This window comes from Aethalodelphis obliquidens, unplaced genomic scaffold (genome assembly GCF_003676395.1).
Source record: "Aethalodelphis obliquidens isolate GAN/ISIS:26980383/991018 unplaced genomic scaffold, ASM367639v1 scaffold23, whole genome shotgun sequence".
Classification (NCBI taxonomy): Eukaryota; Metazoa; Chordata; class Mammalia; order Artiodactyla; family Delphinidae; genus Aethalodelphis; species Aethalodelphis obliquidens.
The window spans coordinates 1,253,253-1,325,341 of NW_020837967.1; the positions used below are offsets into that span (position 1 = coordinate 1,253,253).

Consider the following 72,089-nt stretch of genomic DNA (forward strand, 5'->3'; position numbering starts at 1 on the left):
TGCCAAGTGGGAAGGGGTGGGGGAGGGAAGGATTGGGAGTTTGGGATTAGCAGATGCAAACTATTATATATAGGATGGATAAACAACAAGGTCCTATTGTATAGCACAGGGAACTATGTTCAATATCTTATGATAAACCATAATGGAAAAGAAAATGAAGAAGAATGTATACATATGTATAACTGAATCACTTTTCTATACAGCAGAAATGAACATAACATTGTAAATCAACAATACTTGAATAAAAAAAAAAAGAAACTGCCCTACATATTTTTTGTACATTTATTATTTAATCCTCACAACAACCTATAAACTGTACTGTTTATCATTGTTCCCACTTTGCATGAAGGAAACTGAGGCACGAAAATGTCTAAGTGATTTTCCCAGGGTTACCAACACTTTTAAGTGAAAGACCCAAGATTGGATCTCAGGCAGTTTGGAATCTGGACTTAATCTTTATAATATGATTGGTGGGGATAAGCAGCATATTCAAGAAAAATTAGAGAACAAAATAGTTCATTATCAAGTGTTAAATTACTAGGTAAAAATAATTGGTACATTAGCTACCGTATAAAGAAGTGTTAATTGTATGGCATGGAAAAAGGAGCTTGAAAATGAGGTCTTCTTAGATAAGAGTGATTAAGGAATTCTCCACGGAGAGGCGGTAGGTATGTGAAGACAGACAAAGGCTTCCTCAGATTGGGGGTGGAGGAGAAGGACAAATCCATTCCTCCTGTCACCAAGGTCAGTCTTATAGTTTTGCATTGCTAATGAGTAACCAATTTGGGTGTTGATATTGTGTATTTGGCAGGGGAAGAATGTGAAAAAAACAAAGTGTGGTATTTTGTATGTGATCATTTTAAATCAGTTTGTAAGAATGAGTTCTCATTGAAATTTGCTTTGCTTAAGACTTGCCAGTCATGGTGAAAATTTACATAAGAGTAAGTATTTCCAGGATGCTTGTTTTTCACTTGCACAATGTGCTATTTGGAAAACTTGAACAGGCCGAAGATTCCACTTTAGAAAAATCATTCTAGCTCATTATTTAGTACATTAGTAATTTATCACTAATTGTAGCAATTTAACAAGAAAAATGAACAACAAAATCTTATGTGCTGTGTATCCAACCCTATGACCTTGAGTTATTTATGGCCATATCTACTAGTATAATTAATTTTTGGAAAGTGTTATAACTATAATTCATGTTTGCTAGAAAAAATGGAAAATCTTATATAGAGATGAATCTTTAGTAGTTTTGAATAGCTGTGATAAAACTATTTTTTTAAAGGCCTTGCTAAAGGCATCAGCATCCCTTTCAAAGCAAGGTCAGATGTGCACTTTCTAATAGAGAGTGAGGAAAGTTCATGTCTTCTGACCTTCCCAAATAAAACAACACATTCAAATCTGGCCTTAGCAAAGGTAAGTTCTGACTGTGTTCAATACATGCTCCCATCCCCCCTCCATTCTAAATAGAAACTCCTTAATGAATCCAGACCACATTTCAATTGGTTTATAGTAATATCTTCACTCAGTTAATGTAAGGGCTTGCTTTTTGAATTTTTGGAAACATCTACAATTGAATTCATTTTTATTTTGGTAAAACAGGTAAGGAGTAAATAGGACATATTTATCACTGTTAATTTATTAATTTCCCCTGTGCTTTGATGATCAGCTATCTAATTTCATTAACGCTTTCATATTGGTCATATATACCACTGTTTTTGCCATGGGTTTGTTCTAAATGCTAATGTTTGTTTCGAGATCAGCTTGGGTAAGCTGGACACCTTCCATCCTTTCCTATAGAATGGAAGATGTCTCTCTTCCAGAGATGGATGGTACTTCTACAGACCTGTCAGATCCCACCTGTCTTTTCAGCTTTTCGTGCATGCATATAATGACTAGCTCTTAATTTAAGAACTTCCTTATAATAATTAAGTATGAATCATTGCTCTTCCCATTATTCTGGATGCAATTCTTGTTATGCTTCTCTCTCAACAAGATAAAGCTGCTGATTTAAGTGTTGGCATACGAGTAAAACTCCTGCAATGATTCCAGCTGGAAGAGAAGAAGGAAGAAAAACATAATGTCTGTTTGGCTTTAATATTTGCACTTACAAAATTACAGAGCCAGGTGGACAGCAATACTGTAGCTTGAAATTGTAGGAAATCCATAAGGTCTGTAAATAGTCTAGTGATTATGTTTTAAGTGTTTAGTGCCACATATAACAGTTAATCAATGGAATTCTACGGTCCTGCCAATTTGTCAGTATGTCACTGCCCCTCTGCTAGCAGTGAGTGGATTTCCTGAAATGTGCAAAGGAATAAGTCCCAATCCACAAGGATGCTTCCTGCCAGGGAAGAAAGCCGTTCTTCCAGTAGGATCACAGAATGACTGGGAAGGCACCCGAAGTCCTGATTCCAATTGTCCTGAAGAGGAATAGAATTATTTTTTGCTCCCCTTTCTTCTCTGCCTCTTACTTTATCCCTGACTATAATTCCATTCCATCCTTGCTTCTGGTGATTCCCCATTTCGTGGGAAGAAATTTATTTTTTCTCAGTCATTAAATATATATTCAGGGAATATCTCACGCAGTTATATTTACATTATAAAGGTCTCATCTGAAATGTCAGAGGCAATTGAAATATTTCATTTGAAAGAAATATGAAAAATCATGGATTTTTATTCTGATAATAATTTCAGTGTAATTAAGGAGAACAGATTAGTACCACAAATGTACAAGCTTGAATATTAAGAAGGGCAGTAAGATTCCTGAAGCAACCTCATGTTTTGCCTACAGCTAAGGTATGTTTTTCTAAGCAGGTCAGTTATGAGGACCCTGGAAGCCAGCTTGTCTGTTTCCATGAGCATCACATGAATGCTTGGATACCTGAGGGTTACACTATGCAGGCTCTTGAGGATTTATCCACTGGACTGAGAGCTTCCCACTCCTGGAAAGCATATCCCAGTCATTCACGGCAGTTATCAGAGGGCGGCGGAGGAAAGCAGAAATCCTTCTGTCTCCTTTTCCTTCAGTGAGACCAACAGCAAGGAGATGTGAGTCTAAAGCTTGAGATGTGGGCATCACCTGTCCCGATGAGGACATGTGGTTTGTGAGCAGAGAAGGACATTTGTAATCCCCACCTTTCTTTTTTTAGTTTACTATACTTCTTTCCAAGCTTATGCCAGCCCAAATTATCTCCTGCTTTTGTTTTTCTGGTGATGTTTTCTCTTCCATTGCTAATAATTCTTTTTTCACCATGGATGGGTGATCACCACAAAAGACTTGATTAGATTGACTATCTCTAGAAAACAACATAAGAAAGCATCACCGAATTTATAGTCAAATAAACTTAGTTTAGGGTCATCTAGTTTAGTGGAAATTTTTGCCTACTTAACACCCAGAAGAATTTTGAAAAACTATGTATCCTTTCACACAATGTTAGGTGGCCACTAAAAACTTTTGTCATAAGTTGATATAGTTGTAAAGAGTATAATTTCCAGATCAACAAATATTGGAGTTTTAAAAATAAGTCAACTAGAATTTAGATACATGTTTGTAAATTTACCTAATGAAATCTAAAAATTGTAATGATTTTATATCTTGGATCAGCCATGGAAAGGTACACATGAACAAGCTCAAGTAACAGTTGGCTATTTTACATGACTTTTCTTTCTTGAATGTAAATTTCACTCCATTTCTCCCTTTGAGTTTTGTTAGTGTAAATGTTTTTATTCCTGAAAAATGCTTTGTTGATCATCATATTTTTTCACTCTGATAAAAATGTGGGCAAAAATTTCTGTGCCCATAAGACTCTAGAGGTTAAAAGTTTCTTCCAGATTGATTTTCATTATGATTATTCATTGATACAGAAAGAATCAAGCAACATAAATTCATAAATACAGAATTTTTTATCAAACAATAGAAATACAAGTGCAGCATAAATACCAGAATTAATCAAACAGCAGAAATACTAATGTATAGGACCTCTGAACCTGGGGTCATCTCCATGACCCTTCAGAGATGTCCCCCGTGGACACAGGGCTGCTTTATTTGGCCATAGGCAATTCCTGGAGACAGACTCGGCAGTGTTCCGTCAAAATCCATACTCCTGACAATCGTGTAAATGAGTGTCACAGTCCTAGAGGGAGAATTTGACAGTGGGGCACAGATTACTACATATAACAGTTCTTCAGTTAATGCATAAAAGCATTTAGGACAGTGCTCAACGTACCACATTTGATAAATTATTAAGAAATTATTATACCATTAATAAGCTCTGTGTTTTGATAAAATATTATTCACATTTCTAAACTAAATAGAATATTTTATTAAATTACAAGTAAGACCTCTAACATTAGTAAAGTCTAAAGATTAAAATATTGGACACATAGGGAAAAAAGAACCTAAATATTTGCCGAATGCATTTGAATAGCCAAAATAATATTCTTCTGCTCTCGAAAAAATAAAAATCAATTTCCTAGGTTTCATTATTTGTTAATTATTTGAGTAATTGCACGTTTTCTGTAAGAGAACTTTTTTTTCTATTTGGGAGTAAAGTTAAGATCACTTCTCTTCCCGAGAGAGCACTTTTGTGTCTCTTACTAAGTGGTCCCTTCCCTCAAAGTTCTACATTCCCTCACTTTTATTCTGCTCCTCTCCAGAATCACAGATCCTGTGAGTTTCAGTTTCATTTAAGCCAAAGCATATGAGAAAAGTCTTTCCAGATTCTACTTAACCATTCCTAATATTTATGTAAAAAGACATGAAAATGGCAAACATACTCTTTAGATGAGTACATATGAGTTGTTAAGGAAAGTATTTCATATTAAAATTTTTGTCTTTGAATTACATGGAATCTCTCTTGAAAATGAGTCAAAGATGTTGAAATCCACTATTGTTTGCTAAATGTGTTTGCATAAATCTGCCTTTTACTCTGAGAAGATAAATATAGGATTTGAATTATTGAACTGTTGCTTATATAAAGTAAACAGCATACCTTATTTTAAACACATTTTTAAACATATTTCAGAACTACTGGCTTATACTATAAAAACTACCAGTAAAAAGAAAAAAATGTTATCTGAACTAAGAGGCATTTTTCAGCTAGCCTAAGAATAAGTCTTAGTCTAAGAAGATTATGTGGAAACAACAGTAAATCTATCTCAGAATAATAATTACATAAAATTTCTTTTCTTAGAAGGGGAAGGTATAAATACAAATGGAGATAGCTAATTTTTTAGAAATATTTAAGCATTAGTAAAATAGTCATACAATTTACTTCTAAACTCTACAGAATGGTTTAGAACTTTTATTTTCAGCAGTTGTAAAACTCAACTGGACTTGATATTTCTAACTTAAAATAAGCAGGATATAAAGAAATGGAGAGCATAAATTACTATTTTCTAAACACTTGAAAATCTAAGGTATGATTTCTGTATTTTAAGGAACAAAGCTAAATTTACTTCCCACATTTTATTATGTGCACATTTATTATATCAAGTTCATTTTGGTGTTCTAATTTTGAAATAAATTTTAAAATAAACACCTTAAATAAAAATAAAATAGGGCTTCCCTGGTGGCGCAGTGGTTGAGAGTCCGCCTGACGATGCAGGGGACGCAGGTTCGTGCCCCAGTCCGGGAGGATCCCATGTGCCGCGGAGCAGCTGGGCCCGTGAGCCATGGCCGCTGAGCCTGCGGGTCCGGAGCCTGTGCTCCGCAACGGGAGAGGCCACAGCAGTGAGAGGCCCGCATACCGCAAAAAAAAATAAAAATTTAAAAAAATTTAAAAAAATTAAATAAAATAAAGGCCTTAGTGTTTAAACTACAACTATCTTCCTTTTCAAAAATTTTTAAAATAAGAACCACTCCATACCCTCCTCTACCAAAATTATTCTAAGTCCTGAAAAAGGATTAAAAGAGTAAAACCAATCTTACTGATCTGTTCACAGATGTTCACATTTTAGTGTACTGGATCAGATTTCTCTGAATAATTAATGGAATTGGCATTAATTGATATTTCCCAAAGTCTTACATGGTCGGTTTTCAAGATGCCATTCCTTCCAGGTTTCAAGCTGTTCATCAAACAGCTGCATTGAAGAGAGACAACCCTGAGTTCTCTACCTTTCCAACAAAGAAACTAAGTGAAGAGGATTAATCACCTTGTAAGGGAGGAAGTATTATTTTCCTTTTGCAGATAAGGAAAGTGACGTTATGCTAGGAATCCTGCCCAAGATCACCATCTATGGAAGCATGAGCATCATGTCTTCCCAGCATCGCTCATCTGCAGGTGGGAGCCCCCCTACTCCCTCCTCTGATCACGAGATCAAAGCAACAGGAAGGAAGTACCCTTTGGGACCCTGTATGTATTTGAGGCCTGGGATAGAAGCCAAGGTGTAGGAATAACATTTTTGCTAGTGATTTCCTTGGAGCTGGAGGTGGTGAAGTTCACGCCCAAGGGTGAAGCAATGTTGGCCATTCCCCAGGGCATATTATTTATAAGATAGGTCTTTTTAAGTTGGGGGTAAACACTTGCTTCAGCTCGCTGGCTCTCTTTTTTGGAGGGTCTCATAGACATTCCAACATAAGAGGCAATTTTGTGGTAAGAGTGATCTCCCTGGGCAGGTGTATATGATTTGCTGCTTATTGAAATCAGGAGCAGTAAAAAGAGCTGAATATAGCTGAGAGGGGAGTAACCCTGGTGGATATGAGAAGCTGTGTATATTTTGCAGAGTGGATAAACTGTTAGTGGTTCAATGCTTTTTGAAAACGACTTGCAAAGCTGCTGCAGGGGACAGATAAGTAAATGTTGATTGATTCATTGCAGGGTGCAGGCCCCTAGCTGCAGTCAATGACTGGAAATGTGCACTCTGGAGCGCCCTTTCTTGTTGCACACCTAATTTGCTGCTCCTGAGGCGAGCTCTTTCAATTCAACGTGGCTCCGATTCCTCCCTATATGGATTTCACCTCATTTTTCTTTAAATGCAGATTTGCAGACCCTGCTCAGACCTATTGAATCAAATCTCTGGAAGGAGGGGCCTGGGCTTTGTTTCTTAATAAGTCTATCGGTGATTCCCCCTCCTTCATATTGTTAAATGTTATTTGATACCTATAAATATTATATTATATATATATATATATGTATGTATGTAGTGATACGTCTTTTTAAAAATAAAGCACAATAAAGTGTACCTTCATGAACCTATCACCCAGCCCAAAAGCTGGATCATTAACAATAATTTATTTATTTTTATATTTATCTATGTGCTTCTCTGTATGCCTTCCCTCTGCCTCCCTACGAGAGGTAACATTTTACGTTTTGGATCTCACCTCATTTGTTAGTGAGGGTGAAGCTGGCTTGAAGCACAGCCTACACCAGAACAAGGTGATACTGGAAAGTGGGCGGACAATTTTGATAAAAATTTCAAGTGAACAACAGCGATAAAGGCTGGAGGTGTGTCGCCTGAACTGCGCTGATTTGTAGATTCATAGCCATCGTTGCTCTCTGAAAGCCACATTCACGTTCACAGTCATGAAAGTCTGAGTGTCTGTGGGAAGACCTTCCTCTGGGATCAAGGTCCTTCTCACCCTGATGATCCATGAATAAACATTTTCACAGGGCAGCCCTCTACTTTTATTTTATTAGGAGAAGATCGCAAAGGTCAAGTTTTAGTATCCTGATCAGCAGAATCAAATTTCTTCTCACTAAAGCACCATATGCTTATCTGGGGTCTGAGTCAGATTTTAGATAGTTTATTCCTCTCTTACTCACTTTCTCAGGGTTTCTAAGTTGTCAGGGGAAGATATAACTTCAAAGGAAGTGAATAACCTGGACAATAGGATATGATAAACAACTTGAAGTGAAAATAGCAATGAAAAATTTATACTTAAGAATATATTTCATGAAATATATTCTACTTAGTCCTTTGAAATATAGACAAATTCTCTTTGCTAATATTTTATTTAGAGTTACTGCTTTTATCATAATAAGCCAAACTGGCTTGCAGTTTTGTATTTTGCTTCTATTTTTATCAAATCTGAGCATGAAAATTATGTTGACATCATTGAGGAGCTTTATATATATTTCAATGGCTTATCTTAAATAATATGGGAATTTTCTGTTCTTTAGGGTCCAGGTAAAACTCAGCTGTGAAGCCATATGGTCCTGGTGTCTTTTTAAATGATAGATTCTTGACCGTCTTATGGATTATTGGGTAGCTGATGGATTAAAATTGTCTACTTCTTGTTTTTTTTAAACATGAATCCAAGAATAATAGAGTGCTTAATATCAGGAAATGTATCCATTTAATCCAGTATAGCAAAAATAGTGAAAGATAAAAGCCCAAGTTGATTAAAAGGCATTTGAAAAAAATTCAATAGTCAGTCCTAATTAAAAATAGCACTAGAAAGAAACTATTTAAATCAATAAAAATAATTTTCCAAAAACTAGCAGCAAATTCTAAAATCAGAACCAAAGATAATCCATTTCACGTTAATTTTAACACTGTTACAGGTATTATAGTAAATACTAAAAGAAAATGGAATAACTGGCAAAAAACATGGGAAAAAAGAAAAACTATTACTTTTGCTGATTACACGACTGTACACTAGTATACAAAGAAAACTCAAGACATTCTAATTTTTTTTTTTTGCGGTACGCGGGCCTCTCACTGTTGTGGCCTCTCCCGTTGCGGAGCACAGGCTCCGGACGCGCAGGCTCAGCGGCCATGGCTCACGGGCCCAGCCGCTCCGCTGCATGTGGGATCCTCCTGGACCGGGGCATGAACCCGTGTCCCCTGTATCTGCAGGCGGACCCTCAACCACTGCGCCACCAGGGAAGCCCCTCAAGACATTCTAGTACAAAAAATTCTAAAACTAATAAAATAATTTATTCTAATTTCTGGATAACTTATTCTAATTTCTAATTTCTGGAAGGAAATTCTGGCATAGGATAAAACATGAGTAAACCTGGAAGATCTTATGCTACGTGAAATAAGCCAGACACAAAAGGACAAATACTGTATGATTCCAAGTATGTGCGGTACTTTGAATGGTCAATTCATAGACTGAAAGTAGAATAGTGGTAACCAGGGGCTGGGGGACGAGGGAATGAGGAATTGTTGTTTAATGGGAAGATGAAAAAAGCTATGGAGATGGATGGTGGTGATGGTGTCACAACAATATGAATGTACTTAATGCCACTGAACTGGACACCCAAGAATGGTTAAAATGTTACATTTTGTGTTGTCTATTTTACCACAACAATAAAAAAAGAAAAGAAAATTTTATTTATTTCTTTATTTCAGACAATGTAAACTTCCTAAGACTACATATAAAGCAAAGATTCAACAACTGTATGGAGAAAACACAAGTTAGGAAAGAAGTTTATAAAATTTTTTTAGGTATACTTATCCAAATTCTCGGTCCTGCCGCAAGGAAAATGTGAAACAAATTTTTACGTGAAAGTGACTTAACCAGAGCTTTATGTAAGCTTCAAGACATTTCTGCCCCTTCCTGACTTGGGGTGAAGAAGAAAGGAGACAAAATGGCAGAGTGGTAGGACTTTCTACTGCCTCTCAGAGGTCATCCCCACACGTGGGTTTTTCTGTGTGTTTTATCTAAAGTCACAAGAATTCATCCAGTATAAACAAAGTCATTTTCTTTCTTTTTTTTTTAATTAATTTATTTATTTTTGGCTGCGTTGGGTCTTCGTTGCTGCACGTGAGCTTTCTCTAGTTGCGGCAAGTGGGGGCTACTCCTCTTTGCTGTGCGCAGGCTTCTCATTTCAGTGGCTTCTCTTGTTGAGGAGCATGGGCTCTAGGTGTGCGGGCTTCAGTAGTTGTGGCGTGCGGGCTCAGTAGTTGTGGCTCACGGGCTCTAGAGCACAGGCTCAGTAGTTGTGGCTCACGGGCTCTAGGGCACAGGCTCAGTAGCTGTGGTGCACGGGCTTAGTTGCTCTGAGGCATGTGGGATCTTCCCGGACCAGGGCTCGAACCCATGTCCCCTGCATTGTCAGGTGGATTCTTAACCACTGCACCACCAGGGAAGTCCTAAACAAAGTCATTTTCAGTGTTCAGTATATTTGACTGCAGCAAGCAGTGAACGGTCACATTTGTTGAGAATCCTTTGGGGGGTATGTATTGTATGCCCAATTTATCAGATTGTCCCTGATGGTTCCTACAGACACTGAAAGTCAGAGATAACTCATTCCTGCTCTCAGGAACCAGGGAGTTCTAGAAGGTGAACGTGCATGAATTTCCAAGGGCACGAACTCCTGAATGCCACTAGCTTTACAAAGTACATTAAAATAATACATTTTCTTAATGAAAATTAGGAGTCATCAACAAAGAGAAAAGAAAAAAAGGATGGTTTGGTATATTCAGACTGGAGGAGAAGTGAACAAAATAAGAGAGGTTGAGAAAAAGGAGAAAAAGAAAAGTAGTTCAAAGATGGGGATGTAGACATAGGGGCAGGGGCCAGAAAAGGCTCAGACATAGCGATCTCGGAGGGCGCTGTGGTTTGCAAGCTCTCCTGCAGCACGCATGCTAGCACTGCTTGGGATTTATGATGGTGGAAAACTTAGAACACATTGTTGAAGAAGGTGGTGGACCACAGAAGGCATAGACCAGGACAAGACTTTGCCACGTTGGATTAATGAACTATTTATTACCAGCAACCAGCGTAAGAAGAAAGTGATGATCCAAACAAAATTCCCTTTAAAAGTCCTTAGAGACATAAAAGTGTAAAACGTCCGTCCTCGGATGTGCATATTTAGACTAAAAGATTGGTAAATATTTAGTGATTCTCTACTTATCATTTAAAGAATCCTTTGAATGCAGAGGGTTGTCTGAGTTCAAAGCACCTTAAGATTTTATGAAGGTATCTTAAGATGAGATTAGGGGTGGAGCTGAAGTCTCCCGGTCCCCAAGGAAAGCTGAAGACCACACCCACCCACCCAACTAGCTGAAGAAGAAGAAGGAGAGAGTCTCAGACTTCCGTGTCTCTGCTGGATACTGTCACCCAAGCCTCCACCCTATCTGATCCTATAAAAGGCCAAATTCAACGGATGGGGTTGAGCAGAATTCTCAGTAAGGAAGAATGTGGAGCCACTGGAGCATTTCAGTGCCTTGTTGATGTCTCATCTACCTCTGAATGTATAGTAGGAATTAAAGTGTCACATGCCTGTGCTCCCAACCCCATAAGGGCCAAGGGGCTTTTCCCCATCAGGAAGAGCTCCAGGTGGAGAAGCACCACTGGGCTAAACTCCCCAGTCATTCGCTACCGGACAGTATGTATATCCTCTGAGCTGCTGTGGCCGTTCCAGCTCAGCTCCACACAAACAGAAGTTACGATGTTTGTGGTCACTGCTCAGTGGGCTGAACGCAAAGCCATTCTCATAGCTGTGTCTGAAACTCCTGTTGATGTGCCTTGTTAATCTCTTCTGCCTCTTGGGCTGCTGCCAGCGGTCCCACTGTTTGTCTCAGGTGAGGGAGGCCACTGTGCAGGGGGTATGGCCCCTGCTGCTCCCGGCAGATTGACTACACCCGATGCCAAAGCTCCTCTCAGGCTATCACTTGTGTCTCATCACACTTGACATTTCATCAGATGCAGTCCAATCAGCTGACTCCGGCCACACCACTGGGGCCTTGAGCGTAATCTGGGCCATGTTTTCCATTTGCGATCTGACAGTGGTGTGCCTTCTACAGCAAAAACCACCCAACCACGGGCTGATAGTCAAGATGGCCCTTCCGTGCTGCCTACCAACCACAGTCATTCGGTATCATTGAATGTTCGAACAGTCTCCTGAAAAAAATGACTCAAAAATTTTCTAACTCTACCTCCCTCACCTCTTTCTGGTCTTCAGCCTTAGCAAGGTACTTTGGTCACTGAACACCACTGTTCCAAAAAGGGACCATCCCTTCTTGGCCATCTCCTGAGTAATGATCAGGATGAAAGGGGTGGCAAAGACCTAACCTGAATATCTAAGATTCTACTCTGAGAATTCCCGGCATGATGTGTCTTTCTCTCCCACACTGGACCAGTCTGGTTGGTACACCTTTGGGTGGTAGCCTGGACAAAAGGGGCCTGGGGAATTCAAACTTGCTTCCGGCTAGCCATCTGGATTCTCTGGATGGATTGGCATGTCCTATGGCCCGCGGTCCTGTTGGTAGAAGCCTAAATTAAACATCGTGGGAGACAAGTTGAACAGAGTTCGCTGCTGCTTCTGTTGGTCAGATTAATCATAGTGCCCAACAGAGTATGTACTCCTGGGAAATCTCACCATATTATTGAAAGATCATTCTCCATGTGTCTCTGGGATTCGGGTACATCTTTCCAGCTGAGGGAAATCTGAACAGCAAACAGGGTATTTGAATGGCAATCAGCATGGAAGATAGTGTCTCCTTCTAGAACAAAGGGAAGACATTCTTACTGTTCTTAGATCAGGCTCTCCAAATTCAAGGCTCCTGGCCACTGCACACACACACCTCCCCGTGGGATTTGGGGGTGCAAACTCAGCAAACGTTTGCTCAAGCTGCCTGCTGCACCATGAGTCATAAAGTCCTTGTCTCTGACCCGGGAGTCTCATGTCTTCTGATTACCATCCATGAAATTGGCAACCTAACTTGTTGGTTCCAGGCTGGGTGAAATCTTAAGTGCTTCACAACCCTTGACAGTTCTGATAGGAAGCTACACTGTAGCTGTGTCTTCAGAGCAGTCACATAGCTGGATCTAAATCAAACTGAAATTAACCATGGGCTTTGGGAACCGCAGAGGAACATCTTTATAAAAATGTAAAATGATATTATGCATTTAGGTGCTGTGTATATTAGAAATGCTTCATTTTAAAAATCAGTTATCTACATGTTCTAAATGAAAAATCACCCTAATGACCCAAAAGCCACTTCAGGGCGTATTCAAAATATGGGAATAATATTCACATCATAATTGTGTTTTATTGTGATGTGTGATATGGATATTAATAATCCATGGATGGGAGAGAGAGGATATATATATTCCGAATAGAGAAAGTTGACAGCAGGGCAAGTGCAGGCCATTAACTTTAGCCACTGCAGAGATTTTCTTTCCTTTCAATAACCTCAAATGCAGTTATTCTTCCATTTAATATCATTATTCTGATTCTGAGAGGACTGTTCATCTTATAAATCAATTAGTTTGACTAATGGTTAATTTTCATAGTTAGTATTTGATTTTGTTCAAGTGACTCAGAAGTTCACGGGCCTCTCTCTCTGTTCAATCTTTCTATTCTTTCACCTTTCTTCCTATTCATCATTTTCTCAGTAACTTCCCTGAGACCTGCTAAGCAAATTATTTGCTTTACGTACTTCATTAGAGCAGAACTTTGCATGGAAAGGGAATGTTTTCTTTAAGATTTGAACTTTGTGCTTGTTCCTAGAGCCCAATTTGCTGTTTGACTGCAGCAAGAAAGTGAACGTTAGCTGCTTGACGAAATGAAAGGAACCTAACGCAGGAAGGCACCCCCAGCTGCAGAGCTAGAGAAAGCAGTGGGGACTTGAGAAGCCCCACCCTACGCAGCATGTCCTGATTCCAAAGCCGCTCCAATGAAGGAATAATCTGAGGAAAGCCCAGGAGTTTCCTATGCAAACGCAGCTTCGTTACAAGTCTCCTGGACTCTCCATCCATAAAGTTATCCCTTTAAATCTCTCCCTTCTAGAAATTCTGGAACTACCACTGGAACTCCCTCCTACTGAGGGACTGAATGGAGAAAAGGACAGCAGCTAGACTGTCTATGACAGCAGAACTCCGACCTACAACCACAGCAGCAGCCAGACCAGGAAGCCAAACCACAGCCCCTTGCAGCCATTGGCCCCCAATGACCAGGACTAGGTCTGTAACCGCCACCTTCTCTCATGTTGGCCCCTGCCCTCCTTTCTAACACAGAACTGACCAGAGGAAGTCTCCTAGGAGCCCCATGGTAATGTTAGCCTGTCTACAGCTTTCCCCGAGCTGACAGCCTCCACCTGGGCACCCCTGAAGCCTTCCCTTTTGTCCATGATGAAGCTTTCCAACTCCCCTGACTGCCTTGGAGTCTCCTGCCAAAAGCAAGTGAGGATGGCTGACTGCCTTCGCTCCAGCAAGCTCAGAATAAATAGCCTTTGCCTGTTCTCATTTGGATGGTCTTCGTTTATCTCCAGGTAATGTAGTAGGAAGAGTCTGTGAAATGCCAGTGGTTCCATGGTAAAATCCTCCAATTCCTGAATTGCAAAATTAATAAAAGTTAGGGTTTGTTTGTTTCTTTTTCAGTTAGTTTTTATGTTTGTGTTGCCACCAAAAAAAAAGCACAAAAGTAAAGATAGTGAAATTTATATGGAACCAAGGAAACAAATACTGATAGAAATGTCCCACCCTCACCCCAAGCACACGCCCTCCCAAGGGTGGAGACACGTGTCTCTCACATCTTATCTCTTCCCCTGCTGCTGCGGGAAGAGTTAGCACAAGCTTTGTGCTCTCTGTGTTTGTATTTAATTAGTAGGCTTCCCATGTGTCCAGGTTCACAATATCTTAACTGCAATTCAAAATCCAAAATGCAGTAAAAAACAAACAAACTTCATAATTCCTCTAATCTCAACAAGTGGGCTGAGTGGAGAAGTTATTTACAGTCCCTACAGTGTTTACCTCCAGAATCCTTAATATGCTTGCTGTGTGGCGCTGCCCCAGAGCTTGATGGGGAGACTGTATAATGCACTGTATCCTCCATGTATTTCCTTTCTAAAATCCAAAAGGAAAAACCAAATCTGAATTTTGAAACACATCAGACCCAGGGTGTTTGGAGTAAGGCCCTGGGGACCTGCCCCACTGGCTGCTTGAACACTGGACTTGTCCACCATCCCTATGAGCCCCAGCAGGACCACTCTACCTAGATGCCCCATCTAGACCTGGGAAAAGAGCCCACCTCTTGTTCATCCCAACTCCTTCTGTGCTGAATGCGGAAACTAAGGCCCAAGGTGGGCCTTGCAACTAGCTTTCACATACATTTATGTATCATTGAGATACATAATGATACATTGAGATACATTTATGTATCTCAATAATGATAATGATACATTTATGTATCTCAATAATGATACATTGAGATACATTTATGTATCTCAATCCATAAATTTGAAAATTTTGGCAACATTTAGCAAGGGCCAGTACTAAAAGAAAAAAGATAATAATTAGAAAGCAATATTTTTTCATAGTTACTACTAGGTTCAAATTACTTTCTTGGTTCATATAATGAAAATCATCAGTAGATTTTCTACTTGTTAAGCTTCTATCCACTTAAAAAGAAAAAAGGCTGCTAAGTTAAACATTAACCTAAGGAAAACAGGTGATATGAAAAATAGTATAAATTTGTATATGAAGATATCCAGATTGTCAGACCTTTTAAATAATGCAGACCTTGCTCCCAAGAGAATATTTTGCCAGCATTAGTCCAGGATATTTTCTAATGAATAAGCATCAGGGAAGTCATGTCCTCAGAGGTCATCTCCAATTCAAATAGGTATTACAAATAGAATGTCTTTTACCAAATTTTCCCATAACATTGTCAAGTTATTATACACAGCTGTTCATACAGAGCTCTCACAGTAAAATCAGGGCGGTCTCCTGGCTCCTTTATTTGGAATAAGATGGTAAAATCACCAAATGTTAAACCTTGGAAGTCTCCAGAACAACATCTGATTAGGCCATTTACTTTTATAAGTAAAAGGACATTCAGTTCGTTGCTAAAAAGCCTTCTGCTCAAAAGTAGCGTACGCTGAAAATTGGATGGTCATTTTGCTGTATTGTAATGGAAATTTTTTAAATAATTGTAACAAGTTATTTGAGCCAGGCAAAGGGCAAAGTGCTTTATCTGCATTTACTCATTTAATCTTGCTTCTAAAATATATATTCCAATGGAGAACCTTTGTCAGATTGAAACTTAGTAAAATGTGTAATGATCTGGGCAATTTGATTTTCAGATACTTTCAAAAGGAAACCATATTTTTAAATAATATTTTGGAGAGTTCTGTAAAGCCTTCCAATCAGATATTTGATTGAAGTTTTAGTTACCTTGTATTGTCTATAACACATTGAAAATCATTTTATTGTTAAAGTGCTATCACATTTTCAATGGTTGAGAGAAAGTATTACCTGTTGATAAAAAAAAAATATATATATATATATATATGGACAGACCTTGTAGTATATCTTGGTTTTCCAAAAATTGTCTTTCCTCACCTTTTCAACAAAAGTTTCTAATATATAATTTTCAGCATCAATCATTTATGGTCCTTCAGACAGTTTTCAAGCCACTTGGCAATATGACAAGAAGAAATAATGTAAATTAAAAAATAAAATTTCAAAATATTAAAGTCCACAACTGTCATATCAATTTTCTGTCCTTTTCATTTTCAGGTCAGGTGATTATTTGGGGAGCATTGTGTTCTTTTTGAACTCAAGCTTTCATTACTCTCCTTCTTCTGTGAGTTAACAATGCAGCTTTCCGTCAACTTCCACTTTTTGAATAGCAGCATCATTTCCATGAGAATCCTGGCCACAGAAACGAAGCCAGGTCTCCTTATTCATTCCTGTTACATGATATTTGTTGATGCTGTAGGAAGTATCTTCTCAGAATAAACCAAATGTGTGAAAAATCCCTTCCCTTCGATTGCAGAAAGAGCCAGAGGCTGGAAAGGCAGCATTTGGTAAAATGGCATTGCTGGGTCACAGCTGGAAACAGAGGTGCTTTAGAAAATGCTATAAAGGTGACAGAAGGATGGCAGGTTCTCCCTGAAAATGCCATTTCTCTGAATATATGAATGTTCTTACAAAAGAATTGAGAAGACTTTACAGGTAAACATCAGCTGAAAAATATTCTTAACTTCAGTGATCCCATATCCCTCCCCACTCCCCCATCTGTGGTTATTGGGCTAAAAATGCTGTTTGTCTGAGAAGCAGTGCTGCTGAATCAGAGTCCTGGACCCAGTGATGTGACCAGAATTCTCATCAAAACTCTCCCCTTGAATTTTAACTTCAAAATTAAGAACCTCAGTCTCCCTGGCCTTAAACAGACAAATTGAACCCAAAAGGTCTAGGGTCCCTTTTAGTTCCAAAAGTCAGATATTATGTATAATAATCCTATCATTATTCTTATACAATTATTACAGCTTCTGTGGTTTTAGTTCCAAATGTTATTGTCAATAAAGTCATTATAGGACTTCCCTAGTGGCGCAGTGGTTAAGAATCCTCCTGCCAATGCAGGGGACACGGGTTCCAGCCCTGGTCCGGAAAGATCCCACATGCCGCGGAGCAACTAAGCCCGTGCGCCACAACTACTGAGCCTGCGCTCTAGAGCCCACGAGCCACAACTACTGAGCCCGCGCGCCTAGAGCCCGTGCTCCACAAGAGAAGCCACCGCAATGAGAAGCCCGCGCACCGCAACAAAGAGTAGCACCCGCTCACGGCAGCTGGAGAAAGCCCACGCACAGCAACAAAGACCCAACGCAGCCCAAAATATAAATAAATTTATGTAAATAAATAAACAAATAAAGTCATTATATTTTTAGTACACTAAGAATTAATAAGCAAAGAGAGAAAATACCATTTTAGGTTGTTTTCTGATCACGAAATTCTTCCTGCTGATTATAAAATAGGCTGTTGCGCCCTCTGCTGGTAGTTCTGAGGTTGCCTCTCAGGTGACTGCAATGCCTTTGCTGTTTTAAGGGTACCTGCCCTTTCTGCCCCTGTTGCCCCCAAAAGCCTTCAAAATTGTTTTCTGATTTTCACATAAGGTAAATAGAAATGCCAAGATAGTTATTATGGTCTGAAAGTAAAGTTGTGAGCAGTTAGCCATACATTTTTACATGTTTCTCCAAAGAGGCACTGATGTGTACATTTTTAAATGAGATGCCTAGATTGAATTTGCTGATATAAATAAGTGGAACATTTGAACGCTAACAACCTAGTGTTTTAAGTCAAATTCCCTCCTCATTTCTGGACTCCCCCCAGGAAGCTAAAGGTTGCAAAATAAAGTGGGCTCTGTGGCTACACAACCTAACTCTGTTTCTTCCCACACGTAGAGTAAGAGGACTTTCCTAAAATGACACTTTGTGAGATGTCACACATATGCATGACCCCACTGTGCCCAGGAAAGTGAAATAGCACGGGCAGCTCTGGAAAGGGGTAATTGGATTCCAAGTTATGATGAATAACGATTTGTTAATGAACAAAGAACAAAGAAAATGTCTTCTTGGGGAAAAAATGCAATTTAGGTAGAATTATCAAAGGAATAAATAAAGGAATCCTTTATTATTCATCACTTGAAAGTTCCCGAAATTATATCTCTTTCAGCAACCTAGAGGGCCTTTGAAGATGTTCTAATTAAGTTTCTAGAGAGGGCGGAGTATTTGATCCTTTTAGCATAAACAAAAAGTAATATTGTTTCAGTGACTTTTTTATGGTTCTTGTATTCAGAAAATAAACTGTGTTCTTCCATCACCCTTCACATAAGGCAGGCTGGCAGAACCTCTTCTAGAAAAGTCTCCCGTTTAGGTGGATTATAGAAACTACACAAGTGCTACCCCAGGACCTGTCAGTCCTGTCAGCACACACTGAAGGTGATAAGCGAGAAGGATTTGTTAAATCCTGAAATAACTCTTTGAATGGAGGACAGGATGGATTCCAAATTTTATAAATGTTGTATAATCATATTGTAGTGTTTGAAAGTGAGCAAGCAGCTAATTACTGGAATCACTGATAATTATGATTGTAGTAAGAGCACATGACGTGCAAAACAAGAGTGTTTTTAAATGGAATCCATGTTTAGTTTAGCTCATGAAGGGCTGGTAATATTGACGTCCGTGGCTGAGTTCTGCTGAAAGATTCAGGGGCCTCCACTAGAACACCAGCCTCACTGCCCTGAACTTTTCAAATCCGTGACAGTCTGTGATTTAATCACGACACAGGTGAGGTAGAATGTACTCGGGAAATGCAAGCTAATTTTTTCATGTGCCTGTAAAACATTATCAGTCCGGTTATGCAATTCGGATTGGCTACATCAAGGTTTTCTGTGATTTGCTTTATCTTTTCCTTCATTCCTTCCACCTCACCTCTGCCTGGGGACAGTGGGCAAACTCCAGCAAGGCTATGTCAACTGAAAAAAATAGGTACAATTAAAAGTTGAGAGAGATGTTTTTATTCGGTGAACAAAACTGAGGACTTGAGCCCGGGAGGCAGCCTCTCAGATAGCTCTGAGGGACTGCTCCAAAGAGGTAGGGAAGGAGCCAGGGTATATAGGAGTTTTTGCAACAAAGACCAGGTAGTTGGAACATCAAAAGATTACTGTTAATTAAAGAAAATCAGACATCTCAAGTTAAGGAATTTAGTGCTTTTCTATGTAGGGGAAGATTCAAAAATCAGGGCCTCCTGAAATCATTCCTTTGATATGCACCTCAGCTATCTGAGGCCAGTATACTGTGTTTTCTCACCCTGAGTCTCCTCAGGGTGCATCGTTGGGGGTGGCTGCAGTGTGATGTCTTGATGGCTACAACATCCTTTGTTTACTGTTATGGCAGGCAATATTTTTTCACTGACAGCTATGGAACTAAGAGATAGATCAAGAAAAGAGAGAAATTCATCAAGGGGTCCCTTAGGCTCAAAGTGGTTTCCTTCCTAGAACTGCCTTCCATGCTTCCTGAATGAATAAAAGACACTTCTAGGACTTCCCTGGTGGTACAGTGGTTAAGAATCCGCCTGCCAGTGCAGGGAACATGGGTTCGAGCCCTGGTCCAGGAAGATCCCACATGCCGTGGAGCAACTAAGTCCGTGTGCCACAATTACTGAGGTCGCATGCCACAGCTACTTAAGCCCACGTGCCTAGAGTCCATGCTCCGCAACAAAAGAAGCCACCACAGTGAGAAGCCCACGCACTGCAACAAAGAGTAGCCCCCGCTCGCCGCTACTAGAGAAAGCCCGTGCGCAGCAACAAAGACCCAACGCAGCCAAAAATAAATAAAAAATAAAATAAATTTATTTTTTAAAAAAGACACTTCTATGACTGAACAATCGAATGAAATCTGCATTTCTTTGTATCAATCTATAGTTGAGTCAGCAGATTTGAATGTGTCTTTCTTGATTGTTTTGGGGCTTTAATAAATTTTATGGGAGAATATTTGGTTGACTTAGATATAGCCAAGGTGGTGGGGTCTGGGGCAGGGGTAGGGGGAACAAATATTTAAATCTGATCCGCACTGATGCTTTCAAAGGAAAAGCATCCTGGTGCCAGACCTCATCTTGCCTGACCTATTAGGCCTGGGCAATCAAATGAATGAAAATGTCAGGAAGGGACATAATTGAATCCAACTAGTGACTGCACAAGCCAAGCCTTATTAAATAAGGTAACAGCCAAGAGGACCCTGGAAACCCATTACCCTAACTCAGTCAGTCCTTTTGCTCTCAGAAAGGCCTAAGCCAGGGGAGAATAGGAGACAACAGATTTGAGTGTGACCAATGAAAACACCTAGCCCGTAAGAAGGTATATTCAAATTATTTCCCCTTCTTTTTAGAAATTATCTTTTTTTCAGCTTTATTGAGATGTAATTGACATATAACATTGTATAAGTCAAAGGTATACAATGTGATGATTTGGTACACTTGTAGATTGCAAAATGATTACTTCCCTCACATCACATAGTTACCATTGTGTGTGTGTGTGTGTGTGTGTGTGTGTGTGTGTGTGTGTGTGTTTGTGGTGCGAACATTTAAGATTTATTCTCTTAGCAACTTTCAAGAACACGATACAGTATGAGTAACTATCATCGCCATGCTGTACATTGGATCCCAGAACTTATCTTTTAACTGGAAATGTGTACCCGTTGATCAATATCTCCCCATTTCTTCCACCCCTGTGCCCCGCCGCCCCACAAGTCTCTGGTATCCATTTTAAAACGTAAATATACTATTGCTATCTGTGCAAAGATAATGTCTTCAACGATCTTTACAAATCTCTGTCAATTGGCATGCTTTCAGTGTTTTGGAATCCAGTCTAATACTTACATGTTAAGAATGTTTCCGTAAACTGTATAGCACATAAAATAAACTTAAATTTCTCCATCCTATGGAATTTCAGTTCCATCCTCAAGACAGTGGGCTGACAGCATTCTCACAGGGAAAAACAGAACTAGAGTTGCTAGCAGTTTGTTTTTTTATAGAGAAAGCAACAACTCAAAGTTAACATCTTTTTAAATTAGTAAATCATATACTTATTCATGCACAAGACTGAGTCAACAGACAAGACTTTATTGTCTCCACCATACAATTCTCTCTCACCATTAGGGAAATTGGCTTATTCCTGGATGTCTCAAAAGCTTCCTAAACACAGGGAATTTAGACAATTACAAAAGGTTTTTGTAATGGATTCCCTTTTGCAACTCAATATTAAATTGATATATAATCACATAGGAAGGGGGCACAGACCGGAAAGCCGTTTGTTTTAATGGAGTCTTAAGAAAAATGCATAAAGAAAGAATACATCTTTCATATCCTCCTAATAAATCAAAACAAGGGATAGCTTGTATAACAGTAAATGTGACTTTGAGAAAATTATATTATTTTTTAAAGGAATAAACCTGGATGTTGTTTTGAGAATCACTAATTTCATAATTCACCTCTTTAGTATCAACATTTCTTTTCTTTAATCCTCTAAACTCTGCAAACTATAGCAAATGATACATCTGAATGCTCACCAATACATGAAACTGAGTATTCCAATATTTTGAGAATTATTTCTCAACTCACATATTAGTGAAATTAACCCAATCTGCAAATTCACATATTAATCCCCCCAAAAGAAATATGTTTGATTATTGAAAATGTCATAGCTTTAGAGAATTAAAAGGTACAGAAGGGTGGTAAAGTTTCTAACATGCAGCTTAAAAACGTGGAGAATGAAATTTACCTTGCTATCAGCATCTTCCTGAAATTCAAAATAATTGCAATGTCTTAAGCTCAAGATAATATTTTAGGTTACAATTAAAATCGTTCGTTCATTTTTATTCTGCCTCTGACTTATCCTAGCTACAAATTTGGGAGCTACTAGGAAAGAATAGTAAAACATCTTAAAAACTTTTTGAAGGGTTCTTTTTTCTTATTTCAAAAAAATGTATTCAATGCACTGTTGGGTAAATTAAAAAGCATCTAAGATATAGGCAAATTCATTTAATCAAAATATTTCCTATATTTATATTTTAAACCCTTTAACTATTATTTGGCTTTTTCTTTTCCTTTTAAGGTATAAAGTTTCTCTTCCTGGTTTTGGAATTGATGAACGAATACAGTGCTATGAACTTGGTAGGGACACAATCAGATTCTTTTTTTTTTCTGTTTCCTTTTTTAAGTTTCCTGTTGGCCTGACACATTGTGTTCTCACATCCCTTAGAAACCATGTGGGGAAATAATAAAGTGCATCTTTCTGTCCACAGGTACGCAATGTTTATTAACTGATTGAAAAAAATACTGAGAGGTCATTGCAACTTGTTATATATGATCATTCAATCACACAGAGCAAGGGATGAGACCAGTACACAGGAAACAGCCGTGGGAAAGGACAATGCATAATGGGCAGTTTAATTTTCCACAAAACACAGAAATAAACAATAGTAGCAACATGCTGCCATTGCTATTTAAGACAAGCTCCCTGCAAAGACAAGGAAGCGGGCACAGGACTTGTGACTCAAAGAAATGTTTTTTCTTTAGCACCAAATCTTGCACATTGTAGCACTACTTACAGTAAAAAGAACGATGAGCCTTCAGACATTAATATCGTCTTTCAAAGATGTCCTTCCCAGAAACTTGGAAGATGTGCAAACACAGAACATATGCTTAAGGATTTAGCTCCATCTACAGGAAGCAGGAAGTGAAACCGATTCTTTGTAAACAAAGTTCTCTCTGCCCACACCGTAATATTGACAGTTTTTGCTTCTGATAACTGATGTTTTTCCACTGAGGACGTTCAAGAGAAGAAAGGAAAGTTAAAAAAAAAAAAAAGGTGTCAGTGGGGCTTCCCTGGTGGCGCAGTGGTTGAGAGTCCGCCTGCCGATGCAGGGAACACGGGTTCGTGCCCCGGTCTGGGAAGATCCCACATGCCGCGGAGCAGCTGGGCCCGTGAGCCATGGCAGCTGGGCCTGCGCGTCCAGAGCCTGTGCCCTGCAACGGGAGAGGCCACAACAGTGAGAGGCTCGCGTACCGCAAAAAAAAAAAAAACCAAAAAAAGGTGTCAGTGTAGGTTCATCCTTGGTTAAAAGAGAAAAAAAACAAAGGACCGTTCTGGTGGGGATGGTGATCGTGGGGGAAGCTATGCATTTGTGGAGCAGAGGGTTTATGGGAAATCTCTGTACCTTCTTCTCAATTGAGTTGTAAACCTAAAACTGCTCTTAAAAAATAGAATCTTTTAAGACAAAAAAACCTCAGGTAGAGTCCACTCAGAGCTGGAAGTATCCATACTTACACCAGCCGTGGGAACATGCGGTTCTTTACTATGTCCTCTCTCCTCTTTATGCTGGACCCTGACTATCCCCCTGCTCTCAATGTGGCAGGACATACACGGCTGCCTCTTCTTCCTAGATCTCCTCTCTCCCGGGTCCAATCGGCTCTGAGGCTCCCGGGGCTACAGCTAGGTAAGGACAGGCTCCTGACTTCACATGCAGACACACAGAGCCACCTTCTCAGTTCTCACACTCCAGGGAGACGGTGGCTGGTCTGGAAGGGTTCAGCCTTACCCCCATCCTGGAATCTGTTCTTTCGGTGGACAACCAAAGTCCAGGAGTGAGGACCAGAAAATCGAGCCAAACTTTCCCTTTCTAACAAGTGCCTCCTTCTTTCAAGGGCTGTCCCTGTGTCCTTTCCTCTAAGTCCCCCTCAGTTCCACCTCCCTGAGCTCAGCAGACACGATTTAGTATATTTGTGCTCCAAAGAAAATGTCTCTAAGCAAAAGGGGATCCAAGCTTTATGGGCTCTGGAGTTGACATAATATGGGGGAATCCTCGTTAAGAAAAAGAATCCGAAAATATGTATAAAATAGATGTTTGTTTGAAATGAGAATACACGTCCCCACAAATTACAAATTTTTGGAAAGCTAACAAATGTCACACACATCACGTTTAGGATGAATTTTTTAAATTAATTTGCTGCCCAGCATACCTTTCGACTTCTTCTCCCTGCATCTCTGACTCTTCTCTTGGAGCATGTCTCCATTTGGCAATGATTTTGTAATATAACTTTTTATATTAGAAAAACCAAAAATATAATTTAGTCAAGTATTCTTGTGCAGTGACTAATCATAAATGCTCTGAATTAACAACACTTACTTTCTATCATAGGTAACATTTGAGAACTCTGAAAAACAGAAAAAGTAAAGAAAAAGAATTCAAAATTATGGTATCCACAAAAGCAAACCAATTCTTCGGGGCCGGCCTCATGGCTGGAAGTCATGGTGGCCTCAGTCTGGTCCAAGCGAGGCCAGCAACCTCAGACCTTTGGCAGCCGCCTTTGGCATCTGCAGAGACGGTGAGAAGCTGACACGCATGTTGAAGCTTAAAACTAACGAATGGAACCTTGAAATGAGTAAGAATGGATGCAGGCAAGACCTGGCTGGGCACCAGAAATGAGAAAGATTAAAGATGTTGGCTGTGGACTTGGAAAAAGTCACATGAAAACCATCATCCAAAGATATTGAGTGTAAGGATCTTCGTGATGAAATTTCTACAAACGGTACAGTCTCAGCCTCAGTTTGAGGCTGAAAAGGATGCTCCGGAACAAGCCACTAACTAGCAGCCGTGCTGTTTCAGCTGCCCTGGACCCAAGGCGGAATTTCTCTCCTGTGTGTGATAGAGAAGACCTTTGGAACAGGCTTGGGTGTAGTATTCTTTTTGCTTCCCCTGTCCTGGCCTTTGAGTTGTGCTAAGTGTCAGGGAGACTTTGATATAGGTTTGTTTTCTTTGCTAGGTGTCTGCAGTGAGTGAGACAGAACTGAACTGCTTTGCCTGAAGCAAGTGAAATGATGATTCCTCTCTTGTTGTTTGTAAGCTCGCTGTTTCCATCTTACATGTCCCGAGCCTATGATGGTTAGTTATCCCTGTCTGAAAATCTCCACTAAGGGAAGACAATCTGTTCTGAGGCTTAAGGGGCTGACCCTGTGCTCTTAAAAGAAGTTCAGTCTTTATAAGGGATCGAATTGAATGGACTCCAAAGGGGATTGTGCATACCCTGCCGAGACCCGAGTCCTAGTGCATCATCCCTCTGCAACTTGAAAACCAGTGGTCTGGCTGCCCTATCACACTTTAGGCCCCTTGATTAATGGCTCTGAGGGCACAGGCTATAAGAGGTGGTAGAAATGGGCAAGTGGCCCAGATTTGGTTTATACTCTTATTGTGGAATGAAAGAGTGCTTGTCACATATTTCAAGAAAATGAATGTGCTCTTTGAAACAGACAGGAATGGCAGATGTATGCCAGCTGTGGCAGTCAGAACACTTCAGGACCATCTGACCTCTTGTCTTTGCACCATATCCTGACATTCAGGAAAGAAGGGGTACAATGGCACTAGCAGAGCCATTTGGTTTCCAGGTGCTTTGTTAACACCAGGGAGCTCTCCTGGCATTAGCTCAGCTCTGTCTGAATGGCATGGCTGGCATGTGAGCAAGAGAGTAGCAAAGTGGCGCTGGGCTTTGTTCCCATTTAAATGCCAGGCTTGAAGTGGGCACAGATTGCCTTTCTTTTCTGTTGAAGTTGGGAGGTGTGTGCAGCTCTTTATATGTAAGGTCACATATTTGTTCGGTCACCGAGGAAGCTATATTTGGAATGAGATTTAAAGAGCCTGAAAACCGGTCCAAGCAGCTTATAGCTGGAAGTAAAACAAAGCGAAAGGATGTGTTAACAAGTGGGAAAGTCTACCTGCTGGGTTATAGTCGGCTTCTGAGTGGACCTGACTGTTCTGTGGGACCCAAGTGAACCTGTAGGTTTGTTTCTGTTTTTGTTTTTTTTAAGCTGCGCTGTACAGCTTGTGGAATCTTAGTTCCTCAACCAGGGATTGAACCCTGGCCCTTGGCAATGAGAGTGATGAGTCCTAACCACTGGACCGCCAGGGAATTCCTGAACCTGCCGGTTTGACTCCAGAGGGGGGTTGAATATAAATGTCGCCGGCACCTCACGGCTGCTCTTTACTGGTACCGGCCACTTGCCAGATTCTGCTCCCTCAGAGCACTGTCTTCCAAAAAGGAGGGTCATCTGGGACCTACCAGGCTGCACTGAATCGATCTGGTTGTGCCTTACACACAACGCACACACACACACACACACACACACACACACAGAGGCATAATGATCGATTGCCTAGAATGAGTTCCTCTAGGATTACCTTTTTTTCTCTAAATTAGTTCTTTCTTTAAATTTAACCTTCAGTTTTGAGTCACTTAGTTGGCTGCTGCATCATATGATTCTTCGGTTTTATAGGTTCTCTCCCAGTGATGCCAGATGGGATCAGCACAGCCCCAGGTGCTAGTGTCTAATGCCTATAAAATACCACCTACGCCCCCCCAACAAAAGAGAATCACTTAAGAGTTCTTTGGACTTCATCTTCAAAAGTAGCCAAAGAATTCAAGTGACAGGTTATCGCAGAAAATCTTTTGCCGTTAGTGAAATTAGGGTATAACTAAGAACATTAAGTATACTACACACAGAGTTTAGGTGATCTTGGTATAGTGGTGGGACAGCAGTGATTATAAAATGAAAGTAATTAACATGTACATACTCTGTTGGGGGAGACTAAAGGGAAAGAGGTGTTCAGCCTAGAAAAACATTTCTCAGTGGATTTCCTGTGAAGTCAATGTGTCTTGGGTTTAACTTTGAAACAAATTAAAAAATTTAAAAGCTGAAAAAAAAAAGCAAACCAAATGTTATATTGAGGTGCGAATCATGTAATTGTGTAATCAGGCTGGTCTTGCATCCTCAGTGTCACTGGGAGGCTTGTTTTTACAGGACATTGTGCACACTGCTTAGTCTGTGCTGTGGACTGAATGTGTCTCTACAAGATTTATACGTTGAAGCCTAAATCCTCAATGTGCTGATGTCAGGAGGTGGGGCCTTTGGGGGTGATTTGTTCATGAGGATGGTGCCCCCATGAATGGGATTAGTACCCTTATAAAAAGAGACATAAGGGAAAGTCTAAGGAGAAGATTACTCTCTGAGGACACCTTGATCTTGGACTCCCAGGCTCCAGAACTGTGAGAAATAAATGTCTGCTGTTTAATCCAGCCAGTCTGTGGTATCCATTATAGCAGCCCGAGCAAACGAATAAGGTCTGGAATTATGAGACTTTGTGATGACAAGATGCCTGATTGGACAGTTTGGGACTTAGCTGAAGCTGGACACTAGTTAAAATGGCAAGGAAGATTCTAATCGGTAACATACTATTGCAGGAGGGAAGAGGATCTGATGTAAACTGAGCTCAACTTCAATTAGTACAGAGGTGACTGGTTTAAAGGGAGGATGAGGGATTAGGGGACCTCTGTAGAGCCAGGGAAGTGAAAACTCAGAAAGGATTGACAAGGGTAAAGGCGATTGGGCCAGCTGTGTCTGCTGGCTGGTAATGAGAAAAAAAAAAAAAGTTAGGATTCTACCGTCCCACAGAGACGGGAGACAGAGTGCCCAACCCTCCTGATGATCATGTTTTAAAGAAATGGGTTTCAGATCTTTGAAAAAGACACTCCTAGCAGCCCTTTCCACATGGAAATGTTAGTAAGTGACTGTGAATTTCATAAATATCTCTCACTAAGCCCAAACTCAGTGAATCCTGACTCACCTTCCCCTTATATCCTCAACATTTCCATGGTTTCTCCACCTACAGAGAGTGTGACGGGGGAAGGGGGGACATCAGAATGGTCTCTTACTTTTGCAAATTTTATAAGACATATTGCCTTGTGGGAGGGTGGGTATTGATGGAGCGTTTTGGATGGGTCTGTGCCAACAAGATTCCCTGAGTGCTAAAGTTGCAGGTAATTATGTCTGTGGGTATGAATGAGTTTCAATCCTCTTCTTCCCAGTAAACATCAAATCCTCTGAATATTGCCCACCCCACATAACAGTGCTTCATGAGCTAGATCCTGATATGGGGAAAGAGGGTGGAGAATAACTGCTAATATCCTTTCTCAAAACAATGCCAGGAATCTAGGTATTGACTTTGTTCCCACAGAAGGTTAATTGACCGTGAAGATATTTATTTACTTCAGAAGAGCAGAGGTATTCAGTGATGGTCTGTCCACCAGAAACCACAAATGAGATAGTCCACTTTCCCCAAAGTTATATTTTATTCATTCTTAAACACCCCCTTGAAGAACTAATAGTTTAGAGATGTTCTCAGCTAAACCAGATCCTTGTCATAGAATTTCCTCCGAAGAGCTTTGAGTAGAGGTGATACTGAACATCCTTCTACCAGCTGAATGACCCTAGATTTCTGGAATCAAATGTCTAATTTTTCATCGTTGAGGAGTCTAACTCCAAAATTAGGTTTAAAATGTTCTAATCATACAGGGATACTGCCTTGTTTATATATCTAATTTCCATTGCTAAATGAAAGCACAGCATCTCAAAATGAAGAAACTGCATTTGGGCTAATCTCCTGTGCTAACAAAGATGATTAGGTACCAACCTCAACCCTGCATGAGTTTATACGGACATTATACCATGTATGTGAAATTAAACTCACCAAATCATTTTATCCCAGAGCAAGGAGAGGATTCACCACAAAGAGAAATACCAATCTCTACTCTGGGGATGATAAGCTTCTCAAATTCCATAAATTAGACATTTTTAAGCTTCAAACATTTTTCAGAGCTAACCTCCTTCAGGTTTCCATTATTTATGCATGAATGATAAAGTTGTAAAACATAGGTTCTGCTCTACTAAATAGTGCACTTTGTCTGTCATAGGACTTAGAAATAAGCTTGAGGCGACTTCCCTGGCAGTGCAGTGGTTTAGACTCCACGCTTCCACCTCAGAGGGTGTGGGTTCGATCCCTGGTCAGGGAACTAAAATCCCACATGCCATGTGGTTCAGCCAAAAAAAAAAAAAAAATAGAAATAAGTTTGATAACATGTCTAAGCAAATAAATTGCAGGAATTCTGGTTAAATGTAATAGATTAAACACATGGTGGTCTAGGTCTTCTCCTTCTGGAAGTCCTACTAAAATGATAGAAAAGAAGTATAAACTCACAAGGTGAATGAAAGAAGAGGCATCAGTGGGTGAGAGACTAACAAATATTCGAAAGAGAGAAAGCAGAGGGACAGTGGACATGGACTTAGGACAGAGGAAGCTAAATCCTGAGTGGATTTTTCACTAAGGAACCTGGGAAAAATGGAGAATCAGAAGCACAAAATACAGCAAGGAGAGTGAGTGAAGGGGGTTCCAAACTAGGAGGGGGCTGGCAGCTTGAACACAGAGCGATTAGGTGAGTGAGATTCCTTCTTCACTCTTTGCAGCCTAATGAGTCCCCCTCTCCCATCGAGAAAGAAAGTGACCTCAGAGATCCCCCACTGGGGCAGGGAAAGCACAGTAGAGGGTGGCTGTTTGGTCATTAAAGTAAAACTAAGGAAATTAAGTTAAAGTTTATAAGCTCAATGGGGTGATCTTTCCCTTTTGCCCCTGCTCAACTCCTACAAAATTGGAAGTTAATCATATAGACTGCGGGCAGAAGACAGGACATTTTGTCTCTGGAAAAAAATTCACCTCAGAGGAAAAATTAAAAAGACCTACAATTTTGCATATTTTAGGCTCCAGCAAGAAAATGAATGGATTCGTATCCAATCACATGGCAACTCCACTGTGAGCACATAGCTCTTAATCAGCTTTTTAGGGACCCATTCTTAAACATCGACAGATAGTTAAAGATTGCCAGATATATCCAGAAAACCTCTTAGAAGAAAGCAATGGGCACAAAAGATTTTGAAAATAAAGAAATTCAGTAAAGTAGATGAAAACTTCTAAAAAGTTTAATGAACATCTTCAAGAAAATAAGAGAACATAGTGAATCTTGTTATTAAACAAGAATCTTGATATTAATTGCAAATAAGTTGGAACTTTAAAATATCATCAATATAAAATATTTTGTATGATATAATCAAAGAAATATTCATATCGACATACAGATTGAACCACATGGAATTGCCACTTTTGTAAATTTTAAAAAGTGATCACATATTTATAATTTCATATAATTCATTTTAAGAGGGAACAAACATGACAAAATTGGAGGGAAAATTAAGAATATCAGAGGGTCTGTCACAGAGGTCCAATATTCAACTAATAGTAGTTCCAGAAAGAGTAAAGAAACACACACGCACGTGCAGGAGAGATATTATTAAAGAAATAATATCAAAAAATCTCAGGGGGAGGGGCAATATAAGGGTGGGGGAATAAAAGGTTATTATGGGATTATATGAAATCATGTGTGTGAAACTTTTGAAAATTGTAAAGCACTGCAGAAGTTAAAGAATCTTCCATTCAAAAAAGAAATCTCAGAGAACTATATTGCAAGATTTTCTATCTTACAAGGGACTAGCCAGGGTTCAGTGTATTGACTGCAAAATGAGGCCATTTTGCAAAACATGCCGACATGAAGTTTCAAAACACCAGGTATACAAAGAAGACTCTAAAAGTTTCCAGAAAGATATAGACAAACATTGGCCACTACCAAAAACAATAACAAAAGCAGGAATTAGGATGACATCAGACACCTCAACATCTCAACAACGACCTGTAGTATAGAAGAAAATGGCAGAATTGCCTAAAAAATCACTTTCCCCTTAATTCAATATTGGAGCAAATTAATGAGACATTCAAAACTACAGAGGTTCTCAGAAATGTTCCTATATGTACCCTTTCTCAGGTTGAGGACGGTGTTACTAAAATAACAGGGTCAAGAGGAAAGTCTGCAATCCCTAAAACAGAGGTTCCAGTAAAGGAGAGAGGGGGTGAAGACTCTGAGTGGGTGATGAACAGGACAAATGAGGGCGATGAATAAAGGAATAGCACAGCAGTTGTGGATGGGACAGGTAGAGGACAGTGTATCGGGAGCAGTTGGACGATGCCTGTAAAAGGGAGATTTCAATGAGGAGGAAAGAAATTGATTCATTTGACCACTGGAAATAGTTTTCCAATAAGAGGGATTTTACTACTTTATTGGAGTATTTTGAAGAATTATTTAGAGGTGTATAGAAAAAGAAAGCAGATGACAAACAAAATCAAAATGAAAGAATAATTACAAATTCCAAGGAAAAATAAAAGTTGTCTAAGAAGAAAATGAAAGTGAAGCATCTTTTCTTTTCTTCTTCTTCATTTTTTTTTTTTTTGGCTAAGCAGTTACATAGTCATAGCACTGCAGACACTGAAAAATTATTTAGCACACAGTGGAGATATTACTAGGTAGAATTCATAGAGGAGAAGGGAGCTGGCTATGGAAAATAAGTAAAGTTGATAATTTGAATATTATTTGGAAATGTGGAGGTAACTAACAAGAATAAACACTGGGAGAATTATAAGCTGTTGCCTCTTAGTGAATGTGACCAGGACAGGAGGATGCAGGACAGATCACCAGTGTTTGCTATGAGTCTTGCTGTCTTAACCACAAGGTCTTATTTGATCTTTAAAAAATGTGTGTTTTACTTTGATGAGAATTTATTATAAGTTTCACTCTTTGAATTCGGAATACACAGACACAGTGAAGTTGCTTCATAACATTTTAAGTATCAAAAATACTTTCCTTACAAAATATAAACTTTTCAATGCAAAGATCAACAAATCCATGTTTGTTGATTAATCTTGTTTTGAGAAAATGTCACACTAATGATGAATACAAAGAAGGATCTCCAGAGGATTTCCATATGGAAAAATACAGTCTGAGACTTCCTTTGTCTTAGTAAGTCAGTAAAGAGTTGGCTTCATGTTTTTATGGACAAATTGAATCTGATGTGGGAAGAACAGCCAGGAAAATACCAGGACACATTAATTAAGCTATTTGATGACAAAAAAATTATACTTGCTGGTTTTAGTCAATCAATAATTAAACATAAGTGACGTTTCAGAAGGCCAAAGCAATGGCCTTAATCTTCTTATTCAAGAACCTCATTAATCCTTAAAAGAATGAGTACCAGGGCTTCCCTGGTGGTGCAGTGGTTAAGAATCCGCCTGCCAATGCAGGGAACATGGGTTCGAGCCCTGGGCCAGGAAGATCCCACATGCCATGGAGCAACTAAGCCCATGCACCACAACTACTGAGCCTGTGCTGTAGAGCCCACGAGCCACAACTACTGAGCCCATGTTCCACACCTACTGAAGCCTGCAGGCCTAGAGCCTGTGCTCCGCAACAAGAGAAGCCACCACAATGAGAAGCCCGCGCACCGCAACAAAGAGTAGCCCCCGCTCACAGCAACTAGAAAAAGCTCGCATGCAGCAACGAAGACCCAACACAGCCAAAAATAAATAAATAAATAAACTTAACAAATAAATTTTAAAAAAAAAAGAGTACCTATGAAGGCAGTTTAAGGGGTTAAAATAGTTATTGTTAGAAAAGAGCTCTGCAGTTAGACTTAATCACAGTTTTTAAGTATTAAGGAGACCAGGAGAAGTTAAAGTAGTTGTGTCTTGAAGTCATTTTCAAATATGAGAGTTTTGGTCTTTACTTATTCTTTTTATTGTACAGGCTTATGATCAACAGTGTTAAAATCTTATATCAACCTTTTACAGCTCTTTTGCAAATGGGTCCCTTTCTCTAAAAAATAATCTCCAGGGGCTAAATGGAGAAAATCATGAAAGAGTCCCAGAATGCCACGCTCAAGAATGTAAATTGGTACAGCCACCATGGAAGACAGGATGGAGGTTCCTCAAAAAACTAAAACTAGAACTACCATATGATCCAGCAATTCCACTCCTGGGTATATAACCCAAAAAAATGAAAAGACTAATTTGAAAAGTACACGCACCCCAGTGCTCATAACAGCATTATTTACAATAGCCAAGATATGGAAGCAACCTAAGTGTCCATCAACAGATGAATGGATAAAGAAGATGTGGTAAATAGGTACAATGGAATATTACTCAGCCATAAAAAAGGATGAAATTCTGCCATTTGCAAAAACATAGATGGATCTAGAGGGTATTATGCTAAGTGAAATGAGCCAAACAGAGACAGACTAACACTCTATGTTATCACTTATATGTGGAATCTAAAAACTAAAACAAACTAATGTATATAACAAAATAGAAGCGGACTCACAGATATAGAGAACAAAATAGTGGTTACCAGTGGGGAGAGGGGAGGGAGGAGGGGCAAGATAGGGGTAGGGGATTAAGAGGTACAAACTACTGTGTATAAAATAAATAAGCTACAAGGATATATTGTACAGCACAGGGATATATAGTCAATATTTTATAATAACTTTAAATGGAGTATATTCTATAAAAATATTGAGTCTCTATGTTGTACACCTGAAAATAACATAAAATTGTAAATCAACTATACTTCACGTTTTTAAAGAAGACTCTATGGAGGAAGGTTACCTGTGAAGCTGGGTGCTTGACACTTGCTTGGCAGAACACAGAAAATGCTCAGCTGCTTGACCTGATCAGGCATAGCACCCAGCTACAGACACTGCCTCCTAAAACACAGTGTGCAGCAGGCAACCGCCAAGGGAAATAAATTCAGATGCCAGTGGCCATGGTGTAGGAATCCTATTAGACAGTCTTAAGACTGGAAAACGGGGACATTGTGTATCCAGAGAAAATATTCTGACTCTCCCAGTTTCCTCTTCAGGGGCATTTGACATCACTTTCTGATGTTTGATGGTTCACGTTCACTCCTTATACACACACTCCTGTCCTCAGGCCCTGCCAGACCCCTGTCAACAGAAAGTCTCAGCCATTTGTACGTGATTGTGTATCTGACAACCGACCCCCCCGACACACACACACACACACACACACACACACATAGTACTTGTATGTATAATCAGGAGTATAAAGTGAGCAGACTCAACTCCCCAAGAATAAAGGGTTGGCTTCAGAAAACAGAGCAAACATTGAGGGAGAGAAGGAAAGATGCAGAAGGTGTTGGTAGTAGCCCCAAAATCCCAGTTGAGCCCGTGTGTACACCAGCGCTGAACAGCACTGACTAAGTTTATCAACAAAGAAACTCTAACAGTGGCAGAGGAGTCAGAGGATTGTACACAATTTGACATGATGTATTAGCCAGAGCAGGAAAACTGCCTGTGTGTGCTTGACCTTTGACATTCTAAATAAACTTGTGAGAGCGATGTATTCTTTCGGTAATCTGTTTGGCACGTGATTTTAATCCATTTATTATACAAACCTACCTGATTGTGCTTTCACAAGGCTTCCTTTCAAATATGTGAGGACCGCTGGAATGTTCCAACCCACCCTTCAAGAGTTTTCTTTGCACCTGGATAAACATCCCAAGGCGCTTAAACCATTAGTCATGTAAAATACTGTGTCTCCATGGTCCTGAAATCACTCCTGTAGGCATTCGCTACTTGGTCATTGTTGCAGGCAAAACTGTCTTCTTTTTAAGGTAAAGGAGTTTTGGAGAAGATCAGTTTGGAGAAACTGATGCCTGACTTCTGGTTTCAGCTTTGACGTGTAAAGAGTTTAGAAGCTGTCACTCCCATTTTTACAACAAAAAATCTAGGCAAACTGAAGATAAATGACTTTCTCGGACCCATCAGAGAATTGAGGCTGTGGGGCAAGTTGCCACTCTGAAATCTGGAGACCAGTGAGTCCAGAAAAGACTTTACTGGCCTTACCTCAGCTGGGGGAGGGTCTTCCTTCCACTCCCTCTAATATTTATATCTCACTCAAGAGGATAAAACAAAAACACAACAGTAGTCAGGAGGTTAGAGCCTTAAGGAAATAGATAGGCAACTCTCTAGTCAAGAAGGGAGAGGTGGATGAGGGAAGAAAACTATACCATGGGAAAAACACTCGTGAAGGTCACAGCTCAGAGATGCAGGCCTGCAAGACACTGGGATTTAGTCCTGAGATTATAGAATGCTTGTCCTTCCCTGTGTGTTACCACCAAAACATAGGGTTCCTGTACAATAACATTGCATTATACCTGAAAGAGCTGGAAGACAGAGACTCTCTCTGGGGATTAATTAGGGAACCCCAAAATCACAATGGAGACAAAAACAGGGGCACTGGAGGACCTTGAGTCCTCAAGCACATTCCGCTACAGCTACCCTTAGCCGGATGACCATAAATCCTTCAACCAAAAGCCTATTTACTTCAGTACCTGTTAGTCAATGTGTGTCCGGCTTTCAACAAAAAATTAGAAAGCATAAAAGACAAGAAAAAATACAGTGTGAAGAGACAAAGTGAGCATCGGTATCAGACAGATGTGACACAGATGTTGGAATTAACAGTTAGAGAATTTAAAATAACTGTGATTAGTAGGTCAAGGGCTCTAATGGGAAAAGTTAACAGCATGTAAGTTTACATGGGTAATGTAAGCAGAGAGACAGAAGCTCTAAGAATCAAAAAGAAATGCTAGAAATAAAAAACATAGTAACAGACATGAAGAATGCCTTCAAAGAGATCATCAGTAGACCGGACACAGCTGAGGAAAGAGTCAGTGAGCTTGGATATATAAATAGAAACTTCCTAGACTGAAATTCAAGGAGAAAAGAAAAAGAGAAAGAGAAATAACAATAACTGTGAGACAATTTAAAAGTATGTAACATATGTGTCATTGGAATATCCGGAGAATAAAGACAGGATGGAGGAAAAGAAATATTTGAAGAAATAATGGTCAAGAACTTTGCAAAATTAATGACTGACACTAAACCACAAATCTAGGAAGCTCATAGAACATCAGGAAGAATAAATATTTATTTTAAAAGTCACACTTTCATATGTTTTTATATTTTAAAATATTTATTTTAAGTATCACAGACTATATTCAAACTACAGAAAACCAAGTTGGTGTGGTATTTGCAAAACAATAGACACATAGATCAATGAGCAGGATACAGAGCTCAAAATTAGACCCAAACAAAGTCAGCTGATTTTTGATAGGGGTTCAAGGGCAATTCAGTGGAGAAAGAATAGTCTTTTAAACAAATTGTGCCGGAATTGTATATATCCATATGCAAAAAAAAAAGTGTAGACACAGACCATACACTTTTTACAAAAATTAACTCAAAATGGGCCATAGACCCAAGTGTTAAATACTAAACTATAAAATTTCTAGAAGAAAATGTAGGAGAAAATCTATTTGACCTTCAGTTTGGTGATGAATTTTTACATACAGCACCAAAAACATGATCCATTTAAAAAATTGATAGGGTGAGCATTATTAAAATTAAAAGTGTATATTTTGTGAAAGATGCTGTTAGCCTCGGAATGAGGGAAGACATTTGCAAAACACTTATCTGATAAAAGTCTTGTCTCTAAAAAATACACTGAACCCTTCAGACTCAACAATAAGAAAGCAAAGGACCCAAGTAAGAAATGGTAAAAAGATCTGAATAGACGTCTCACCAAAAAGGAAAATTGTCACATGAAAAGATGAAGATGCTCAATGGTACATGTTTTCAGAGAAATGCAAATTAAACCAGTGATGAAAACCATTATACACTTCACAGTATTCTTAACCGTAAAGACCCATAAACACCAAGCATGCTACAGGAACTCTCATTCATTATTCATTACTCACAGGAATGCAAAATGGTACAGCCATTTTGGAAGACAGTTTAGCAGTTCCTTACAAAACTAAGCATAGTCTTTCAAATGATTTAGCAATCAGGCCCATAAGGTATTTACCCAACTGATTGGACAATGTACATTTACACAAAAACCTGCAAGCAAGTATTATAGTAGCTTTATTCATAATTGCCCAAACTGGAAGTAATCAATATATCCTTCAATATTTGAGTGAATAAACATACTGTGGTACATCCACACCTTAGACAAACGAAGGATTTGAATTTAGCTGGCTAACTCATATTTTGAGAAACTACAACTACTGGAATTACTTGCCTAGATACACCTTTATTTTCTAAAACTGGAATTATGCTTTCAAATGAAATTAAAATATTCTATTTGCATGTGTGTATTCTACACATTGCTTGTCAAAATGTGGTCCATGGATTCAGCACGACATGGGGCTCCACGAGAATGCAGGATCTCACTCCCTACCTGAGACGTATGGAATCGGAATCTGCAGTTAACAGGATTTCCAGGTGATAGGCATGCACGTTAAAGCTCTATATAACTACCAATAATAGGAACAATATTTTCACCAGAATGTGCTATATAAAATTCAAGTTAAAATTTACTTCTGAATTTGTTGCCACTGCTTTTGTTGTTCACTTGTTTCACATTCTTTTTCCAAAATATGAATATAATATTAATATAAGTGCTTAACAGATAAAAGCAACTGAGTCCTCCAAGGTGAAAGTTCATTCTTGACTTTCATCTCCAAATAAAATAGCGTCAAATGAAGTAGCGCTCCCTCCATGCCATCCTAATCTTACAATCTACTTCCCCTACTAGCATTTCAAAGGTCAGCTTCTACTTATTGAGGTAACAGAAAGGGATTTGATCTCATTTCTGCCCCTGAATGATTTCACATTACACACTGCAGGTTAATCCTTCTGGCTTTTACCAGTCTGGAGAGATGAGGTTATCCTTATGCTATGGTAACAAATAACTCCCAATCTGAAAGGCTTAAAATAGCAGGGTTTAGCTCTCATTCACCGTGTGTGTGTGTGTGTGTGTGTGTGTGTGTGTGTGTGTTTGTGTGTGTGTGTACAATGCTTTTGGTGCTATATGTAGAGATTCAAACTGAAGCTCAAATAGATTTTCTCCAAATTTATTATCTTATAGTTTTAGAAGTCAAAAAGTCCAAAATAGGTCTTCCTGAGCTAAAATCAGGTCAGCAGGCCTGTGTTCCTTCTGAAGGCTATAGGAAGCCTCGGTATTCTCGCCTTTTCCAGCTTCTAGAGGCTGCCTGCATTCTTGGTTCACGGCACCTTTCTCCATCTTCCAATTTTTCTCTGACTCTGAATTTCTCTTTTGTCTCCCTCTTATACTTTAAAGGACCCTTGAAATTACATTGGGCCCAGTGAGATAATCTAGGAGATTCTCCTTATTTTAAGGTGAACTGATTAGCAATCTTACTTTCATCTACAAACTTAATTCTCCCTTGCCATGTAACATAACACATTACCAGGTTCTGAAGATTCAGATGCAGACATCTTTAGAGTGGCGGGGGGGGGGGGGGGGGGGGGGGGGGCATATCCTGCTAACGACATCTTCATTATGGAAAAGAATGGATTGTCGTAGCAACTGAGAGTCAAGTTAAACCATGTCAATAGATCACAAAAGACACCAAGTGCTCAGTAACCTCAGAGATTAATTTTTCTAACATGGTTTCCAATATATATCAAAAATATGTGTGTTTACAATGCTCTTAGGATGTAGACCTTAATTAAAATGTATGTTTTAGACCAATATTTTTTCCAACTGAGGTAGTCATTAAAATATCTGAGGTGCTTGCTAAAAATATAGATTCTGAGGCGCCACATTCCACACCTCCAGATGAGAGATTTAGGAATCACTGTGTTTAACAAGTGCCCATGAAATTCTGCTGATGAGCCCAGTTGGGAAAAGACAGAACTCCAGAAAAGATGTGGAAAGTCCTCAAGATACATTGATGACAATTACAGAAGGAAGCATTGTACATACGGATTAAATTCTGCATCATTGGGTGGCAAGTAGAATACCTACCAGTTAGTCAAACATTACGACGTTTTTCAGGACGACCAATACTTTATCTTCAATTGGCTTTAACAGCATGTATGGGGAGCCCCAGGACCAAAGAAAGTTTTAAGGTAACAGCAAATACTCACTGAGCACTTATTCAGTCACCTCTCAGAGTGATTTGTGTATATTAACACCTTTAATCCCATGAGAACTAAACAAGGCAGGTATTATTATTATCTCAATTTTACATATGAAAATACTGAGGCATAGAGAGATTAAGTTACTTCCCCAAAGTCACAAAGCCTCTAAGGGCATAGAGACAGGATTTCAACCCAGGAAGTTTATTCCAGAGCCCATGACCTCAAACCCCACAGGATATTTTGACTCTCAGCAAAGGCCATATAATATTTCAGTGTTTCAAACTAAACCAAACATGTTTGATATAAAACTGTAGTCACAAATCTATTTTTTATGGAGTATTATTTATACCCTGATAGAGTTAAGGCCACCCAAGCATAATCGAGGCTACGAAACAGCTGCCAACTATTCCATTTAGAGATTCAATCATCGTAAGACTGAACTGATGACCCTCCAAGTAAGCCTCGTCATCAAGTATCAAATGCAATTTTGTCAGGAAGTATTATGGAAAATACAAGGCATTAATTTATGTAAATCAAAACATGAGCTTGCAAATGGTATAATAGTTATTATTAAAAACACAGCAACTTTGAAAGCATTGTACATTTCTTATCTATAAAGTCCATATTTAAATGATATTTTATTTAAAAAGCTATAAAGATACTGGAATACTGAAATGGAGGAAAATGGGTCTGAGAACAATTTTCAGTCTGCTTTTAATTGTGCCAGATACGCAGACAGTGATATGGCTGTTACAGTTACTGGAGCATTGCCAGGCTATCTTGCACACGTGGATGTGAAGTTTGGACGCCTTTGCCAGGAAACTGAGAAGCCTGAATTATATGGTACTTAATGTTTCCTAGCACTTAATGTTCCCTCCCAGACCCATAGAGAATAGAATTGAGATTAGGAGGGAAAGGAAGATGTGACATTGAGAGAAAAAAATGTCTTATGTAAACTTCAGTTAAAATATGCCCCTTTGAGCTGGACTTAAATCACCCAGATCCTAGCTTCTGGGTGGTCCTTTAAGTATCCAGTCATCTATTAAATATTTCAAGATTATGGGATCTTGACTAGACCTTTGTCCTTTATTTTTGCCCAATCCCCAAATTACCATAGATATTATAAAATCTAGCTACCAGTCATATTTCTTCCTCCTTCCTTCCTTCATTAATTTTTTGTTGTTGTTGTTGTTTTCTCTTTGCACTTTAGTTTGGAAAGTTTCAGTTGATATACCTTCAAGCTCGGTGATTCTTTCCCTGCCTGTGTCTCATCTACTCATGAGCCCATCAGATAGTTTCCACCTCTCTACTTCCATTATTCATCATTTGTTTTTTACATTCATCACATTGATTTATCTAGTTTTAATGACACCACTCAACATCCACGGTGGAAAATAAGATCATTTAGGAGCACATACAATTTTCTATCAGAGACCCAGTTGGCATCAAGAAACTCAAGCAGTCTGTTTGGTTGCCCTGAAGAAAGGAAGGGAAAGGATGGAGGCAGGGAATCCACAGGTGCTCTGTAGTTGTGTTGATAAAAAATCATATTCATCTCTTCTTGTGTGCTGTCTACCTTTTCCATTAGAGCTTAATCATAGTTATTTTAAAACATTCCAAAATCTGTGCCATATCTAAGTATCTTTCTGATGCTCATTTTGTCTTTCCACACTGTAATTTTCCTGCCTTTTAGCATGCCTTGTGATTTTTTACTGAAATCCAGACATGACATGCTGGCTAATAGGAACTGAGGTAAACAGACCTCTCATGTGCAGTTCAGGCTATGTTTAATGTTTGTGATAGTTGTACACACCAGAGGCTTCAAATTCCTCTAGTTCCATTGGTTTCATCTCCCCTGACGTCTTTGGGGCTTCCCTACGAATCCTCCTCGGAGTCTGAATCCCGTACAGTCTGCTGTTATTATACAGGAGCCCTGCTGATGTAGTTGTGGGGTGGGGGAGAGGAGAAGTGCTCTTTTATCCTCTGATTAAACCCCAGTCTCTTGGTGGGCCTGTGCCCCTGAGCTGTGACCGTCACACATGCTACTTAGCTTCAGGAAGTCTAGAGGGGGCTGGAGTCAGGGCAGTGGTCTTCCCCCAGGTGGAATAAGGTGATGGTACAATCTGCTCCCCACAGAGTAGGATTCTGTTATGGAGAACACTTGGGTGTCTTTCTTAAAGATTACTCTCCTTCTCCCCTGCCAGAGCCACAAGGGGCTCTTCCTTGGCTCTTCACAGAATTCCTGGAGGTAAAGCCCTTTTCAGTGGTCTCCACCAACTTCTTACTCTCAAGCTAGACCATACTCTGCTTCCAGCAATTCAACTAAATTACCCTGTAAGTGTTGCTACCAGTTTGTGGCTGCAGTGGGTTCTGTTCCAGGAAAGCAGGTCTTGGCTCTGACTTTCCAGATTCACGTTTCTCTCCAGAATTTGGAGTGGTACCTAGACCTGAGACTTCACTGATTTTTTTTCAGTTAGTTCATCTTTTTTCCTGATGTGAGGATGGTAATGACAACTTCCAGGCTCTTCACATGTCTGAGTTGAAGCTGTAAGTCTCCACCTGTTCCCTGATGTGTCTTTCTGCAACCTCTCTGTACCTTGAGAGTTGCACCTACAGAGCTAGAAGGAATCTGCCCCTGTAATTGGCCTCTGATTTCTTCATGTGACATCCCAGCCCTGAGAGGCCACTGTTATTGAGGAAAGCTAGGAGGTAGAGAATTGTATCATTGATATCTGTATCATTTAAGTAAACAGTTAATAAATAATTTTCCGTGATAAAAAAAAAAACAAACCATTATCCAACAACTCTGGCAAGATTTCCAAAACTTATTTTGTAGGTAAGTTAAAAGTATTCAAGGGTATAGAGAGTTTGAAACCACCAGATAAAAAGATCTGGAAAATCTTTTTATCTTTTTTAAAAATCACAATTTAAAAAAAACAAAGCAAAATAATTTGTATTTTGACATTGAGTTCCAATAAAGATTATGCATGTATATATGCATGTGCATTTTAGAAGCCCTTATTAAGATTTTAATTTGCTATCAAATTATGTCACATGAAGAAGAAATTATTTTATGATTCATTTGCCAAGTGTGACTGTGACAGCTGAGATTAATTTAACCTGGGCTTTTATACATTAGTATTCAAAAGGAATCTAACACAGAGAAAAGTGCTTGGTTTTGTTTTATTTTTATAATGAAGGAAATGTGTGTTCTCTGTTTTGCTTATTACAATGAGCGGGTGGATTAAATGGTTTTGTAGTTAAACACAAATACGAATTAGGAATGAAAGCTACTTCCAAGATGCATTTCCGCCCTTTAGACAAGCGCTTGAATGACACAGGGTCATGAAAAGCAGGGGCTGTAACATTTACTCTGGAAAATAAATGTTTACCTCAAGCAGCAATTGACATTTCTAGCTTATTACGTGAATGTCAAGCACTGTTTCAAATCACTTTCCCCACATCGGTCCCAGCTTTGGGCCCTAGGCCAATATCAGATCGGTGAACCTTGATTGGTGGCTTACCTTTACTTCCTAGAATTCATATTCGTGCCAGTAACATGACCTCCAAATTCATAACAAGCAAGACGTGTTCAGAGCTGAAATAAGTCCACAGGGAACCATGGAAACGAAGGAAGAGCTGCAGATGTGGGCGGCCCCGTTGCTCTGCACCCAATCAAGAGGGGTGTTCTGTGAGTTTCGACCCATCCCGCTGAGACCACAGGGCCTCCAGTACCACAAAGCGCTGATCAAAGTCTACATCTTCAACCCTAACCTCTGACCCCGACTGAGCACGTTATCACCACTATGCACGATGGTTACTGTTGCTATTGGTGAAGCAGCCACAGAGACATCCACTAACACAGAAGCCCCCGCGATTCCCATCAGTTGGTTCCTCTTTTCCTTTTTCTTTTTTGCCAATCACACATAATCCACCACCATAGCAAGAAAAACCCCTGAATCCTCTCCTTTTCTTTCTGTTTTAGTGGTGGGATTCTCATAATCTCTTGTCTTAATTGCTGCAACAATAGCACTAAAACAATCTTCATTCTGATGTTTCTACCCATTCATGTTTCTTTCTCTCAGTGCAAGTCTATGGAGCCAAATTACACACACTCTCACAAACACACACTTTTTTTTTTTTTTACTACTAACTGTAATTATTATTACTGAAAGTTTATCATATGCCAAGCATATGAGCTTGGTGAACTTGGTGAACTTTTAATTTTAGTCAGCCCCAGCAACTCTCGATTAACTAGTTTGTGCCATAAATTTAACATGTCGATGATATTTCAGTATTATTATTGTATATAAATACATACATTCTGATTCCTCAACTAAACTTAAGCCGCTTAAAGTTCGTGATTGTGTCTTGCTCTCTGTAACAGGCCCTCACTAAATCAGAGCATCAAGCTTGTTTTGAGACATTTTGTGAACAATGAGCTCATCCTACTCCACACGCTAAGTTTGAGATGTTTGGTTAAATGGGATAATTAAAGGCATTCATAGAACTTGCGCTGTGGCATGCTCCTAATAAGTGAACAGAATTCATAAATGTATTTAAACTCAAGTTTCCTACCTTATAGCTACTTTTGAGAAGCTAGGACTCTTGAAACTGGCTCGAAGGGAGTTAAAAATGTCAGAGGAAATGAAATATTCTGTCCAAAGCCCACTAAGAAATTTGAGAGAACATGCTATTTTTGGAGTAGATTGACCATTTCTTAGTATGTCAAAATTTTGGCAGGTGGTTGGTTAGCCATAAATACTATGGAAATATTATTTTAAGGAGGCCAAAGAGTCTATACATAAGGCACACATAGCTTAACATGGAAATATGTATCCAACATATATTTTTAATTAGAAAGAAAATTACAGTTGAGTATAGGACTATATATGTTTAGTGGATTCACATAAAACTGGAAAATACAGACATCTGCTATTTTTACTCAAAGTATACTGAGTGCCCATGACATAATTTGGCAAATACATGTATACCATAATTTTTTTAAATGTATTGGAATAAATGAGACTTGGTTATATCAGGAATGGAATGTTTAAATACCCCAATAATCTAGATACCTCTTTGTAGAAAAGACAATTTTTTTCTTCTGCTGTAATACAATTTTAAAGAAAGCAATCTTTCGTTTCTTCAAAGACACAGATAAATAAATGATTGTTTACAGGAATTTTGTTCAGCATGCATTCCAGTTTTCTAAACCTAAAAATGCCTTATAATATGTGAAAGGGAAGCCACCTGTCTTGCATCTATAAGCAAACACAAAAACATATTATTTTGAATGCTCTGGCCTATGGCCTTTAAAATCTTTAAAGTTCAGTTGCTTTGGAAAGGATTTTCTAAATTGCAAAGTCACAATCCAAATTACAGCTGAAAACTGGGTGCATTCCTGTAATGAAGGGTTCATTCATACTGTCTCCCAGGAGGTGTTTAACCCTTTGAAGGACTCCTGTGTGCTTTTGTCTCTCTGCCAGAGGACTGGTTCCCCTCTAGCATCACTCAGCATTCTGTTGCTCCACGACCCGGCCACGTGAACACAACTTTCTGCATTTCCGAGGCTTTTGCTCCCAACCGCAAACCTTCGTTTTGCTATTCTCTTGGCCTCGAATGCTCTTCCCTGACTTCCACTTGCCTAAACCTTCCCTACCCTGCAGTCTGAAGACAGGTGTGGGTTCCCTGAGGATTCCTTTCTTGACCCGCAGACCTTACCTTCTGTCTGTACTATAATTGTCTCTTTGCTAGACTCCCCTTCCTACCCAGACGGGGATGTGTGAGGGCAGAGCCTGGCTCTGCTCACCATTCCATCTCCAGGCATTAGCACAGGACTAAGTAAACACACAGGACTTGTTAAATTAATAAATCAGTGGGGGTGGGGTGGCAGCTAATTTGCATCTTTCTTTTCCTCTCTTTTCATTTTGTCTTTGCAGCTGTGTTCTGTGAAGTGGGTAGATGTCTTTCCAGGGCTAAAATGTATGCTAATCTCCTTCATGGTTTGTTCCTCAACTTTGGCTCTGGGCTCCAGAGAGGATGCTCCTGTATTCCCTCACTTCACAAAGTGCTCTCAACTGGCTTAGGTTGGCTACTTGCTTGGCTAATTTCACAGTATGTGGAAAACATAATGAAAATGCTCTGTGCTGGGAGAAGTGATTTCCATGACAAAGAGAACTGATTTTTTAATCTTAACTATGTCATTATCCAAGTCTATTAAGTTGGACAATTTGAGTTATTTTTGCTGGCCTCAAGTTTTCTCCTTTATGAAATGAGGGGTTGAACTGCATGATTTTAGAGGTGCCTATAGCGGGCAGTTCTCGGATTAAGTTGCCAGGGCGTTCCTTGCACATAGTTAGAGATACGTGATGCTAATGTATGGTTTGAATATCTCATGCAATCTGTAAATTCAACCTCATGCATTGATTATATTAGCAAAGGTGACAACATAACAAAAATAATAACCCACAAGCCACAGATCGATTTAGCTAAGACTATAAAGGAAAGTTATGGACACATAACTGAAAGGTCAGAAGAATTTCAGGCTTCGAAAGCAGTTTCATCACAGCCCCCCTCCTGCTCTTCTCATCCTCTTGGATCCACCCCCCATGCATGACTGGGCTTCAAATTCAGGCTGACTTGCCTTTTGGTTGCAATCTGCTTGCCGTTGTCCCAAGCCTGCTGTCCAGTTTCTTCCCCAGTCTTTAAAGTCCTGGCATCATTCTGGTGGAGCTAAAGAGAAGCAATTGCCCAGACCCCTAAAACAGTCAATTTGACCAGGGCTGGGGTCAGGGCAAGGATTGCACTGCCGAGCTTAGGCCTGAGCCCAGGGTTGCAGGGCTATCTAGTTGCTCCTGGAACAAACCAATTTTGAAGGTTGCGGAAATACTGAAACAAAAATCTAAGTTATTGTACTAAGAAAGGGGGAAGGAGAGAGTAAGGAGGCCCAAACAATAGATTGTCACAGTAAGTAGGCTTTGGAAAGCTATTCCTTTAAAAAGAGAGGAATAATAAGTGTTCATTGAGGACACTCAAAACTATATCTTAATTTTTAACATCTATCTTCAAATTCACACACTAATCTGCAGGTGACTCTTATATGTAATGTGGCTGTCCCACTATTCCCTCAACCCAGCAAATCTACAAAAGAGCACACAAACCCTCTCCCGTCCACACCAGCCCACAGAACACTGTACTTCTCTCCAGGTAACTCAGGCTTGGACACATGGAATCTACTTGGATTATATTCAGGTCATATTTTGAAAAAACCTGACGTGAACCCAAATGAATTCTCTTTATACGATACGATGAAACGATGATTAGAAGAAAGATAGTCAAATGCACGAATGACTAAAATATTAAAGAAAAATAAGCAAATACACAGAAGTGTATTCAAGGTACAAATTCTGGAACGATACACTTATCACCAAAGTCTACAGAGGGCTGGTGCACGAACTGCCCTACAGCCAGGACTTAGTCTCCTGAGTTACCCAATCTCATGTCAGGGATATTACAATGCATTATTGCTGTTTTAATGCTTAATTAATAAAATGTCTACACCATTTAAAAATACATGGACTAAATTCCCACGTTATCAATGTGGTCTCCAAAACAAATATAAGGGGGTGGGGGGCTTGTATATTTATTTCCATTTACAGATAATGAAATCAAGTTTCAAACAAGGATGTATGACTTGGCCTTGATCATGAAGATTAGGACGTTTCGAAGCCTTAATTCCCACCGTTTTTGACACTAAGCGTTGTGGGTTTGACATAGTATTAGTAAGAACGCTGTCACACAACTAAGCTATCTGTCCTTTAGGTAAATAAAGTTTTGGGCATCATTCTGGCAGGGCCAGATAGCAGCAATTGCCCACAGAATTGGCTTCTGTGGCTGCGAATATTTTAATCCCCATCTACCTTTTGGTTTGTCTTTCTCTCATTTGATTCCAGATGCAGAAGAGGAACAGGGAAGCACGTATTGAGGGCGACCACCTGGAACAAGCATGTGGCTATTTGAACATAGGAACTCCAAGAAAAGAGCTAATACCTTAGGTATTACTTGAATGTCAACCCCCAAGTTACTCACATTTTATTGATTTATATAGATATATATTTATAAAGGTATTTTAGATGTTGTACTCTTTGGGGAGATACTTCTACAGCTTCTAAATACTTGTTTTATTTAAATTTTATACCAACCCTTTAATGTTAGTAAGGAATTTGACTAATTTCACACAAGTTCAGGAAGAACCAAGATTAGACATTGTATTTTTCAAACATCCAGCACATTCAAGTTAACCCCTCCTGTCTCCTATTACTTACCAACCAGTTTTCTTCTGAGTTACATCATCAGTATATTTTCCTTAAACAACAGCATTCTGTGGCAGCTGGTTCACTTAGTGAGGGGGTGGGGCAGTTAAAATCCTTGTCTCTTTCCCATCTGGAAATCCTATTATTCGATTATGGATTCCACTGATTTGATTATTTCCCTATGTAATCAGTATTTATTGCTAATACAGTATATAATAGGTGGAAACAAGTTTTCACAGATTGTACAGACACATGAGCAGACAACTGTACAGATGCCCAGGGCTGCAGCAGCAGTGGTCCCTGGTGCGAGGGGGCATGTGGGCCCGTGGCTCAGACTTGGGATCAGGAAAGTCTGCCGGATGCAACATGCAGTTAACACAGAAGGAGGAGTAAGTGTTAGCCACGGGAAGGCAGAGGGTAGGCAGAATAGAGAAGTTCTTCAGACAGAACAGAGAAGTGAAAACCCAAAGGCAGGGGACAGCATGGTGCCTTAGAAAAATTACAAATTCAGGGTTTCCGTAGCAGAGAGGGCTAGAATTAGTGAAGCTGGTGAGAGAGGAGACCTAAGAATTCCCAGAGGCTGAATCAGGAAGGGCCTTGCACTCCATTTAAGGCATCCCTATTTTAACCAGAGAGTAATATGCAGCCTGTTAAGACTAAAAGCTAGGTGTGAGGGATGATCAGATTTGAATTTCAGAAGGATCCATCTGAACGCAGCAGGGAAGACTGTTTGGGAAAAATAAAAGACCAGAGTAGGGATGGCAGGAGGCTGCTGCAGTAATTGATGAGCTGAGGGGTGATGAGAGCAAAGCAATGCCAAGGGTACACATTCTTCCTGGAGCTTGGATTTGGATTTCAGACACTAATCAGCGTCCACAGGTGGCCAACTCAGGAGAACAGCCTGGGCAATTCTGACTCATGTACACCAAAATCAGAGCAATTGGTTTGCAAGGAAGGAACAGAACAAAGCAGAAAAAAAGAGACAGAGATGAGACACCCCCCTCTCACCTTGAGTCGTAACGGGTCTGCGGGCACAGCCCCGTGAGAACCAACCCCCTTCCCACCCTGTGCCTTCCTGGAGATGCCCGAAATCTTTAAGATGGCCGGCAATGTTTTGCTTCTACTGGGGCAATAGGGCTTTGTTCATTGCAGCCAAAAAGGCTTGCCTAAGTATTTTAATTTCCATTTCATGGTGGGTGTTAATTAGTAGTTGTCAGATGAATTAATGTAAGAATAAATGAATACACAAATTAAGTCAATGGTTTCAGATGAATTTTGGAAATCTCATTAATAGCATAAGGCTATTATTTCTTCCAACTAATTATCTACATCTGTTTATTACATTTTCACTCCCAATTCTACCCCCTCCCCCCAAAAAGAGGCAGTTTGTCTTTCATGCACTAGTATGATTACCTTGCTCGAAATATTTGTTTTAAACGAAAAGACTTAATGTGTGTAGCATGGTGGAGGGGTGGGAGAGCAGGGAAGGGGTCCTTCCCTGTGTAAACTCCCAGTCCTTAATTAAAACTGTATTTTCTAATGTTAAAAATAACTAATTCTTATTCAGAGTTCTGGCTGTAAGTCTAAAAGGAAAGGCTATGATTTTTTAAAGCTATAAGAAGTATTGAGGGTTTCTCCATTATTACTGATTATTGGATTGTGTATTAAAATTGATAAATGCACTTCACAAAATTGTTTTTATTGTTATTAGTTTAATTCATTATGACATTAAAATCTTAAAATATTCTAAGGGAATAAAATATACTACAAAGCTATTCTATAAATTTCATACTTTAGAGTTTGTGCATATTGTATGTCACATATTTCTTAATTTTCAGGTATTTAAATACATGAACATATGCATAATCTACCCCTGAACTAGAGTTTGATGTGAAAAATCCTGCACATTGTATTTTATTCTTCTTTGGTATTTATTTATAGCTAGATTTCTGCACTAATTTTATCGTACCTGAATTCCATCATCCGTATTTTAAATCATCCATGTTCCTAGTGCTGAAAAGATCTAGGCTTTTGTAGTTCTCATTGCTGTTAAAAGAGAAAAAGAACAAACAGATGTTCCCTAATCACATGGATGGTGTTTTTTCTGATGTTTAGTACAGGATGGGGTAAAAAGACACGGTTCAGACACTAAGGCAACACCAAGTAACTCCAGCCCAGCAGGTGAGAGTGGGGGCTGTCAATCACAGAGCCATTCTTGCCAGGCTACAGTGTGTCAGACAACAGACTTCAGTGTCTCCATTGAACTGCTAATTATTTGAGGATTCTGTAGGGAAGAGTCCATGTAAAGTTGGCCTGTTCAATTCTCAAATAGCTTGCTCCTGCTAAATCGTGTGCACACACACGCTCTCACACCACACACACAACAACAACAGTGGGTATGTAACCCACAGACATGACTTTCCCACCTTTCTCTCTCTTACTTCCTGCGCTCAGGGTCTCAACCCTCCATATTTACAGCACGCAGACTTTCCCACATCTATAGTCTCTCTTGCAAGACGCTTTCAAAATCAGCATTCCATTGCTGGGCTCAAAAGCCCAGGTGACTTGTTACCTTCAAGTGAATGCACTGACTGAGAACTCAAAGCACTCTCTGTGTGGCTTCAATCCACCTTTTCCATTCTTACATTCCACTTCCACTACATTATTCTTCTGTTACATGTTTACGGCTTCATCTGTCTCCTCCATAAATCTTTCTGGACTGGTCGGGACACTAGTTACCTCTCCCTCCTCTTCATGCATATATTGATATTGTCCTCACAAAGAATGTCTGTGTAGTGCCAGCTACTTTGGTATCATCTTGTCTTATTCCTAGTTTTGGTTTTAAAAAAAGTATTTTAAAAAATTCACCTTTATATCTTGACTTCATATATATATAAATTCACTGAGTGCAAAACCCTGTTTCACACTGCTTTGCAGTTCTAACATAACCAGCACTGTGGTTTTGCTAGTAGATGACAATCCATGTAACTTTTATATGATTCCTTGAGGCCAACGTGATAAAATGGCAAATGAGATATACAGACATTACGTTCTCTTAAGATCTCAGAAGATTCGACTTTTGGAGAGGGGAATAACAAAGGAGAATCTAATAGAGGAAATGCAAGCCTTCATTAAGTTCTGAAGAAAAGTGATAATGTATATAATAGGCCAAGAGGGAATAGAAAACTCAAGATAAAAGAATAATTTGAACCTAAGCTAGACTCCAAAATGTCCACGAAAAGTCTGTGAGAGAGTGAATAAAACAGGTTGGCTGGAGTGAAGTGGGATGGTTAGCTTTTAGAGATGAAAACTAAGACTCTGTGACTTTTTTTTCAGTAAGAGGAAACTAACAGAAATTCTTGCATGTCCCTGAGGGTGAGGTAACAAGTGAAACAGCATGTTGAATCAGGTGGGGAAATACTCTGGTGTCTTCTATAGATGAGCACCCGGATCTGGAGTCAGATGTCTGAGACCCAAGCCCATCTCCATCATTCACGGGCTCTGTGACTTTGGGTAATTAACCTTGCCTCTCTGTGTGACTCAAATTGTCAGCTCCAAAAAAAGGAGGTTATAATCCTATCTCAGATGATTGTTCTCATAAATTATGAGTATTTTAAAGGGTATATGGGGAGAGGGGGAGGCTGAGGAGGAAGGGCTGTGTAGGTTTGCGGAAAAGGGCACCAGGAAAAGAAGGCTGGGGTAAAGGGTATTAGCAGCTATGGAGAGTCAGTCACCACCTAATCCTGTGGGGAAGTATACACAGCTCAGGGAACTTCTCCTGTGTTCATCTACAAATAGGTAGTGCAAAACAGCATCCTTCCATTGAGAGTAATAGTACATTAAACTGAATTTTAACAAAAGCAATAAACCTAAGCCTCTTTGGTGCATCACCAGAATGAGGGCATTGCTTGGTTAAGGGCTCACGTATAAACCACATTCACCGAAGTGGTGCTTTACCTGTAATTAAGAGAGTGATACTCAAAACCTTAGTGCAGCTTCTCAAATGTCATCTGGTACAACTTGGAAGGTTAATAAGAAAGGAGAAAACAGCATAACAGATAAACACGACGACAAACCACAGCTCTCTTTGGCCTGAGAATCTGCAATGGTCTTAAGAATGTGTCCTTCTTAGCCTAATGCCCTCTACATGCACCCATGTTTTCATTCTTTTCTTACATTTTTATAGATTTTTACTGAGATATAGAGATAAATACAAATTTTTAAAAATCAACTGTCATTTGACCTCAAAAGAATAGAGACGTAATGCCCAATAGTCCGTATGTACATAAGGAGCCCTTGGAGGGGCTGCTCACTTCATGGTGAAAGGCATGGTCAGCGTCAGCTCAAATCCTCAACAGACCGGAAATGCAGGGCTTACTTTAAAGAGCATTATTTTGCCCAAAGAAAACCATTTGATATCATATTTGGTTTTCACGATTGTTTGGCTAAGCTTCTGACATAACCATGACTTGCTTGTACAGCTTTCTACATCATTCGGACTGAAGAAAAAGAGTCTTCGGACAGAGATAACCCCAAAATATGCAAGTGAAAATGTTGTTTTGCAGAGTCAGAAATACTTTTCCTGCTTAGAAAATGTTTTCTCTGTAACACAGATGTGCTTTTCAAAGCCTCAGAGTTTCCTCCTTTGAAAATATGTTGAGCCAACTGAATTTTTAAGGAAAATATTTATACCCTGAATTTAGCTCTGCTGAAAGAGCACGCAAGAATTGCAATCACGTTCTTTGTAAGTGTTTTAAAGTTTTCCTGGAGTTTATCACGTGAGGATGAACTGAAGGACTGAGGTCCCAGGATTAACATAGACCTTGATTTTTAAAAGAATGAGAAAGTGCATAGAGGTGAAAAAATGTGCCAATATGTTCACTATCATTAATCCTCATAATCGGAAAACCTCAGTTTGTAATATTCAACATCCTTATTGGTCATTATTTGTAAAATGTTTGCAGTTAAAAGATTTCTATTAAAATAAAGATTGAGAGTGGATAAGTATATGGCAATGGTAGGAATGTCCCTCTGGTAGGAATGTCCCTTTACTGTGTTTCAAGTTTGGGGGGATTACAAATACAGCCACTATAAACATTTCTTTTCCACAGCTGGCTACACCACTTGCCTTCCCAGCAGCAATGGATAAGAGTTCCATTTGCTCAGCATTTCTGCCAACACTTACACGGCCAGCCTCTTCTGTTGTTGTTATTTGTTTGTAGTGTATCTTGCTGTGGTTTAATTTTAATTTCTCTAATTATTAAAGATGTTGAGCATCTTTTCATGTACTTATTTGCTATTCATATATATCTTATTTAGTGAAGTGTCTGTCAAACATTTTGCCTGTTTTTTTCTTGCTTTTTCATCATTGAATTTTGAAAATATACATTTTGGATGCTAATGACTTATTAAATATATGTTTTGATAAGAGTTTCTTTTAGTATACGGCTTGTCTTTTCCGTGTCTTAACAGTGTCTTTAAAAACTTAGAAGTTCTTAATTTCAGTTAATTCTATTTCCGCATTTAAGGGTAGTGTTTTGGGGTCTTCCCTGGTGGTGTAGTGGATAAGAAGCTGCCTGCCAGTGCAGGGGATGCGGGTTCGAGCTCTGGTCCGGGAAGATCCCACATGCCACGGAGCAACTAAGCCCGTGCGCCACAACTACTGAGCCTGCGCTCTAGAGCACACGAGCCACAACTACTGAAGCCTGCGTGCCTAGAGCCCGTGCTCTGCAATAAGAGAAGCCACTGCAATGAGAAACCCACGCACCGCAAACAAAGAGTAGCCCCCGCTCACCGCAACTAGACAAAGCCCACCTGCAGCAACGAAGACCCAACATAGCCATAAATTAATTAATTAATTAAATTTTTAAAAAAGGGTAGTGTTTTTGATGTTACATCCAAGAAATCTTTGCTAAACTCACAGTTTTTCTCCTATGTTTACTTCTAGAAATTTGATACGTTTTAACACTTAGGTCTACAATGCATTTTGAGTTAATTTTTATTTACATTGTAAAGTAAGGGCCAAAGTTCAATATTTTTGCTTATGGTTGCCCCCAGCACCATTTGTTGAGAAGACTATTCTTGCTCCATGGAATTACCTTTGCAACTTTGTAGAAAATCAATTGACAATATTTAGCGGGTCCATCTGGGGACTCTTCTCAGCTCCCTTGATTCATGAGCCTGTCCTTTTGCTAAGACCACACTGTGTACCGCAGCTTTATAGGAAGATTTGGCGTATGGAAATGTGAGCCGTCCAACTTTGTTCTCCCTTTTCACAATGGTTTGGACTATTCTGTCCCTTTGAAGTGCCATTAAAATTTTAGAAATAGGGACTTCCCTGGTGGTGCAGTGGTTAAGAATCTGCCTGCCAATGCAGAGGACAACGGGTTCAAGCCCTGGTCCGGGAAGATCCCACATGCCACGGAGCAACTAAGCCTGTGCGCCACAACTACTGAGCCTGAGCTCTGGAGCCTGCAAGTCACAACTACTGAGGCCACGTGCCACAACTACTGAAGCCCGCACGCCTAGAGCCCGTGCTCTGCAACAAGAGAAGCCACCGCAATAAGCCCGCGCACCACAAGCAAAGAGTAGCCCCCACTCACCGCAACTAGAGAAAGCCCACGTGCCGCAAAGAAGGCCCAACACAGCCAGAAATAAATAAATAAATAAATTTAACAACAACAAAAATTTAGAAATAGTTTGCCAATTCTTATGAAAAGCCTGTGTGATTTTGACTCAAGTTGTATTAAATCTCTATATTATTTTGGGGAGAATTGACATTATCACTTTCCTGTTCCTGAACAGATCAAACCTCTGTGTTTATGAAAGTGCCCTTTAATCAGTGTTTCATTCATAAGTGTTTTGTGGTTTGGGCATACAGATCACGCACATACTGTTTGATTAAGGATTTCAAGGTTTTTTGTGCTACTGAAAATGGTCTATTTTTAAATTTCAACAATTGTTCATTGCTGGCATGTAGACATGTAACTGATTTTTAAATATTGATTTGCTAACCTCATGTATCTGTTCTAATGGCTTATTTTGTACATTCCTTTGGATTTTCTACTTAGACAACTAAGTTGTCTGTAAGTAGAGGCAGTTTTGCTTTTTATTTGCAGGCTGTATGCCTTTTATTTCTTTGGTCTTCCTTTACTGAATCACTACCTAAAATGACTGATAGAAGGAGTTATAGGAGACATTTCTGCCCTGTTCCTAAGAAGAGAGCATTCAGTCTTTCACCAATAAATATATGTGAGCTGTAGGTATTTTATAGACCTACTTTATCAGGTTGAGGAAGACTTCTTTCAGTGAATGAATGAATAATGAACTATGTCAAATGTTTTTTTCTGCATCTAGTAGGAATACCTTATGCTTTTCCTTCTTTAATCTATTAATATGGCATATTACATTGATTTCTAAATATTAAACCAAGATTCCATTTCCAGAATAAATCCATTTTGCCATTTTTACATATTGCTGGGCTCAGTTTGCTCATTTTTTAGACAGTATTTGTGTTTATATTCAGATGGGTATTGGTCTATAGTTTAGTGGGGGGTTTGCCATGTCTTTGGTTTGGATTTTTCAGTACTGTTGGCCTCATAAAATGAGTTGGAAAGTATCCCCCAAACCTCTTTACTGTAGAAGAAATTCTATAAATTTTTAAATTATTTCTTCCTGAAATGTTTGGTAGATTTCACTAGTGAAACTTTCTGGGTCTGGAGTTTTCCTTGTTTGTAGAATTTTAACTACAAATTTAATTATGTACTTTAATAGATACAGTACTATTGTAGTTATCCATTTCTTCTTAAGTGAGCTGGTGGTTCCCTTAATGTCTTAGGAAAATTTCCTCCACAAACAGTTTTAGAATTCAAATCCTTTTAATCAGTGCCATTATCTTTTGCCTGAAATACCTACAATGCTGCAGTATTAGTTACTTTCTCTAGTCTTATCCCCACTAGAACCCATCCTCACCATTATCATCTATCCAAAATATATTGTTCATGTCTCATTCTTTTTTAGCAGCCTTTTAAAGACCGATTTAAATTGTCAAGTATATAAATTTTTAAATATTTATTTATTTATTTGGCTGCACTGGGTCTTAGTTGCAGCATGCAGGATCTTTTGTTGCAGCACACGGGCTTCTCTCTAGTTGTGGCGTGCAGGTTTTTTGGGGGTTTTTTCCTCTCTCTAGTTGTGGCGTGTGGGCTCCAGAGCACGTGGGCTCTGTAGTTTGCAGCATGTGGGCTCTCTCATGGAGGTGCGTCAGCTCAGCAGTTGTGGCATGCAGGCTTAGTTGCCCTGCGACTGTGGGATCTTAGTTCCCTGACCAGGGATCGAACCCACATCCCCTGCATTGGAAGGTGGATTCTTTACCTCTGGACCACCAGGGAAGTCCCTTAAGTATATAAATTCTTTAGCATATTAAAAATGGGTCTCTACCATAGGCCTCCAGCTTCATCTCCTCTCACCTTTTCCAGGAAAATCATGGCCTACAAAAGCCAAACCGCTTGTATTTCTGTGAATCTACCGCATTGCTCGCCCTGTATCTTTTACTGTAATTTTTCACCATATTCATTATGAAGGTTTTTTTTTTTTTTTTGGCCACAACACTTGGCTTGTGGGATCTTAATTCCCTGACCAGGGACTGAACCCTGGCCCTCAGCAGTGAAAGCACAGAGTCCCAACCACTGGACCACCAGGGAATTCCCAATATTCTTAATCATCTTTTATGTCCTACTCACACAACCTGTCATTCAGAAACCCTCTTTGATTCTTTAGGGAGAGACAGCTTTCCCTCATTCATTCATGCTATGTTGTAATAGATAATTCAGATATTTACCGTAGGTTATATCACACACGAATATATGAAAGTGAAATTATCTAAGTTTGCCTTCCTAACAAGACCAAGCTCCTAAAAGTTAAGGTAATAGTATATTTCTCTTTCTGTCCCTTACTCCTAGCCCAGTGTCTGCCCTACAGTAAGTACCCAATAATGTTTGTTTAACTATTCTGGGTTACATAGCACTGGAGTGGGTAGATTCTTGAGGTAAGATATGACCGCAATTTGCATTTCATTATCCAGCATCCTATCATTGAACTATGCACTGGCATTAGCCAAGAAGTAGATGGGGATCCTCTTCTACTTTAATTGTTCAAAATACCCTTTTGGCTCACAGGTCACCTTAAACATATGATCAGTGTAGAGAATGCTTTACCAAGTACAGTTATCTATGCACATACACACCAGATTTTGTGTGAAATTCCAAGACGTTCATAGAACTCTTTATCTCCATCCACTTCCCCGTTTGTATACAGGCTGTCCATTCTGAGTTGTTCAGTAGGATTACACCACCATCCAATAGGACCAAGTGAACCAGGCTGGAATAAGAGAAGGAATAGAAGAGACCTGAAAGAAGGCTTAGAGTAGATCCAGAGGGTCCTTGTTCAATTTTTGGTGGAGATAGTTACAATATGGTAAAAGAAGAACTGAAAGGTTGCTTATTTGATTGTCTCCAACAGTGTTCGTCAGAGGCCTGGGTGCTCCAGATTATCATGAGACGTTCAGAGACCCTTCACAGGTATCCACCACTGACCAGACTTAATGGTGCTGATTTGGGTGGAGAATTAATAAGGGCAAAAGCCCTAAGCCTTTAAGGAAAAAACAGTGTTTTGAAGAGGAGTATTTAAGAGCTGTTACATGACAACCCTGTGGTGCAGATTAATCAGTGCCATTATCTTTTGTGCAGTTACTAGATGGACCCAAGTTGGGAGAAAAAAATGACTAGAGAGAGACTCTAAACAACTCTATTCATATGACCGTTTAAGGGATGAGTACTAGAAACAGAAAATGTGTTTCATTTGTGCAGATTTCTGAGGACAGAAGGCCATCCTCTACCCCTGCTTTTGGAGCCATTCCTTTCTGCTTTCCTGTTCCACTGATTAAATCCCCATCAAGTATCCCTCTCTTAGTGAATCTTTCCCCTCAGCATATAAATATACTCAGATACCCCACTAACAAACATGCCACAAGAAAGAAAAAAACAAAAACAATTAAAATAACAACAGCAAAACAATATAAACTTCAAAACAGACTATCTTGACTATGACCTTCCTTTCACCCTTTTAATTCCCAAAATTCTGTAAATAATAACATGAAGCGTAAACTCCCACACCTTAACCTTCTCACTCCCCATTCACCCCCAGATCTACTGCAATTTATCTTGCTTTCATATGAATTTCACTGAAACTGCTCATGTGAAAGTCACTGATGAACTTTCAGCTGACCTATTTTATCCCTGTTTAAGATATTTTTCAGTTGGGTGTCTATGATGCCACTCTATAAAAACTGAGCTCTCTTTAGCTTTAAATTTCAGAAAACTCAAGTACAAATGAAGTAATCTATAAGAAAATTTTATTATTTCACAGAACTTAGTCACACTCCTTAAGAGGTCCCAATATATGGAATCTGCATAGTTGATTAATCATTGGTTCATAGATCACCAAGGGCACTCTTTTCTATTTTCAACTTTACCATGTTCAGACTTCATGCTAATCAAGGGTGTGTGTGTGTGTGTGTGTGTGTGTGTGTGTGTGTGTGTGTGTGTGTGTGTGTTTGGCAAGAGCAAAATCATATGCCAATGTCCATCCAAAGTAGGGAGAGTTTCTCCCCATGCATCTTTCTTTTAGTGGTCCCACCTATAAATGACTCAAAACCATGGGAGGAAGGACCCTCACTTTCCCATGGGTTCCTAAACATAAGATGCTCCTTGGCCTTAGGCCCCACGCCCACCTACAAATGAATCCATCTCATAGGGAAATAGACCACCGTGATAGGCCTTGACTAATCAGCATTTTCTAGACTCGTGTAGAAAAGGGATGGACAGAGCTATGCCACCAAGGAGGGAGGGAGCTACTCTGTTGGGTGGACAACCAATAATGACCACTGTGTACTTTTAACCGGATTTTCTGTTTCTAGTACTCATCCCTTAAACGGTCATATGAATAGAGTTGTTTAGGGTCTCTCTCCAGTCATTTTCTTCTCCCAACTTGGGTCCATCTAGCAACTGCACGCTCTTGACTTTGAAATCTATTTTTCTAAGAGATAATTTACCTGTTTGAACTGATATCTGCTTAAACAGACAAGACAGCAAATCTAATCACTCCCCTGTAAACACACAAACACACACACACACCCTCACATATCCACAGGCATACACACTCACACAGACACACACACAATGACACATGCACAGACATATGGATTCGTTCCAAAGCTTTACTTCGTCTATTTCCTGTTTTTAGCGTCTGTTGAATTGCTATCCACAGAGGTGCCGTCTTCATGCCGTCACACACAAAGATACTGCACGAGGTCCATGTTTAGCCCAGGCGCATTTCTTCTGAGGCTCATTTATACGTCTTCATGTGCCACAGCCCGTCATTTAAATAATGGATATTTTCGATCCCGATTCCTTTGTTGACTTTCTCGATTTCCTCTGCAGACATCTTCATGACTCCCACACACAGGGCGTGCTGTTTTCCTTCTGCCATGATTGCAACCACCGTGTCCACCGCGGCGGGGTAGAGCTTAGCTCCGGGAGAGGTCAGGCCCGGACACATGATATTGGCTCCACTGAGCACAAACTTGATGGCTCCTTTATCAACCTGCTGGCGGGGCAGGATGAAAGGGTATTTGTGAAGCAGCCTTAGCGTTGGATAAAAAGGCCCTTCTCTTTGTCTAAAAAATAGTAACTCCCCGTTTACAGTGAGGATTTCTATGTGTTCGTGGCATCGCACTATTTTGACCGGATCCTTCTTAGGCATGATTTGATTCAGCCACGGATCGATACCAGGAAACTGCTCTATCAACTGGTTCTTAATACCCTTAATAACGGAAGTTTTCAACTGGATGCAGTTGGACACATTTTCTTTTTCATCAAATTTCTTGAACATGATCCAAGGTGAAGAGGGCGACGACAAGGAAGCGCCCAGAATCGAAGAGAAAACTGAATTACAGAGAGCCCGGCGGAGGCGCTTACCGGAGAACTGCCGGCGTGGACGGTCGGTACGGCTGTTGTTAACCGGAAGAGGGAGGCGCTTTACGGCTTTCCGGGAAATCTACTTCCGCTCCTTGGAATGTGGCGTCGCACTTTCCGGCAGTATTTGGTCTTCCGATTACTCTTCGGGGCGGGACTGTAAAAGGGCGGGACTTGAAAAGGAAGGGTGGTAGAGCAATCATTTTTGTTACAGGAAGAGAAGAACGGAGGGGGTCTGTCTTCTATTTTTTTTAATTGGGAAATGGCTCGCCATCTGTCCAATTACCCACGCCAGAAACCGGGGGACGAATGCTGAACGATAAGACCTCCTGTTCCGCACGGTCACGGCAAGGAGTCGAGTCCTGTGCGTTATTCCTCCTCCACAATCTCTCATGCTCTCACAATCTCTCGCTGGTTTAGCGCAGCTCCGAATACTTGCAAACAGTCGCTGCCTGTCACCTTCCCAGTTCTCTCCACTTGCACCCGGAGAGGAGAGGCTTTGTGGCCAGGAGGAATGCGAATGTTGTACGATTTCAATCCTTTTAAACACACCCAAACTCGTTTTATGGGCCGGCATACGGTCTCTTTTGGTGAATGTAACGGTGCTTCTGAAAATAATGGGCTTTCTGCTTTGTTAGGGTGCAGCGCTTCTCTATTCTTACTGATTTTCTGTGTGCTCATTCTGTCCGTTACTGAGCAGCATATTGAAATCTCCATGGTTGTGGAGCTCTTTCCCTTTTCAGTTCTATCAGCTTTGGATTTATAGATTTTGAAGCTGCGTTATTAGGTCCATACCCATTTCAGATTAATGTGGAGGTCACCCTGTTAATTAGGATTTTATCCGCTTAGGTTTTAATTGTCATCCAAAGAAGTGTGAGGCCCTTGAGGACAGTAATTGTATATTTTATCTCTGTACTTTTTCACCCAGCACAAGATAGATCTGTTTCATACTACATACACAATAAGTGACTGATGAATAAATGAAAGAATGCTTCCTCTCCCCAAAGTTTTGGTCCGTTTCCCAGACAGTGCTTTGTGAAGAGAATAAGAGCAAATCCTTGCTCTGTGAGCACTTCTCTCCAATGACACATGCTTAATTTGGGAAGCCTGCACTGCAGCAGAATTGTAACAGGTGCTGAATGTATAGTGGAAAAATAACATACATTTCCTCATTTGGGGGAGCTTATAGCACATGAGGGTTTTATATATGTGTATTTTATACATATACATATATAATCATTATTATAAGGAATTGGCTCGCACGATTATGGAGGCTGAGGCTGAGGAGTTCCAAAATCAACAGTCAACAAGCCAGACACTCAGAAGAGCCGATGGTGTAATTCAGTTTGAATCTAAAGGCCTGAGGACCAAGATGGTATAAATTCCAGTCTGAGTCCAAGTCTGAAGGTAGATGAAGACCATTGTCCCAGCTCAAAAGCCATCCGGCGGGAGGATGGCCTTTTCAGGGGAGAGTCAACCATTTTGTTTTATTCAGGCTTCCAAACTGATTGGATAAGGCCTGTCCACATTAGGGAAGACAATCTGCTTTACTTTACAATTAAGTGTTAATCTCATCCAGAAACACCCAGAATAATATTTGATCAAATATCTGTGCACCCCGTGGACCAGTCAAGTTGACACATAAATGAACTGTCACAGGGGTAGACCATCTTAAATGAGGCAGTATAATGGGGTATTTATGTGTCTGACCCTAGAGCCCAGAAATTACTCCTTCTCCATCAGTTACTAGATTGAAATCCTGGAAGTTACTTAACTTCATCTGTGCCTCAGTTTATTCATCATGAATGTGTGGTTAACAAGAATACCCATCTCCTTGGGGTTGGGGTGAGAATTGCTAGAATTAATACTTATAACAAATGGGTTTTAAATATTTGACATAGCTATTATTATTAAATTAACAGCAAAACAGTTACATAAATATTTTAAACACCCTTCACACAGGACACAGTACAACTAGCCCCCCATTTGTGCCTTCCTATTTATAGCTGAGTCTGTTCTGCCTCCCTAAAACTTCACTCCAGTCACTTTGATCCTGTGAAGTCGCACACATCCAGATGCATCTCTGGTTATTTTATAAGCCGCTAACCTAATTCATTATGTGTGGATTTTATGGGCTTAACTCTTCTTATAGGATGATCGTCTTTCTTTCGTTCTTAAGGATTGTCCCATTGTTCCGATCTGTGAAGTCATATGTATGAGCAGCATAAACGAGATGTAGAAACTCAGGGGAGGTAAAGTCATTACTGGCTAGAATGACTAGGGTGACCTGTCTAGATGCCAAATGGCTTAATCAGAAATGATCTGATCTAGACCTGGCTATCAGAGGCATGCGCAAGGGATTTTGTAGTGAAGCTATTTTAAGCAAAGGACTTAAAAATTTTTAGTCTGGAGTTCCATAGCAATGAAAAATCTTTTTGAAGTTAATTATCCTTATATGAAATCATACTCTTAATTCCATACCATGTAACTCTTCCCCAGGGTGCAACTTTCTTAGCCCACAAGCATCTCTTTGCTATCTACCATGAAAAGGGACACAAAGCTCTAGTTTTTGCTTTTAAATTCTTCAGTTAAAATGGAAAACCTCTTTTTAGACTTTCTAAAAACTCACCTTCTCTAAAATCATGGGGCCTGGTTCTTAAACTTTATAGAAAAACCTAGGTCTTTGAGGCTGGCATACATTAGCATATTAAAGAATGTGATACACAAATGTTGCTTTAAACATACTAATATGTTAAAACATGACCAACTTATTCTGGTTGAATAATTTTAAATCAATTCAAAATTAATTAACCATATGGATTTTTAGAAGAAAGAAAGTCGTGGCACAAAATTCAGTCTTTCGGGCCCGGGGTGTACCACTTCCTCAGTCTTATCAGCCCCCCTCAGTATCACTTTATTTCCTCATGAAATCAGAATAATATAGCGTGTACTTCACAAAGTGTACGGGGTAGTTTTGAGGAATAAAAAATACAGTATATAACGGACTTACCTAATAGTAGGAAACAGTGTAAGTACATTTTAAAGTGTTTATTTACTTGCAAAACAACCTTTATGCAATAGCGATAAGATCTAAGATTATACCATATATGTAAAAAAATTACAGAAAATTAGCTTTGGATAATTTACTAAGTCAAATAGTCAAGAGATGCCAGAATTGAATTTTATATCAGTAATCTCAAGGGAATATGTAATCGACACATGGTGTTTATGTTGCAAAGATGAGGAAATCAAGTCAGAAAATTTCTCAGGTTCCTCTAATCTCCAAAATTCAGAACCTGATCCCCACACCTGGGTTGTATAATTTCAGGGGGTTCACCTAATACAAGTTTCTCTGCATTTTGATAAATGACCACTAGAGGGCAGGAGAACCAAACGAAGTCTTCATACCGTTCACCAAGATTGAAGTTCTGCATTAGAAGGAATACTAATAGGTAACTCAACTAATACGTAACTATTCTCAATTAAAAGGTAACTATTTTTTATCATACAGTTGTTTTTCCTCAGTTATATTTCCGAAATAAACAAACCCATCTCTAGAGAGTCACAAAACATTTCCCAAGTTCAGGTGAAGCACATTCTAAATAGTAATCTACTTAATTTACAGTTTGTGAATTTTTCTCTGCAACTATAGACAATCAGCAATAAAATAATTACTTCTAAAATGATGTCTTTTAAAACAAAAAATTAGCCCTACATTTTTTGCCTGTTGAAAGAAACATTAAAAGTGACTTTTCTCACATTGCTTCAATGTATAAACTATTTTTGAAAATTAAAAAAGCTATGTGTATTATAAAAATAATCTCACGACATCCAGAATGTTTTAAATTATGTCATCTACCTCATTGCTCCATTCCACAGGTAACACTGCTAAGTTTCTCATATACTGTACTACAAAAATGTACTCTGCATACCAAGCATCGTAGATGGATGGGGAGAAAACATGAGGTCGCACATGCGTCACACCTGTGCCCAAGTGGGGATGCACAGAGGAAAGGGCCCTACATGGGAGAGGTGGGCAGGGGGTCCCTCAGGATCCTAGGGGCTCTCATTCCCAAAGCAAACCCTGGCCTCGGGATACTGAACCCTCCCTTCTCCTCTGGACTCGGCCCACCTCTCGGGCCCTGGGCCAGTCCCCAACTCTCCTGGTCTCAGATTCCCCCGATTGTCCCAGGAGGGGATGGACACGGAACTGTGGGGGCCTCACTCGGTGTGGACACGGCCTGGGCTCCTCGCCCCCAGGGCCCTGGGTGGGTGCAGCAGGATGCGCTCAGGGGTGCAGGGGCCTCCCTCCCACGTGCAGACTCAGCGCGGGGCCGCTGGCCCCGCGTCCAAGTCCACCTCCCGGCTCACACGCAGACCCCGGGCAGCGCGGGCTACAAGACCCAACATGAGCATCAGCCGTTGGTGCACTGGGCACATGAGCTCAGGGCACCAACGGCTCCCAGCCCGGCCGTTATCTCATGGCCCCAACGGCCGCTGCTCTGCGACCCCATGACCCCTGGGACCCCCAGGCCACCCTACTCCAGTCAGGCTGGCTGGAGACCTGGGAACGTGAAAGTCACGGAATACCCCCCATACACAACCTGCTGTCCTGGTCCCCAGACTCCTCCCCGAGGCCAGCTCGGTGCACGGCTGGGTCAGGGAGCCTAGAGGTAGTGTAGACACGGGCCTGGGCAGGAGAAGGGCAGGCCACCCCGCCACTCCTCCACACCCGCCTCTCCCTGCCTTCTCTAGCAGGACCCTGGGACACACACCAGGTACAGCCTGGCCCTGGCCGCGGCCCTGGCTGGTGTAGCAGGGACTGGAGGGAGCCCCCAGAGGAGGTGGCCCCACAGGGAGGGCCGAGTGAGTGTTGGGGGTAATTCCTGTTACTAGGGAGCCCCTCCTGGGCACTCAGTGCCAAATTTATAGATGAGCCATGGCATGGCATGGGTCACTCAGCTCTAAGTGACCAAGCCCAGCCAAACTGAGACTCTGAGAAGTCACCACGAAGATTGCCTGTCACGGGGCTGTGACTGGCCCCAGGTCAATCTCACCCCAAAGGCCATGCTGTGCCCAGGAGCCCAAGAGGTGGCCCCTGAGCCCAGGCTTGGAGGTGAGTCCATTGTGGATGGGGGAGTATGGGGAGGGGCAAGGGCGGTGGGGTCCATGGGTGAAGAAGGCTCTAGGGAGGCTGGAGGGAGGGAGGGTGACGGTGCACACTGGGGAGGTCTTCTGGATATGAACACATAGGGCTCTGAGCTCCAAGCAAGGAGTCAGGGGACACTGCAGGTTGGGGGTGGGCAGGAGACACAATCCAGGTGGTCCAACCAGAGCCACAGCATCTTAGACCTGGAGCGAGCTTAATGAGCATGGATCCCCAGGAACCGCCCAGGGCTAAGGAGACCGCCTCTGTGTCCTCATGGTGCAGCGGAGCGCTGGCGTGCCCAGCCTGTTGGAGGGCATCGTGGCTGCAGCAGGAGAGTTTCAGGATGAATCAGGGCTCCAGGGGTGGCCTGGGCTGGCAGGTTTGGGGGAAGATGCCCACCTGGTCTGGGACTCTGTGGTGTGTAAACGCTTAGCTACCTGACTAGAAAGACCCTGGGGGACGTGGCCTTGTGCTGGTTGGCGCTGGGGACCGATTAGAAGGAGCCCTTGGCAATCTCGAGTCCCTAGCTCCAGGCCTGACCTGCGTCCCCAAGGTGAAAGTCCACGTCTTCGGGACAAAGTCCTGAAGGGCCCATGTTGTAGAACAGGTTGGCGTTGTCAGGGATCATTAGCTCTGGTCAGGGAAGGGCGGGGGAAAGGTCAGCTGTGCTCAGGAGGGGCGACGGGCCAGGGAGAAGAAATGCTTAGAAACAAGAGATGAGTGGAGGGCAGGGGGGTGGGAGGGACATGGGGATTGGGACCCTTCCTGGTGCCAGGTTCCCCACTCTGCACCCACAGAAAGAGCCAATATCCCTGGGTCGGGAACAGAGCTTCTGAGATCTCTCAGAGCTAGAAGCAGGCCTGGGTGCTGGCAGAATCCGGGCCTCTGCAGTACTGCACACAGGATTCCTGTTTTGTGTGATAAAAACATTCTAGAAATAGATCATGGGGATGGGTGCACAGCATATTGAATTTGCTTAATGCCATTGAATTGTATAATTTAAAATGATTAAAAGGTAAATTTTAAAACATAAAATCTAATAAGCCATTAAACTATATGAAATAGAAAACATTTGGAAAAAAAAAAAGCTGTCATCACAAGGGAAGGGAAGAAGCTCTGGTACTGAAGCTGATGCTGACGGGGATGCCAGAGCCACTGCAGCAGCAGATGCTGGAGACGCACCTGGCTTGGGCTGGGCACCAGCACAGATCTGGTGCCAGAGCTGGTACAGGAGCTCTCACTCTGTGGCTGCCTCTCATTCCGGCCCCAGGACCACAGTGGGTGAGGAAACTGAGGATGAGCCTGGATCACTTTCAGCCTGGATCTAGAACTGGAGCTGCTGTAACTCCTAAGCTGGTCCAAGGGTTCAGGCTGGAGGCGTCTGTAGTTCTGTAGCTGGTCCTCAATCTCGCTGTGTAGCTGGGGCCAGACAGACACATCTTCCCAGCTATGCGAGATCTTGGGCTGGAAGTGGCTGTAGCTTTGTGTCTCCCACTGGCAAGCTGTGGGTTAGATGCTGTCCTGCCTGCTAGGCTGTGAGCTCTGAGGTCAGGAAGGTGTCCAGGGTTCACATTTATATTGCAGGTGCCTGCACACTACAAGAAGCAGTACACGTGAATATGTGAATGAGTCCATCCCCCAGCCCAGGGCTTCTTTGTGTGTCAGGCTTCACATCTGTAAACGAACAGCACTACCTCCTGGGACCGTTGGGAGGATCACACTGACTGAATACATATGTAAGTGCCTTTTGTGTGCTGGGCACCGTCGCAGAGACCTGGGAGCAGAGCAAAGGAGCGCCACAGCCCGGGCTCACGCGGAGCTGACCAGACCAGGGCGTGAGTGAGGAGCGCGGGTCACAGGGGTGTGTCCCAGCCCAGCCGGGGCAGCTGCCAGGATCAGCAGTGGAGCCCTGTCCTCGTCAGCCAGTGAAGACCAGTTTAGGTGGGGCTGGAGGGGACGTGGGCTCCTTGGTCTGAACGCTCATGCTACATGGGATCCCTGTGCAACCATTCCCCTCACAAGTCCTCAGTTTTGCCATCTTTACAGTGGGCATCTGAGGAAATCCATTCCTAGCTTCCTCCATGAAGTTTGTCTTGATCCTATGAGACAAAGAACTCCCTGTGACCTGTCTTCTCATTGGAAACCCCAGTGTGCTCCAAGGGAACTGCTGTGTCTTCCAGGAGGCTGCTCAGGTCCCCATTCTGGTCGGTGTCTAAACTGGGCTCAGAGCCCTGGGCTTTAAGCCCCAGTGCCCACAATGCCCCTGGCATTGGTGGCACAGTAGTGAAGCCATGTCCACAGGTGCTCAAAAAGCCAGCTGGAAGTGGGAGGGGCAGAACAGCAAGGATGCTAACCTTCCTCTGGCTTTGGGTTCTGAGGAATGCTTTCCTAGGTTCAGTTGTCTTTCTACCAGTGACGTTTGCCTTGTTTTTGCTGGGCCTCTCTGGAGCTGGCCCTGGCACTGCAGTGATGCAGCTGGATCGAGGTCTTGAGATAGTACAGCAGCTGGCGCTGGAGCCAGCCTCACCGCGGGAGGGCAGTGGAGCTGCAAGAGGAGAAAAAGGTCACCGGCGTGACTGCGCTCCCATGCGCCTTCCAAAGACCACACATCCCGGTGCTTTCCAGAGGAGCCAGAGCCCAAGAGCCCACAGGAGGAAGTCCTCCCAGGCTGAGGGGTGGTCCCAGGCCAGTCTTTGCTCCTGGTCGGACAGCGGCCCCTGGGGGCTTTGACCTGAGGGGCCCATAGGGACCCCTCCTCCTATGCTCATGTGCGCGCACCCCTGGCCTCCTCACCCTGGGCTCGGCTCTGCCTCCTGTGCTCCTGGTCCCCCAGCTGGGTCAGAAGAAGGTAGGCCTGGGGCTCCAGGTCTGAGCCCAGCGTGCTGAGCTGCATGTAAGCCATAAACTGCCTGAGGCTGAGGGCTGACAAAAATCCTCCAGAAACTGGTCCAGTCAGGTGCCCAGGAAGGAGCAGGTGGTACTGGAGGTAGACGGCGTGCAGCAGAGTCAGAGGCCTGGCCTTTCCTTCCTTTCCACAGGCGCCCCTGTGGGCCCCGGTGCCAGCCCCTGCCCATCCAGAGGCCAGCCCCACCTCAGCCCGCCCCCACCTGGCTGCCAAGCAGGGGCAGGCCTGGTAACAGGCAGGGGCTACAAACAGTGTCCATGCAGGAGACTCTGACCACCCGCCCCCTCCCTCAGGGAAGCCAGGCACAGCCCTCTGTCTGTCCCCGCCCCGCTGGAACATCCACCCCAGGGGGGCAGGGAGGGCTGCGCTGCTCTGGTCACTGCCCACAGTAGGGCTCCGTGCGCAGCTGGGCTCGGAGGATGGGCGACAAGGCCGATGTGTGATCGGGATACCCGGCACACCTCTGTCCTAAGCCCTCAGATTGGGGAAGGGGCAAGCACGGCTGGGCTGTGGGTATATGCATCTTCTCTGCAGACTGGCTCTGAGCTCTCAGCCTCCCCTCTGCTCCCTGGGGACCCGGGACCCCAGCCACAGCTATCTGACTCCTTTCTTCCTGCAGGAAAAGCCCTCAGCTCTCAGCCCTCTAGCGGGAATCACAAGATGTGAGGGATCCAGGGTTCTGCCTGAACCCCCAACCTCAGCCCCCAAATGTCACCCCGTGTGGAGACAGGAGTCCTCTCCTTGATGCCCACTCACTTCTTTAGTTGTTCCCGGGGTCCGTCCTCCTTCTGACAATGAGGGCAGAGGGACCCCTATCCAGAGGAGGCCAGGAGGGCATCACACGTGTCCACTACCTGCCTTGGTGTCCAGTGGGACTGGTGGACCCCGGACCAGAATGGAAGCCCGGGGGGGGCAGAGATTTTTGTCCACTCTGTTCACTGAACTCTGCTAAGTGCTTAGAAAAGGGTCTGTGCACAGTAGGTACTTTATGTACTGTTGACAGAATGAAACTTCTCGGATGTCTGAGTGTACCTGGGGCCCCCCAGCCAGCCGCCAGGGATCCCTGCTCTGGCTACACCCAGGACAGAGGACCCCGCCCAACAGACAGAACGTGAAACCTCCTTTACAAATGGGAGAGAGCCTGGCCCACGGTCACAGGATAAGTGAGGCTTGAAGCAGAAACCTTCCTCATGGAGGAGAGGAAAATCATAAATAAGAAGCACCACATCCTTTCCACAGGCCAGGCAGGTACTCAGCACTTCCCGTAGCTTGTCCCACTGAGTCCTGGCAGTAACCCTATGAGTTTGGTCCTTGTCATACCCCAGCTGTCACATGAGCAAACCCAGGAACAGAGAGGTGAAGCGACATTCCCAAAACACACAGCTGTGCTGTAGAGGGGAGAAGCACCCACCTTTTCACTGGCAGGCCGGGGACCTGCTGGGTGCCAATGACGTTTCAGCAGGTGGAGGGGAGGTGGGACACAGGAGCTCTGCTCCAGTGGGCAGGAACCAGATTCTCCACGTTCAGGGCTGACTTGTTTTCATGCTGGGGTGGACAGAAGGGGGACACTTCAAATAATGTATGTAAACAGTAGGAAAATGCAAAAATACAGCCATAGCAAGAAGCCAAAGCAATATATAAAGAATTTTCTCAGATATCCCCCCAAATATATGAAAAGTAATTTTGCAACTGACCAAGGAGGGGGCTGACTGGTGGAGGTAGAGGAAGGGAGGAGCCCAGACTCCTTGGGACCCTGGCCACTCAGGTGCAAAGCCCCTGGGCCTGTAACCCCCAACACACACACAAACACACACACACACTGGGCCTTCCAGTGGCGATCATTCTAGCATCTGCTTCCGGATGTCATCAGGCCTATAAGAGATAAGACCAATGAAACCCCAGGGGTGATATCACACGAGGCTAATGCACACACTCAGAGATGGATGATTACAGAAAGGGGTGGGATGTAGCTAGAATACAACTCAAAACTGGCGTGGGTTCTTGTCCGCAATCTTCCCCCCTTTTGGCCTTATGCCCTAGTCTCTCCCATGGAGGGGTTAAAATGAAATTCAGATACTCCCCTTCTCTGGCATGAAACTTTCCAAGGACCTCCCACATTTAGAATCAGGCCCCCAAGTGCCTCATCTCGGCCTGTGTGTCCCTCTGTCCCCTGGTACACAGGCTTACGTGATCCCTGGTGTCCTTCCCTGCGCCAGTTGCTCCGTTAACCACAGTGGGCACAACTTCCCCCTGGTGGTCACCGGCAGCACTGCAGCGCCAGACAGGAAACCAGAAATTAAACAGACCTTTGTTTGGGGTCATCAAGGCAAGCCCCACTTTTGTGGGGCTCCCAGGCCCCAGGGGGCAAAGAAGCAGGACCTACGGGATCCAGGGGGGAGCAGAGGGACCTTGGATCCTCCATGTCTCCCAGTTTCCCTCCACTGTCCTGGGACATCCATGAGGACAGGAGGCCTCACCCCAGGCAATGACTCCGCCCCCTTCCACCTCAGGACTGGAGGCTCCTGCAGGGAGGGTCTGTTCCCTGGCCCCCGGAGGAGCGGTCCAGGGCTCTACCATGTTGTGCACTACCCAGGTCCCCAGGCTGTCCTCTGCTCCCAAGGGCCCCAGGAGGTAGAAAACATTTACAGGACTCAGCACAGCGGGTCGCCAACAGAGAACCAAGGCCAACACACTCTTCTATGAAATCATGGAACCCTCGGGGTCCCGCCCAAGCACAACAATTTGTAGAGGATGAAGCAGGTCTTCCCTCCCGTATCCTGGTGTCCCCTGGCATGGGAGTGGGAGTCTTGGGAGCCTACCCTCGTCCCACGCGCTCAGAGCGGTGGACACAAGGCCTCAGACCCTGTCCTCTCCCCGCTGCCCTGGGGATGGCCCTGCCCAGACGACCCTGGGAACCTCTGAGTCCCCGCCCAGCAGCCCGGCATCTCTCCGCTCCGGATGCCGTGCGCCGCCAGCGTGTTGCTAGGAGACTGGGTGCTGGGCCTACTCCCTCCTGGACCGCAAAGCCCACCCGGCGCGTGCGCACATGCTCTCCCCAACGCCCTACCTTCCGTCTCCGCCCATGTGGGCGTGTCCACTGCCCACGAGCGCTTCTAGCTAACCGGCCGCGTCGCTAGCCAATCAGGGTGTCCACCACCGGGGCCTCCAGCCAATCAGGTGTCCACCATCGAAGCCGCCGGCCAATCGAAGTGTCCACCACCGTGCCGCCAGCGAATCCCGGCACCCACTACGGTGGCGTCCCTCGGAGCCGCGCGGTAGCTGTAGATGTGATCTGAAGCATGGAGAAGATACCTGTCCTGGGCCTGGGCATCTGGAAGGTGAGGCGGCCCCGTGGTCGGGGAGGGGCGGCGCCTTTCCTCGGCGCTCCCTGACGTGGAGGGGCCACCTACCTGGACACCCGCGGGGACACCCCCGGGACCCCTGCCTCAGCCTCCGCAGGCCCAGCTGATCGCCCGCACCTGCTGCAGGGCTCCTCCTGTGTTTGAAAGATGGAATATTTAGATATCAGATTTTCTAAAAATGGAGGTTGTCCTTATTCATATTGAATCCCAATCATAATTATTCAGAAATAACGTCCGGGAAAGCCCAGAAGAAAAGGTGGTCGTGCTTGGATAAGGGCGGGAAGATTGGCAGTCACCTCACAGATCAGAGCAGCAGCTAACCGGAAGATTGCGGAAATGTCTGTATCAAAGAGACAAGGAAATGCTGCCATTGCCAGTTTGGTTTTAAAAAGAAACCTTGATTTTTATTTTTTTTGCGGTACGCGGGCTTCTGACTGTTGTGGCCTCTCGCGTTGTGGAGCACAGGCTCCGGACGCGCAAGCCCGGCGGCCATGGCTCACGGGCCCAACCGCTCTGTGGCATGTGGGATCTTCCCGGACCGGGGCACGAACCCGTGTCGCCTAGCATCGGCAGGCGGACTCTCAACCACTGTGCCACCAGGGAAGCCCTAAAAAGAAACATTGAAACTTTGTCTTCTTCCCTGTGTAAAAACCTGATAGTGGAAGTACTTTGGACCTTTCTCTACTTCGGACTTTCTAATTCCTGTCAGTGATTTAGACATAGCACTAACTAAAAAGCTTTTCAAATTTGCTTTCTTTTAAAACTTAGTCTTCGGTAAAAAGATATCCATTTAAGAAGTCACATAGGGGGCTTCCCTGGTGGCGCAGTGGTTGAGAGTCCGCCTGCCGATGCAGAGGACGCGGGTTCCTGCCCCGGTCCGGGAAGATCCCACGTGCCGCGGAGCGGCTAGGCCCATAAGCCATGGCCGCTGAGCCTGCGCGTCCGGGGCCTGTGCTCCACAACGGGAGGGGCTCCAACAGTGAGAGGCCCGCGTACCGCAAAAACAACAAAAAAAAGAAGTCACATAGGAAGTTGTTGGATGAGTAGGAATTCGAATGATCCACCCTTGCTCATCAAAATATTATTTAAATTATTTCTTCTATCCACTTAACTCGTAGAGGCCAGGGATGTAGTTTAATTCATTGTGGTTTGGTAGAATGAGTTGGAATTATTTCCTCTTTACCTCTTGTCAGAAAGATTTTGTTTTAAAGTGGGGTGAATTCTGACTTGAACATTTTGTAGAACTATGTGTGTGTTGTGTTTAATTGCTTCATTTTAAAAATAACTGTAGGACAATTGAGCTTTATTTCTTCTTGAGTTAAGTTTTTCTAGGAATATTTCCATTTTATTTCATTTCTCC

At 41.7% G+C, this 72,089-nt stretch overlaps 1 protein-coding gene and 2 long non-coding RNA genes across 4 annotated transcripts; all 3 read right to left on the reverse strand.

The window, feature by feature from the left end:
* Positions 1 to 2,669: 2,669 nt before the first annotated feature.
* On the reverse strand, positions 2,670 to 59,447 carry LOC113628228 (uncharacterized). Of its 2 annotated transcripts, XR_003435930.1 has the most exons (4): positions 59,317 to 59,447; positions 56,526 to 56,659; positions 3,947 to 4,109; positions 2,670 to 3,302 (listed from the first exon to the last, which is right to left on the reverse strand). It is a non-coding gene; the product is annotated as an uncharacterized LOC113628228 (long non-coding RNA). The 2 variants fall into 2 exon arrangements; XR_003435929.1 differs by having other exon boundaries at positions 2,670 to 4,109.
* Positions 58,543 to 59,313, reverse strand: LOC113628227 (malignant T-cell-amplified sequence 1-like). Its single transcript, XM_027121504.1, has one exon. The coding sequence runs from the start codon at positions 59,228 to 59,230 to the stop codon at positions 58,685 to 58,687; it is 546 nt and encodes a 181-aa protein (XP_026977305.1). The 5' UTR covers positions 59,231 to 59,313; the 3' UTR covers positions 58,543 to 58,684.
* Positions 59,448 to 66,805: 7,358 nt separating the features above from the next.
* LOC113628234 (uncharacterized) lies at positions 66,806 to 70,407 on the reverse strand. The gene is made up of 3 exons (XR_003435935.1): positions 70,187 to 70,407; positions 68,779 to 68,912; positions 66,806 to 67,007 (listed from the first exon to the last, which is right to left on the reverse strand). It is a non-coding gene; the product is annotated as an uncharacterized LOC113628234 (long non-coding RNA).
* Between the last annotated feature and the right edge of the window lie 1,682 nt (positions 70,408 to 72,089).

Coding starts and splice junctions, on each gene's coding strand:
- LOC113628227 (XM_027121504.1), bottom strand. CDS start 59,230: ATGTTCAAGAAATTTGATGAAAAAGAAAATGTGTCCAACTGCATCCAG.